At 45.3% G+C, this 60,948-nt stretch overlaps 1 long non-coding RNA gene across 1 annotated transcript; it reads left to right on the forward strand.

Moving 5' to 3' along the window:
• The first annotated feature begins 50,870 nt into the window (after positions 1-50,870).
• LOC308594791 lies at positions 50,871-60,632 on the forward strand. The gene is made up of 3 exons (XR_014011616.1): positions 50,871-51,056; positions 55,379-56,093; positions 60,546-60,632. It is a non-coding gene; the product is annotated as an uncharacterized lncRNA (long non-coding RNA).
• The last annotated feature ends 316 nt before the right edge of the window (positions 60,633-60,948 follow it).

Genomic DNA, 60,948 nt, shown 5'->3' on the forward strand with positions numbered 1-60,948 from the left:
CACATTTCCTCATTTCTCTCCCAACAGAGGTCATCATGCAGTGACCAAAGCAAAACCAGACCTAAACTCCAATTCAAATGGATCTAGAAAATCAGTTTCCTCCAAAAGGGCCTGGATCTGGTCCACAACATCTGCTCAAGAATCTCCTATCTCCACTTGTCTACCACCCACATCAGAAAGGGAATATTAGACCTTACCAGTAGCTTTGGACAGTGATTCTTATTCATTTGTGTAGTTATGAGGTTGAAATAAAATGTAGCCATTTGCTTGATTTCTGCTGACAGGGCATAGGAGCTGCTCTGGAAAGACTCAAAGAAGTCAACAAAGGAAAGAATTAAAAAGAGTAGGACAAATCATAGAGAACATAAATGGAACTGGGACAAGTTCTGCTCTGGTGTGAGGCTAACAAACCTCATGGGGTCAGAACAGAAGACCAATTGGTTCCTTGTTTTGGAACATAAGAGTGCAATGGGTTAAGTGGCTCCCATGAATAGACCCCCATTCTTAGCCTTTGGAGTCTTAAATTTCCATTCCCCAGCTGCCGCCAGACCTGTTTCCTGTAAACTCTGCAATCCAGACTTCATCAACTTGGTGCTGTTCAGCTATTTTGGACTACAACCCCCATCATCCCCGGCAGACACATCTGGGAAGCTTGGCAAAGGTTGGAGTACTCAGGACACTACAGTTTGTATTCAGGCAATCTTACTATATGCCAGCTCCAGAAAGCATTCTATGCCTTGATTTTAGCTGTTTATTTAATTTAAGAAACGTCAAGCTCGCCTTTTCATTTCTTAAGCAAACAAACAAACCTCAGGGTGGTTTACAGAGCAAATTGGGGAAAACAGGACTGGGAACGTTAGGAAGGTTGGAAAAAACCCTCAGATGACTGAGTCCAGACTCATAAGCATTACAAAGCTAGAGGCATATGTCACTTGTCTGGCTCACTATAAGACTCGATCATTGCATCAGTCCTCGGATTCATTCTATGAACAGATTTTTTTTCTGAAGGAAAGGCATTGATATGCTCAGAGTTTGATGAGATCCAACCCTTTCAGACTCAGAAGTGTGTAAGAGGGAGTAAGAGGGAGGGAGGGAGGGAGGGAGGGAAATGTGTTTTCCCCCAATCCTATCTGGGGTTCCTAGGGATTGAACCTGGGACCTTCTACATGCCAAGCACTGAGCTCTGGCCCTTCCCTGATTTCCCTATAGAATAAATTGTTGACCTATGCTACAAGCTGAAAGGCATTCAAACCTGCCACCTTCAGGGAGAAGCGGTCACTTTACTTGGCTATTTCACCTCCCTCAAAGCTCGCTGCAGGGAAATTTAAGCATCTGTAAGAATGAGGAGGAAATATGGAACTGATTGTCCTGAAAATTTAAGACCCCAAAGAAATACAATAGAAATAATTCCCCTGGCTCCATATTTCCTGTGGAACTGAACACTGACATCTTCATCTCAGCTCTTAATGCTGTCAAGTGATCATTAATTCTTAGAACTGCCTAGGGTGTAAACATTGCTGCTTTATGGAGAGCCTTGGTTTATTTAAAAACATTTTCTTTTGCCATAATTCTCACTTGCAACTTGTAAGTGATGTCCTCTTGGAATTGTACATTTTGGAAACACCAGGACTTTGCTCTGAGTGCATGTAATGAAAGCCATTTGTAATTTCTCTTCCAGCTTTCAGACTGAAATGCTTGCAAACTGACTTATTCTGTAACTCGATCTTTACTACATTTTCTTAAAAAGTCACATTATTCCCAAACAAGCCTGATTAATTCAGAATATAATAGCTCTGCCAGCGCTGGATTGATCTATTTATTATGCATCCAAAAGGTGGCCAGCCAGATGTTTTTGGGAAGGTAGCAACCACCCAGCTGTTTGTCCTCAAAATCTGATATTCAGAAGCATATTGCATCGGAACAGAGGGATTCCATTTGGTGAATAATTTAATTACCACCTAGTCCAAAAGCCCTCCAGAAAACTGAAGTTTTAACAGCACATGTGAAAATTGGCAGAAATGAGCTGCTGCATCAGATGTAGTCCAGTATTCTGTTTCCCACAGTGATCAGTCAGATGTCTCTGGGAATCCCACAAGCAGGACACACGACCAATAGCTCTCTTCTCTTCTTGTTCGCCACAGCTGGTGCTCAGAGATCTGATGCCTCTGAGAGTGAAGTAGCCATTCAGAATGGGCTTCCTCAAACTCAGCCCTCCAGACGTTTTGAGGCTACAATTCCCATCATCCCTGACCACTGGTCCTGCTAGCTAGGGATCATGGGAGTTGTAGGCCAAAAACATCTGGAGGACTGAAGTTGAGGAAGCCTGCATTCAGAGACATGCTTCCTCCCATCCAAGTGGCCATTGATAGCCTTATCCTCCATCAATTTATCGAATCCTCTTTTAAAGCCATCTAAGCTGGTGGACATATCCACATCTTGTGGTAACGACAGAGAACAGCATAGGAGGTGGGTCTGAGACCTGCCTGCAGAGGATAGGGAAATCTAGAAAAATCAGCTCCACTGGAAGCCTCTGACAAATAATGGGTCTGGGTTCAACCTTTGGAATTTTCTTTAAGGGCTCTTGAGTAACAGGAATATCAGACTTCATTTCTATCGATGAGGGGGAAACCAGGAGAGTTAAGCCTATTTAGTATGTGCTCTGCTATATCTTCTTAAAAAGCATTCTGTGTTACCTAGGGCCTATTAAAACCTGGCTTCAGTGGTTAAGGAAACATAGTGTGACTTCTGAGCAGCAATTGCATTTGCAAAAAAGATCAGTACAGTACAGAGATGCTCTGCACATGAAAGAAGCTTCAGTGTGGATTGTACCCACGCCATTAAACAGACATTTACAGGCTTGTGAGAAACTCTTGACATTTTGTGTACAGGGAACTGTCTTTCCTACAATATGTAAAGGAAGAGAATACTTGGCTTGGCTTTCACACAGCTCTATCAAGTGGCCTAACCTGTTTACAGTGTGATTGACTACTCCATGGAAAGACCACAGATCTCTCTGTCTCTCCTCATTTATTGACTTAGTAAAGTTATTGCCAAGCAATTGTGATGAGGGTTTTATGATTTCTTTGAGGCAAGTAATACGGGGACAAAGTTATCCAGAATAAGTGACCTTATAAAGGTGAGGGTGGAATTCAACATCACATTATGACAATCATTCCATCAGCTCAAGCATTTCTACTGATCTCCTCCTCTCCCCCCCCCCCCCGTGCTGTTGTGGGAGTTTTCTCAACCCTCCAGAGTGGAATTGGGGGAGGAGTCCACACACTGGATTCTGCTGGCAGGACAGCTCAGTTAAATCTAGCCTTGCATGTATATTGAACAATGAAAACAAAGATGGGCTCTAAGACTTCGTGGTGTGCATAACTAAGCCTGCATAACTATACCCACTTACCTGAGAGAAAGTCCCACTGAATTCAATGGGATTTACCTCTGAGACATAAGGGTAAAAGTCAGTTCACAAAGGCCCTTCGAGGGAAAATGGAAGCAGGAGCAGGGGATTTACAGTGAGTTGGCAAATGTTTCTATGAACTTTTTTTTTTACATTCACCACTGGAAATGCTGCCCACAATATGTAAAAAAAGACACAATACCCAGAAGAGTGCCACCAGATCCTTAAAGAGGAAAGCCCACAATTTTCACATACCATTGTCCTGTAAGTAGACAGAAGCCCCCAAGGACAGTGTTCATGTGCTGGGGATTGTATAAAACTATCTGCTAAGAACAGTTTCTGTAGTTTGCTCCGTGTGCTTATGTAAATTTAAGCTCCCCTAATCTTTTAATACAGTTTTGTCCTGTTTGTACTCTTGTTAATCCGCTGGCTTCCACAGGGCCGCCAATATTTTATCAGTTCTAACAGGTGCAAGTCAAGGTATGAAGGTACTGGGCTTCTGAGACAGGGAAGTGAAACAGGAGAAGGGCAGATGGAGAGTCGAGAGGGAGATAACAAGTTTATCAAAAGATTTAAGTGTTGCAGGAAACGTCTGCAGTTCAGCTCTCTTAAGCTCTGCTTGTTTGCACCCTCTTTTAACTTGTGTTTAGCCTCTTTTTCACTTTCTGTTTTGAGACTATATTTACTGAGTTTTATAAATGCTGTATAATCAAGAGGTGCAGTTTATACAAGGAGCAATGGACCAAATATAGAAACCAAAACACAAGCCACTCAGGCAGACAACCCAAGTTATCAGTATGCACAGTGGCGGGTGGCAGGGTGGGGCAGAACCATGGAGACAGCCTTCCTTCATCATAGCTGCCAGCTTTTCCATTTTTTAAAGGGAAATTCCCTTATTTCGAATAGGATTCCTCTCAAGAAAAGGGAAAAATTGACAGCTATGTCCTTCATTGGTGTCATTGCAGCTTGCCTGGATGATGCTGGGGCAGGGAAGGGTCATGACAAAGTCAGGGCTTCGTGGATATACAGGTGGAGCATGCACATAGCCCTGACTTTACCTTCATCCTGCCCCACTGCTGCATTCAGGTAAGATGCAGTCAGGCCAATGACAGGTCACAGCATATGGAGTTCATAGCTACAGGAAAACAGAGGTAAATGACACTGGAGAAACCACATCCATCAGAAAGATACAACGCAAGTGCAGAAGACACACTGCCGCCGCCATCACCAATGAACTGAAATAACTGGTCCAGTCAGGGTCTTCCCTTCCATCAGTAGAAGGGAACCAGCATCACATGCTAGCCAAATGCACAGACAGTGAGAGCATGAATGCTGCACGCATGAGAGCAGGGCTAGCCCACATGGCCCCACAAGCTCTGCATTCATTTCTATCCATACATTGGGGATCATCTTTAACCCTTTAAGTTTTTGTGGATGGGAGTGAATCTTTGTGAAGTTTGCTTCTGTATTGTTATGAGTTTGTGGGGTGCCGGGCCCCCCTTCTAATTCCTAGATGTTAGAATTTATTCAGTGCTTGGAGTATTGAAGTGAACTGCTAAGTGCTGGATTTAGTGAAGTGCTAAAATATAGGCCAAACCAGCTTTCCCGGTCAAGGAAACCCGCTTCGGAGAAGACCATCAAGGAGAACAAAAGAAATGTAATGGCCAAGTCGTTAAGCAAACAAAGACAGGGATATGCACTATTAGCCAAGGCTCTGTACCAGATGGCAGAGAGCTGGGCCCTCTCCTTCAGCAGAGCTGAGTTTCAGCAATGCAGTTCAGCTTTATGGAGCAGGAGGAAAAGTTAGTTGCAGTTTTCAAGTAGCATCTAGCTGGAGAAGAAGGTATCAGAGCTATGGGGGCTAGCAGTCTAAATCCAAGGCAGCAGCTGTGGGAGAAGCTGGACCCTCTTGGAGTGTAGTGCTGGAATTCCCTCCACTGTAGGCTCAGGTTGTATATATGTGTAAACAAACCATATATCATAAAGACCCCACAGTCTCTACTTTGCCTCATTTACAAAGGAAACACAAATAAAAAAATTCCTTCCAGTAGCACCTTAAAGACCAACTAAGTTAGTTCTTGGTATGAGCTTTCGTGTGCATGCATGCACACGAAAGCTCATACCAAGAACTAACTTAGTTGGTCTTTAAGGTGCTACTGGAAGGAATTTTTTTATTTTGACTATGGCAGACCAACACGGCTACCTATCTGTAAAAGGAAACACAAACGCTGGGTAAATTCCTGGACCCCTGGAATCCTGCATTGCACAGCAGAGATTGGGGTGGTGCGTGACAATATTTTACTTTCAAGAACTGGATGTTGTTCATTGTAACATTTTTGGTGGGGGAAAACTACTTCTCAGGGCACACCTGTACCCCTACTCAGTTACACTTTTTTTGGTGGCAGCAACATTAATTGGAAAATGGTGGTTTTGCACAGGTTTTCTATTTTCAAGTCAAATGCTGCTTTTATTGCATTTGTAAACATTAGTTGCCACAAAATGAGCTAGTTTCCAACACTGGAAATTGGACAGAGAAATTTCGCACTAGGACCAGCAGAAAGATAAGAGGTGTGTGCTTGTGTGTGTGCTTTAAACAGCTTGAATTTAACCAAAGTCAGTGAGTTCCATTGTGTGGTGCAAATTTTCACATCTGCAAATCTATGACACTGTCATGGCCACAGACCAGAAACCCATTTCACAGAAGCAAAATGGGAAAAGCTCAAATGAAAACCTACTCCTCCACCAAATATAAAACAGATAAAAAAGAGACAATCTCTCCTTCTCTCAAAAAATAAACATGCAACTGAACACTCCCCTAAAACTAGTTTAAAACATGGGAGAAGTAAAGAACTTTGGTGGGTCTTTTGAGGATGCTGTGATACCCATGGTTGTCATGTTGGGGACTGCAGGGCTAGTCATAAATGGAAGTTTTGAACCTAATGTCTCCTATTTTCACATCAGTTAGTGAGATTTGAGTGATATCTGAGCAGACTTTACAAGGGCAGAGACTCACAGCAGGTACAAGGTGGTCTTTCCTCCATCCACATTCAGCTTCTACCGAGTATGGATTTGGCCACAGGCCCTGTTGTCTTCTGCTACTTGGCAACCCACAAATAATTCAATGTTATGCCTCAAACAGGATCCAAATTGGCAGATGGCGCTGCGGCCTCATTTTAGCAAACAGACAAGTTCTTGGTACAGTCGGCCGATCATTTGGCTCCCAGCCACTGCCACCTTCCGCAGGGTGTCTGTCTCCAAACTGGGCCAACTCTCATTCTGTAGCACAGCAGTCAAAATTAGGAGGCATACCATGTGCATCAGGCAGCAAAATGCTCTTTTGAAACACTCTGGAAAAAGCTCTAAGCTCAAGGAAACTGATAATGCCGCAGTTCATCTGGATGACCCATAGGTCATTTAATAGGTGCATTATCTTCTGTCATGCTGCTCTAGTACTTACGTTATCAGATTAGAATTATGTGCAGTGTGCAGGAAAGGACTGTGATAGCTAGATGTTTCTTAACAGCAGGAAAGGAAACGTTGCAATGGATCAGAAATCCATAACAAGTGGCAGCGTCTTGCTTTTTGGAAGAGCTCCCATCCGTAGGCATAAATATTAGTCTTTGAGAATATTTTATTTGAGTCAGCTGTTCAGGGTCTTGTTAGACCAGTGGTTCGCAAACCTTTTATTAGGGACCCTTCTATAAATATTGTTACAAGCACCCAAATCTCCACACAGTGAAATATTTCAAGCATGCCAGCACATTCCTTGTGTTTGGTATCCTTAGAAAGAAGGTCAAAGGAGATGGCAATGTCTTTGTGATATATGGTTTTATTTATGCATATATTTAGGCTGAGCGTAGGGTGGAAGGGCTCACAGCGTTAACGTTCCATCCGATCTTGCTGCCCTATTAAGTTTCTAGGAGGATCCCAAAAACCATAGCTTTGAATTCCAAACAGAGAGCAAGGAAACCTCTATGTCTCTTCCCAACCGAGGTCTGTTTTTACACTCACTGATGACATCACCTCCAGCCAGGAGACAAGGGAAGGCCTGTCCCCTTTAGTCCATGGAAGCATCTCCAGCTAGTTTCCAACCAGTTAGTCTACACTTTCATCATGCAAAGAGATACTTTACAGACTTGCTAGAGTCATTAACTTAACCAAGACACTATTTTGATCACTTGAGCCACCCCTCTTTCTACAGAATCCCACCTCAGAGATATAAAACTGCAGACTTGGAGGGGACCCAAATGCAACACTGGGTATTCTCACCTCAGAGCTCTTGGTTCCTCTTCTTGATCTCACGGACCATAAAATGGCGGCACTGACATGGTTATGTATTAAACTAAATGAAAGGCCACCCTAGGTTCTTTGGGGAGGAAAGGCGGGATCTCAATTTGATAAATAAACAATGCCAGGCATTTCATACAATCACGCAATGCATCATTAAACTCTGAACTTCGCTCCCAAAGGAGGCAGTGATGGCCACCAGTCTATATGGCTTTAAAAGTGGATCGAACAAATTCATGGGTGATAAGGCTATCAATGACGACTAGCTATGATGCCTGTGCTCTGCCTCCAAAGCTGAAGGCAGCAATGCTTCTGAACACCAGTTCTCCCAAGGACGGGAGAGTGCTGTTGTGCTTGAATTCCGCTTGTGGGTTTCCCACAGGCATCTGGTTGGCCACTGTGAGAACAGGATGCTGGACTATATGGGCCACTGGCCTGATCCATCAGACTATTATTATGCTCCTATGTCTCATTATAAGGCAACTTCCTATGTTCTCTCCCCCTTGCACATTGGTACTAGGGGTTCCCCTAGCCCTCTGGAGCAGATTTGTTGAGGGTGCAGGGAATATGCAGGGGAAGGAGAAAGGGAGAAGTCCCCTTGCCCAAGCAGAAATCCTTACATTGATAGGATACATTAACTGGATACCACCCCTAGGAAGATAAATCTCCATCAAACTATCTTCAGCTTCCAACAATGATAACGAAAGCTCAAACCAATGTCTGTCCCTGGCAGCCCCTGACATAGTACCATGTCTGTCTGTAAGTCATGGTTACTGGTTTCCTGTGAATGCTCCCACTTGATGTCTCTCTGCTAGTGAGCAAAAGCAACAAACCAAAGCTATCTTATACTGAGTCTGGCCACTGGTCCACCTACAGTAGCTCAGTATTGTCTACACTGCCTGGCAGTGGCTGTCCTGGGTTTCAGACATGGGTCTCTCTTAGCCGTAACTGAAGATGCTGAGTCTCTGCATGCAACAGAGATGCTCTAATACTGAGCCTTGACCATTCCCCAAGAAGCTGTCCCACCAGCTCTCATGTGTTTGCCAACGTTTCATGCACCAAAGAGTGTTTATGGTCCAACCCTGCAGTCAAATAGCCTCTTACATTCGTTTTCTTTTCTTTTTTACTCAAGTGCCTTCATATTGTGACATTTTAAAAGTAATACTCAATGATAGCATTAATCAGTACATGAGCTAGCAGGCGTGAATGGACTTGGACCTGACACTGCAGTTGTACTTAGTGTCCCTAAAAAGATAACAAATGCCATCAAAGTCCCCAAAGATTTAATCTCTTCTGGAATTCACAGTGGGACATAAACTCTGATAAAGAGGGTGAGGTTTATTGCTCTGTATAAAGTCTTGATCAGGCACATTGTTTAATTGATGAGATGATAAGATAGCTGAAAATCTTGAAATTGCTCCAAATTGAAACTGCTTCAAGGAAGAGACAGACAAGAAACATAGTCCTGAGTTTCGATGAAGACTTTTTTTGTGAGCACGATGTTCATCAGAAATTTAGGATTCTGAGAATCTCAGCATTCACTGAAAACTTTTAGCTAGAGACACATGGTATTTTACAAAGAGGACTGAAAGTGGTCTACTAGAGCTTTTTCTTGGTATATACTGTCAGAGATCTGGAATACCAGCGTCTGTTAGAGAATGGTAGAAATTAATAAACAGTAGTATTAGATAATATTTGGGATATGAAGGGAAAATACAAGCTGAAAATATGAGCCAGACAAGAATTTCCTGGACTAGTTTATGCAAGCCAGTCTGGCCAGGCTAGCTAAGCCCAGAACTGTTGAGAAACAATGAGGAGCATGGCAGTGGGATACTAAGGGCCATTTGCAATGCAAAAAGCTATCCTTCCTCCCTGCTCGGAGGAGTGGACAGAGACAGGATATTTGGGAGATTGCGAAGGTGACAGGGGTATGATGCTACAGGAAAATGTGTTGGTCTAACAACATCTGGAGGGTTCATCCATTCATCCATGCTATACAGAACAGAAGTCCAGCCTAGTGAGGGCACCTCAAGTTATCTGGTTATCTGGGATTCTGTGAAGCACATTGAAGACAAATGTGCAGAGCTCTGATCATCTAAATCTTCAGGTCACATTGGAGTTACATCCTATAGACCGTAATCCTCTTAGGCCAGAGCTCCTGGTAAGGGTTGCTAACTCCTGCCCTGGAATAGAAAAAAGGATTCCAGTGTAGCAATATTGCTATGGATTGGGTTGGTGTTGAGAAGAGGAATGAGCCTGGAGGGGCTAAACGAAACAGTGGCCACAGGAGAACAAGGCACCCAAGGATATAAGAGCAGGTTGTGGGGAAGTGAAAATTAGGATGCAGGGGCAATGAGCAAAGACATTAAGAAGACCAGAAACATAAGAGGACAACAGTCCATAACAGGATGTTCCAGAATTTGTTGGCTGGGCTGGCATTAGTATCTGCTATCCCTGACAGATGCTTAGACCATAACATGCTGGTAGGGCCCACTGCCAATAACTGTGCTGGGGACCTCTTTTTTTAAATTGGCCAGTCAGTCAAAGCAGTGCCATGTTGCTGCATCTAGTCACTATTCTGATTTCTCACAATGCCCAAGACTGATGCTACATTGTGGGAAATTACCATATTTTTTTGCCCCATAGGGCGCACCGGCCCATAGGGCGCACCTAGTTTTTTGGGGGGGAAATAAAGAAAAAAGCTTCCCCCGACCCCAGCCCCCAGAACAGGCTGCTAACAGGTAAAATGGCAACTCGACCCAGGAACATGGCACGGCTTGGGGTGTGCAGATTCCACCCACTGCCACCAGGTAAGAAAACAAAAACATATGAAGAACTCTGATGGATGAGACTAAAAGCTCATTTAATCTAGCATACATACAACACAGCTAGAGCCAATGAATTGAACAGTCTTGCTGCATGATTCAGATTCCAGTTTCTATCTTCATCTATCCACCCTACCCTAAGGTTCTGTCTGGAGTGGGGCCACATCACCCCTCTAAATGAAAATGAAAATGCCCCATCTGAGCTCAGGTAGATGGATGCCTTATAGCAAGTCAGCCAATGAACCCTTAAAAATAGATTACACACACATGCACACACACCCTTTTATATATGTCTTTAACTTTAAGTACCTTTTCATTGCTTCAGCTTGAAATAAGAAACAGCTTGGTACTTTAATCGGAAAAGTAAGCAGATCTTCCAAAAGGAATGGAACCGTATGTTCCCCGACAATAGTGCCAACACCTGAAAATCAGTGATGGAAATGCCTGTCCTTTGAGACGGGATTTGCTGCAGAGGTGCAGAATGGCAGTTTTATTTCCTTGCAAAAGTGCAGATTGCTCTGAACAGGCAGAATGAAAGCATAAAGCAATTGATTATAATGGGGCCACGGCAATTTCTGGATCTCCAGTTGTTTAGAAAATGAGCTACCAAAGAAGAGCTTTAGGCAGGAAGTGCTGAGTCACTAAAGGATAGTGATGGTTAAAAAAACTTAAAAGCACAATGCTATGAGTCGTCAAAAGAAAAAAAGTACCGTATTTTTCGCTCCATAAGACACACTTTTTCCCTCCTAAAAAGTAAGGGAAAATGTGTATGTGTCTTATGGAGCGAATGCAGGGGGGAGGCAGGCAGGAAAAGCCCCCAGGAGAAAGAAGGGACTGAGGTGGCCAGTCAGTCCCTTCTCCCTCCTTGTAGAAAAGCCCGCAGGAGCTGCATGATCCTTAAAGGGCACGTGGCTCCTGTGGGCTTTTGCGGGAGGTGGGGGTATCGCTGTCTTGGCTTCTTTAGCCGCGCGCAGCCTCTCCAGGCTGGAGAGGTTGCGCGCAGCTATGGCAGAAGCCAAGACAGCCAACAGGATGGATCCCGCTTGCTGTCTTGGATTCTTTGCTCCTTAGGGCTGGGGGGGGGGGACCCGGGGTTCCCCTGGCAGCCCCAGAAGCTCTGGGAGAATCAAGATTTTTTTTCTTGATTTCCCCCTCTAAAAACTAGGTGTGCCTTATGGTCCGGTGCGCCTTATGGAGCGAAAAATATGGTAGTTAGTGACACTCAAGGAAGTCAGTGAGAAATGCATAGGCAAGACTAGCCCACTATGAGCAGTGCAGGGTGCATACCTATAGCACCAATTCAGTGAGGCCTTTTCTGCGTGCACAATGCACAGAACATCAGGAAGGCAGGCAAGAAGGAAGGAAGGGAGGGGAGTTTCAAAAAGAAATTTATTCCCACAATATGCATTTACATATGATATGAGACATTGAAATAAAAAAGGAAGCATTGCATATTTCATTACCGGGGCCATTAACTTCTGCCTGGCAACAGCTCCTCATTTCCCAAACTGTGATGTGGCTCAGGTTACTCCTGTCAGAAAAATAATTCCAGCTAAAGGTGGCCCTTCGTGCAGTTGGGTCCATCTACATGTCATGCTTTATAAGCCTTTTCCTGAGCAACCTTAACGACTGGGTATCTTCCAGCTCCGGAGTCAACTTTGCAGTCCACCCTTGGTGTCCCAGCAATAGCTCTGCTGCATTCAAAGCTTGGGAAGGAGGGAGAACAATCTAAGGTGTGGTGAGAGGGGGCAATCTTAATTTTATCATGCTACTTCATAGTAGAGACAATGGGAAGGGACCAGCTTAAGCCAGGTCCTGTCCTGACATGGGATGGGGGATTATGATCCAGTGCAGTTGTGTTCCTCCTTGGAAAGGGCTATAGCTCTGTGGTACAGCATCTGTTTGCGGGCAGCCTTGGCATCTCTAGGTAGGGCTGGGAGAGATCCTTGCCTGGAAACTTAGAAAACTGCTGCCAACATGGAGCAAGATGTACCAATGAGACAGACTCAGTATAAGGTATAAGGTAACTTCCTATGTCCATATTTCCAAGGTCTTGCAGGTGAAGAAAAGCAATGCAGGGAAATGTTTTAGTTCAGTAATAAGAACACTACTCGTATTAGCCTCATTTGCACATCACAGAAGGCTATGGTTTATTGTGAATATGTGGGTTGCTCCCACTTTGTTCCTCTCTGCCAGGGAGCAAGAGCAACAAGCCACTTCCAGTCAGTGTAGAGTAGACAATGCTGAGCTAGATAGGCCAATGAGACTGACTCAGTATAATAGGGTTGCCATATTTTCAAAAATGAAAATCCGGACACAAAAGTTGCTGAGCAAAATCTTCACAACAAATGAAGTTTTTGAGCTATTTCAAATGCATATCTTTTTTCAATGCATTTTCTATTTTCCATCAGATATGCTCTTCAGCTTACCGTAACAACCCTCAGCCACTTCCTTAATGTTATTTCATCTCTCTCTTTCCCCCACTCCCCCACCTATCTTTGCAGCAGGCCACATTCTGTCCACTCCATTTGGAAAACCAGCATCTATGGGCAAATCCCTGTGACGTCTCCATGACCTTGGCAGTAGGACGATAACCATTTACAGCCTTCCAAATTACAGTCATAATACTGGGTTGCTATAGCAATGAAGGATGAGTTAGAAGGAGTGTTGAATCACTTTGCTCTGAGATTGTAGCTGTCTTGATCAGGATTGCTTCTATTCCCTTTGTTAAGGCCATTGAACTTCTCGGTGCCCTAAGATTATTATTTTTAATTTCAACTAGACAGCTTGACAGTTGCATTGCTGAACGTTTTCAAACCCACATCTAATGTAATAGGGAGGTGGTCCTCATCTTTATAGAAGCCAGAATCTCTGCAAGTGCAGCTGGAGCTATCAACAACTCACACCTAACATAGGAAACCATCCTATACCAAATCAGAGCATTGGCTCACCTGGTTCAGTGTTGTCTATACCACAAGGGGGGAATCTTTTGCAGTTCAAGGGTCCCCATTCCCTTGTGGACCACCATCTGTGGGTGGTGGTTGGAGTAAGAGATGATAAAAAGTGGCTGGAGCAACAGACACAACACTTTCTTTTGTACAACAGACTACCACACATTCCAACCATGCAAAAGTCCCCGCAAACATCCATTCATAGAATCACAGAATCATTCATTATAATAGTTCAAGGATGCTTTCTAGCCAGGCAGAAGCACTCAAGGAGCAGGGAGAGCAGCAGGGCCAGTGAGGGGTAGATTTTGGGGAGGATTAATAGTCTAGAGCAAGGACGCGGGTGGCGTTGTGGGTTAAACCACAGAACCTAGGACTTTCTGATCAGAAGGTCGGCGGTTCGAATCCCCGTGACGGGGTGAGCTCCCATTGCTTCTGCTCCTGCCAACCTAGCAGTTCAAAAGCACGTCAAAGTGCAAGTAGATAAATAGGTACCGCTCTGGCGGGAAGGTAAACGGCGTTTCCGTGCGCTGCTCTGGTTTGCCAGAAGCTGCTTACTCATGCTGGCCACATGACCCGGAAGCTGTACACCGGCTCCCTTGGCCAATAAAGCGAGATGAGCGCCGCAACCCCAGAGTCGGTCATGACTGGACCTAATGGTCAGGGGTCCCTTTACCCTGTACCTAATAGTCTAGAGCAGGCATCCCCAACCTTTGGCCCTCCAGATGTTTTGGCCTACAACTCCCGTGATCCCTAGCTAACAGGACCAGTGGTCAGGGATGATGGGAATTGTAGTCCAAAACATCTGGAGGGCCGAAGGTTGGGGGTGCCTGGTCTATAGGAGGCCTGGGGGAAGCTTGGCCCTTTGGATATTGATGAACTACAACTCTCATCATCCCTTTTTGTTGGCCAAGATGTCTGGGATTGGTGGTAGCAGGAGTCCAGCAGCATTTGGAGGGCCAAAGGTTCTCCAGCCCTGGTCAAGAGAGGCCTGGACATCTGCATCCATCCCTTCGCCTGAAGTTCCCCACTTCTGATATACACTGACTGAGTACAGCTCTCCTGGGTTTCAGACATGGGTCCTTCTCAGCCCAGGAAATGAACTTGGAACTTTGGTGCTGGCAGAACAATTTCTAGCACAGAGCAGAGCCTGTGACCCACTAAGTCAAATACAGGCCACCATGGCTTGATAGATGACTGATACATTATCCACCATCATGTTTCTGCAGCCCCAAGTAAGCAGCAAAATGAGGAGCTTTATAAGTCCCTGTGAGATCACCATACATGATTACTATACTATACTGTCAGAGGCAGATTTAGAAGAACTGGTGTGCCCACACTGGGTGCTGAGCCAGCGCCACAGGGGATGCTGCAACACAGTCCACCAATGGTGCTTGGGTTTCTTGGCTCACAAATTCTGCAGTCTATTCCCTTACATGTAAATTTAGCATGGATAGTGGGGAACAGTAGCGATATCAACCCACTTTTGCTACATATACATAGCAATCTATAGTCCTCTTCAGGCACCCACCGAGAACTGGGGCAGGTGCATACTAGCCCTGCTGTCAGCATCCCTGTCCTTGCTGGCTGTTGCCTCAGGCCTTGACACTTTGGGCAGGAAGGTCTGAAAGGAGGGTCTTTCCTTGTCCAGCTGAAAACACTCAGAATCTTCCGCACAGGAAGAAACTTGTGTGAACTTGATTCCTGCCCATTTGAGAGATTCTAACTAAGCACGTTCCACTGAACAGACCTTCCCCTTCAGTGTGTGAGGGTTGAGGGAAGGAACTGGCAGAAACATGGATATTAATTGCTGAGCTAAATTAATACCACCCTGTTTTTCCTCCACACATACTGAAAATGTACAGGTCCAACACCTGAACAGAGTTTCTGTTCCAGCTGCAATAAACCAGATCAGTAGTTCCCAAAGTGGACAGTACCGCCCCCTGGTGAGCAGTGGGTGTACCTTGCAGTGGTGCTAAGAGGCAAGGAGGTGCTGGAGGTGGGGCCTTCGGAGGGTGTTGATTGCTTATTTATAATTGACTAGGCTACAGCCTAGAGTGAAACTCCTTTCTCACTTGGTGTTTAAAGTTTTGCTGTTCTTATCACTTTCAAAGCTATTGCGTTTGGACATTGTATTGCCAATTCTGAGTTGTCACAAGATAGCCAAGTATTAGTTATCATGCATGTTTGGCAAGACCGCTCACCTTCCCCGGGGGGGGGGTCAGAGTTGCAGGAGGGCACCTAGGACCTCCCTGTGACCTGGCTGTGGGTGGAGGGATGCTGCCCACATCATTGGGACTCCCAGCCGCGCTGCGCCCCCTGGCTGACCAATCTGGTTAGCCAGGGGGCGTAGCCATTTGCCATTTAAACTGCAACGTGGCTGGGGGAGGCCTCCATTCACCTCCTTGTTGGATCTCCCAGCTCACCCACCCTCTTTTTATGCGTTGCTTGACTTTGGGCTTGCTATGGACTAACGTTGGCCGCCTTATTGTTGGGGCCAGGTAGGAATTTTTTCCACTTGGCAAATTGGCACCAGCCATTTGGTTTTCGCCTACCTTGTAGCAATCATCACAACTTTGTAAGGTTAGGCATTGGGTAAGCCTTGTTCATGAGAGGGGAGGTTGTTGCCTCTGCTTGTCCCTCCTTGTTAATGGTACTCCGTTAAAGGGATCCGGGGTGTGTGGATCCTGTCCAAAGCCTGGGCATGGGCTACAGCCATGCCACGACACCATCAGGGACCCTGGGGGGTGCTCTTAATTGATGTATATCATAGGACTCCCCCTGCCAGTGGTTGACCCTTAAGAGACTTTCTCCGGATGTGCAGGAGTCAGGATATACCGTATTTTTCGCCCTATAGGACGCACTTTTTCCCCTCCAAAAATGAAGGGGAAATGTGTGTGCGTCCTATGGGGCGAATGCAGGCTTTTGCTGAAGCCTGGAGAGCGAGAGGGGTCGGTGCGCAGCTGAGCGCGCCCCGGGCTTCGGGCAGATATCCACAAGCCTGGGGAGAACGGTGAGACTTCCCACCGGGCTCCCTAGGCTTGCGGATAGCAGCCTGTTCTGGGGGCTGGGGTCGGGGGAAGCTCGGGCTTCCCCCGCCCCAGCCCCGCACCTGGGGGAGAAATAAATTTTTTTTCTTTATTTCCCCCCAAAAAAACTAGGTGCTCCCTATGGGCCGGTGCGCCCTAAGGGGTGAAAAATACGGTAGTCTGGTATCACCCAATGCCTAAGCCAAACCACTCACATCTGGAACCAATAAAGTTGTGGCCTAATTTATCCCATTAACCCAAACTATTGGTGTCTCTGTGTTTACTATCTAAAGGAACTGTGGGGCCCAGGGCCTGAGGCCTTGCCACGCAAGAAGTTATATATAAAAACGGTTACAAAGTTGTGTACCCACTCTCTGCAAGACTCCAGGGGGTTCCAGGCACTCACCCAGGGTCTGTGTTCCTTTGGAGAATTGAGACATGGCGGAGACCATTGTAGCTTTAAGCAATATGATTTATCCATCTATTTACACTTTCAGACTGCATGGAGGGAGTCCAGATCTTACAGCATGGTCATATCGAGAGGGGCTTGTTCCCCACAGCAGGGCAGCCATGGAGTCCAAGGCATCTTTCCCAGGCAGCCTGTCCTAGACGGATCCCACTCTTTCTTCTTCCTTCTTCTTCCCAGAACACCCTGCTCAAAATTCTCTTTTCCTGTCACCTCACACCCAGTTACCCTGGGAACCATCCAAATCCCCAGTCTCTGTTCACACCTCAGGGCAAGGAGGGGAGGACAGTTCTCTTGCATTGCCAATGGCTCTCGATGGCCCTGCATTGCTTCTTAATGGTCCTAGCTTGGCCAGGTTCTTTTTGCATAGGTTTGTTCAGGAACTCCTCTGCAGCTTTAATTTCTCCCTTCATATCCCAACTAATCAAAATCCTCCCATTTATTAATTTCTAGGGTTTAGGAATTGCACCCCCGAATCTTTAACAATACTTTTTGCTATAAATTTCCTTCACCCCTACATTTTCATTGGTAAAAATGTGTGGGAACCTCAGGTCCAGTGGTCAGTGATTGCGGCCTTCCACGTCCCTCTCTAGCCAGCCTGTGGGGCTCTTGCCAGGCCACACCCTTTCTCCTCAGGCCACCCACCTCACCAGTTGTTATGTACTGAGTTGAATAGGATCCAAAATGCAGCAGTCTGATTGGTCCTAGAACAATAGGATTCAGAATTCAGCAGTCTGATTGGTTCCAGGAGCCACCCAATCCAACTCCAGGTGGAAGTGAATCCGCAACCTGATTGGCCTACAGGAGAATCCTGGAATTAGCCAATCACGTGGGCCCATTGTGTAAATAATGTATATAAAGCAGACATTTTGGGGGAACTTGCATTCCTCACTACTATGAGCTGAATGAAGAGCATGAAATCCACACTCGACTCCGTGTATATTTCACCAGTCATCTTCCATGGCCTTCCCAAGTGCTTTTGTTTGGCTGGAACACATGCTCTTGAGCAGCAATAATGCATCTTGCTTGCCTGCATGGATGGAGGATGGAGGGTGTGTGTAAACCTGTGATGTTTGTGTAGCTGGAATATAGCCTTCTGAACAAAGGTAGAGTCCCATCTGTTGCTCCAGTTTTTGCCTCTGCTCCTAACCATCACGTGGCCCTTGAAAGGGTGCAAATGAGGGTATGTAGCCTCTAAGCTGAAAAAGTTTCTGCATCCCTGGCTGGAAGGTTTATAGCTAAAAATAAAAAGCACAATGTTTTTCCCTACCAAACAACCATGTTATTCCCTCCCCTTTGCTGAACAAGGTCATCATTGGTATTTTGTGGTTTGTCTACCTCTGATGTTAGAGCTCTGGGTGCTATAATTAAACATAAGTATTCTCTCATGAATATTAAAGAAACTGACTTCCTTCAGTGTTTCCTGGCATTTGCATAATTATAATCTCTGCAATGCCTGTCAGATTTGAGCTGTCAAGTCTGTTTACACTGCAGTGGGAAACTATTTACTGGGACGTACAAATGTAACATTTGCATTTGTAACAGCTTGAACTCTATTATGGTAAAAAGATTCATTTCCTGGGTGTCGTTTTTGAAGTCAGATGTATTCAGATTTGGCCTTTTCCACATCCCATCAACAGACATCTGTATTTCCTCCTGGTCTTTCATTCGGTTGCTGAATCTTTGGGGAAGGGCTGCAGCTCAACAGCAGAGCGCACAGTTTGGAGGCAGAACGTCCCAGGTTTGATCCTCGGTATCTACTGGTAGGGCTGGGAACGTCCTTTGTCTGAAAGCCTGGAGAACCACTACCAGTCAACACTGGCAATACAGACTCACTATCAGGTAGCTTGCTATGTTCTTGTTCTCAAGATCCACCTTGCCCAGCCTCTTGCTTTCCAGATGATCGGACTCTAATCATCAGGACCAGTGGCCATGCTGTCTGCGATGGATGGAAGTTGTAGTCCCAAACATCTGCAGGGCACCAAGTTGTGGGAAGGATGTTCCAGCAAATATTTTACTCTCAGCATAATTTACGTAAATTGTTAAAGGAAGCCCCAGGCTACCAACAGCCATGCTTACCATAAAAAGCACGTAGGAAGGCTCCCATACACACAGTCATACCCTTGGTCCATCTAGCTCATTTTTGTCAGCACTGACAAGTAGCTGCTCTCCAGGGTTTTAGGAATGGGCCCATCCAGCCCTAAATGGGGATGCTAAGGATTGAATTCATGTGCTCTACTGCTAAGCTGCATCCCTCTAAGAAGAGTTTGGATTTGATATCCAGCTTTATCACTACCCGAAGGAGTCTCAAAGCGGCTAACATTCTCCTTTCCCTTCCTCCCCCACAACAAACACTCTGTGAGGTGAGTGGGGCTGAGAGACTTCAAAGAAGTGTGACTAGCACAAGGTGCATGTGGAGAAGCGGAGACGCGAACCCAGTTCACCAGATTACGAGTCCACCGCTCTTAACCACTACACCACACTGGCTCTAAACTGGCAAAGTTACAAGTAACATTCTTTAAGAAGAGAAATATTTTTGGGACTCGAAATTTCTGTACTATTTTGTGCATGATAGAAAATGAAGCATTTTTATTTCTCCTTAAAACCTACGTTTTGATGTTTTTACAATCCTCGTTATTTTTTTAAGCAGGGGAAGGAAAAGATCAACAATTTAAAAAAATGAATCTGACCCAGCACCACTGCAAGGTACACCCACTGCTCACCAGGGGGCGGTACTGTCCACTTTGGGAACCACTGATCTGGTTTATTGCAGCTGGAACAGAAACTCTGTTCAGGTGTTAGTCCTGTACATTTTCAGTATGTGTGGAGGAAAAACAGGGTGGTATTAATTCTGAACCAGGAAAACATGGGTCAGAAGGAGATTGCAGAATAATATCCACACTTTTCAAGGTATAATACTCTTTCTCCTTATAATGTCATCTTTGCACTTTGACTACCAGGGCAGGCCCCTTAAATCTGTTGTAGTTTATATCTCTCACTCTTGCAAAACTCTCATTCATGTCAGTGGCTCTTTGAAGACGAAGCAGCAGCAACAGTTCTTGATAGATCATGTCCTGATAACTCTTCGAGAGGCTTGCTATATTTTGGAGGGCAAGAGGTTTGTGTAAGATGGTGGAGCTTCAGCCAGAGGTAGACTGCAGGCAGGAGTTGTGGGTGAGGCAACTAGCACAGAACAGGACCATCATACAGTAAGTAATAAAACTACTTTCTGATTGTAAAATCAATGAAACATTATACTGATGAAATCTGCTATCTGTCTTTACTGGTGCAACTGAGGGAACACCACAGACCATGCTTGTGTATGGGCATGTTCTTTGTGGGTAGAAAAACAGCTTTCTGTTCCTTTCACCCAGTGCTCGGCAGAACACCAGGTTCAAATAGTACCCTTCAGCATCCTTCCGTACCTTCTGTACTCAAGAAGGCTGTACCCATGCCAGAGCTTAATTTAAGACAGGGATCATCAGAGCTGAGCCATGGACTTATGAACTGAACCCTGAAACCTGTTTTTACTGTGCCAACTTGTAACGTGTGAAGTAAGAAGAAGAGGTTGCGTCTGAGCAGGTGCATATATACCTCCCCAATAAGTAACCACAGTGCATCCCAATTCACACGGCTGGCTCTAAAGGATGGACCTGTTGAAGCTTGATCTGCCACCCACAGGGAAAAGAAGGAATTAGGCAGAGGTATCCTAGCAGTTCGAAAGCACATCAAAGTGCAAGTAGATAAATAGGTACCACTCCGGCGGAAAGGTAAACGTCATATCCGTGCGCTGCTCTGGTTCACCAGAAGGGGCTTAGTCATGCTGGCCACATGACCTGGAAGCTGTAGGCCGGCTCCCTCAGCCAATAAAGCGAGATGAGCACCACAACCCTAGAATCGGCCATGACTGGATCTAATGGTCAGGGGTCCCTTTACCTTTACCTTTATGGTGCTTTCAGACAACCTGTTAGTTAAGCATTCATTGGATTTACTTGCGGGGAGAGCAGACAACATTCTCTGATTTGTTCTCATTTGTTTGTGGGGCGGTTAGATGGTGTTGCATCGAAGCAAACATTGTCCCAGCCTTTCCAGTGCATTTTCCTTATCACAAAAAGTCCCATTTTGGGGGGAGCAGCTCTGTTGTGCAGGACCTCTCAATCCACTAGCATTGCACAACCTGATTTTCCCACTATGTGACTGAATCCAACGCAGGAACAGCGACAGTCTGCAACTGCCCTGGAGAGATTAAAATAACTAGGCATTTTTGTTTGGTTCATAATGATATTTGCTTTTGTAGAAACACCAAATTCATTATGTAAACTCTCTCATTAAAATCTCGTTCAGTTCCCCGTGCGTTTGATGAAGATACACCCCATTTGTTACTCATATTCACATCTGTTTTAGTTTGTTGTTCTATTTGTTTTAAAAGTTAAATAAATGGAGCACTGGCTTTGATTTCTGTTCCTGGCAGCCTCCATTTTTTCTCCAGCCCAGATAACCTGGACATCATAATTGTTCTGGGGCACTGAGGGGAAGGGAGAATGGTGCACACACCAGACACACAGCAGCTGTAATTTGTGTGTGTGTGGTTGATAACCCACCTCCATCTAAAAGTCCCAGCATAGCATGATTTCTGGGCACCTGCAGAGTGGTGGGGGTGGACAGAAACCAAAGCATTCTCTGAAGTTGGCTCTCCTGCTGCCTCAGCTTTTACCAGGAAAGTAAATCCCCTTGCATCCTGAATGGTGTGAATGAATAAAGGGAGTCTTGACTGGGAGTCCCATTCATTCCCATTCATACTTCTGTGCATTCATCTCAGTAGGAATGAAAATAAGACCAAATGATCCTCTCGTCCATTCATGCACAGCCCTATAAAGAATCTCTCCCCTTCCATCTATATGATGCCCCACCTCTCTTCAATGAAAATGGCTAGTTGTGAAGCAGATTGGGGACAGTAACTGGAATGGCTCATTTCTCTCAAAACAAATAAATGGTTTCTCATAAGCTGCGACAAACTGATGGATCCAAAAGGGATTTCGCCCATATTCAGTTAATAATACGAGAAAACTTTCTTTAGACCTTTTGATGATTTGAGGTTTATCATTTTACATTTGTTTAATATCGTACATTGCTTCAGAGATTGTCAAAAAGTGACTCAGACATTCCTGAAAAAACAGAAACAAATGGATAATATCCACATAGGATCGATCTCTTACAAAAATGTTTCAACGTCATTGACTGCATTTTCTGTTTTAGTTAGTATAGTTAGTTAATTTTTTATATAGCTTCAAATTTCTACAAAAATCTCTAAGTGATTTATAATTCTAAAAGAAAATGATTTTTAAAGCCAATTCCTTATATGTTAAGTTTCTTGTTTCCGTATTTTTTAAAAAATCTTGTTAACTCAGTAAGTATCCCAACTGTGAAGTCCTGCATCAAAGATACACCTAACTAGAACATCCAACTGGTAGGAAACATGTTTTCTTTTATGAAATGTAATGGCATTCCCTCTACTACCCACCACAAACAAACAAACAAACAAACAAACAAACAAACAAACAATAAATAAATAAATAAATAAATAAATAAATGGAATCAAAATGTGCCTTTTTATATCATGCCTTATGTTGTTGTTGTTGTTGTTTAGTCGTTTAGTCGTGTCCGACTCTTCGTGACCCCATGGACCAGAGCACGCCAGGCACTTCTGTCCTCCACTGCCTCCCGCAGTTTGATCAAACTCATGCTGGTAGCTTCAAGAACACCATCCAACCATCTCATTCTCTGTCGTCCCCTTCTCCTTGTGCCCTCCATCTTTCCCAACATCAGGGTCTTTTCCAGGGACTCTTCTCTTCCCATGAGGTGGCCAAAGTATTGGAGCCTCAGCTTCACGATCTGTCCTTCCAGTGAGCGCTCAGGGCTGATTTCCTTCAGAATGGAGAGGTTTGATCTTCTTGCAGTCCATGGGACTCTCAAGAGTCTCCTCCAGCACCATAATTCAAAAGCATCAATTCTTCGGCGATCAGCCTTCTTTATGGTCCACTTTATGCTCTCACTTCCATACATCACTACTGGGAAAACCATGGCTTTTACTATACGGACCTTTGTTGGCAAGGTGATGTCTCTGCTTTTTAAGATGTTGTCTAGGTTTGCCATTGCCTTTCTCCCAAGGAGCAGGCGTCTTTTAATTTCGTGACTGCTGTCACCATCTGCACTGATCATGGAGCCCAAGAAGGTAAAATCTCTCACTGCCTCCATATCTTCCCCTTCTATTTGCCAGGAGGTGATGGGCCCAGTGGCCATGATCTTCGTTTTTTTGATGTTGAGCTTCAGACCATATTTTGCGCTCTCCTCTTTCACCCTCATTAAAAGGTTCTTTAATTCCTCTTCACTTTCTGCCATCAAGGTTGTGTCATCTGCATATCTGAGGTTGTTGATATTTCTTCCGGCAATCTTAATTCCGGCTTGGGATTCATCCAGCCCAGCCTTTCGCATGATGAATTCTGCATATAAGTTAAATAAGCAGGGAGACAATATACAACCTTGCCGTACTCCTTTCCCAATTTTGAACCAATCAGTTGTTCCATATCCAGTTCTAACTGTAGCTTCTTGTCCCACATAGAGATTTCTCAGGAGACAGATGAGGTGATCAGGCACTCCCATTTCTTTAAGAACTTGCCATAGTTTGCTGTGGGCAACACAGTCAAAGGCTTTTGCATAGTCAATGAAGCAGAAGTAGATGTCTTTCTGGAACTCTCTAGCTTTCTCCATAATCCAGCGCATGTTTGCAATTTGGTCTCTGGTTCCTCTGCCTCTTCTAAATCCAGCTTGCACTTCTGGGAGTTCTCGGTCCACATACTGCTTGAGCCTTCCTTGTAGAATTTTAAGCATAACCTTGCTAGCGTGTGAAATGAGTGCAATTGTGCGGTAGTTGGAGCATTCTTTGGCACTGCCTTTCTTTGGGATTGGGATGTAGACTGATCTTCTCCAATCCTCTGGCCACTACTGAGTTTTCCAAACTTGCTGGCATATTGAGTGTAGCACCTTAACAGCATCATCTTTTAAAATTTTAAACAGTTCAGCTGGAATACCATCACTTCCACTGGCCTTGTTATTTGCAGTGCTTTCTAAGGCCCATTTGACTTCACTCTCCAGGATGTCTGGCTCAAGGTCAGCAACCACACTACCTGGGGTGTACGAGACATCCATATCTTTCTGGTATAATTCCTCTGTGTATTCTTGCCACCTCTTCTTGATGTCTTCTGCTTCAGTTAGGTCTTTACCACTTTTGTCCTTTATTATGGTAATCTTTGTATAATCATGCCTTATACCCCCTTTTATGTTAATAATGCATTGCCTAGTCCCAACAATGCTTACTTATACAGTGGTACCTCGGTTTACGAACTTAATCCATTCTGGAAGTCCGTTCTTAAACCGAAACTGTTCCTAAACTGAGGTGCGCTTTCCCTAATGAGGCCTCCCACTGCCGGTGCCCTTCCACCGTTCGGCTTCCGTTCTTAGACCGAGGTAAAGTTCTCAAACTGGGACAGTATTTCCAGTTTTGCGGAGTTTGTAAACCGAATCATCCTTAAACAGGACTGTTCTTAAACCGAGGTACCACTGCAATCATTACCATCCATTTTACAATGTGTTTAAGGATTGCAGTTGTTTTCTTCAGAGCATAAGTCTATATAAATCTGGCCACAAGGGGGCAGATTCATCCAAAAAAGAAAGAAAGAAAAAGAACACTGTCCATCATATGGGAGAAACTTAGGAAACAGCAAACTAGCGATGCTGTGCGTAACATGAATAATCTCATTTTTATCATCGTGTCTGATCTGAAAAGCTTAACTATTCATTGTGTGCAGTTTTAAAAAATTATCTTCAGAAGCCATGCAATTTCCCCTCTCTAGCACTAGGGTGTTTATTTTGCAGATTGCTATTATGAGGGGCTGGAGATCTGGCATCTTATTCTTTGATGATGGACCAGGAGCATCACAAGAACACAAATATAGGTAAAGGTTTATCATTTTATATTTGTTTTACAAAGCATTTCAAAGAACTCTATGGTGTATACACACACACAGAGAGAGAGAGAGAGAGAGAGAGAGAGAGAGAGAGAGAGAGATTTTCTCCACCCATCCAAGTTATAACCATTTCAAGTTATTACATGCAGTACTGTGCATGTCTAACCCACAGAGCCTAGGGCTTGCCAATCAGAAGGTCGGTGGTTTGAATCCCCGCGACAGGGTGAGCTCCCGTTGCTTGGTCCCTGCTCCTGCCAACCTAGCAGTTCAAAAGCACGTCAAAGTGCAAGTAGATAAATCGGTACCGCTCCGGCGGGAAGGTAAACAGCGTTTCCGTGCACTGCTCTGGTTCGCCAGAAGCAGCTTAGTCATGCTGGCCACATGACCCGGAAGCTGTACGCAGGCTCCTTCGGCCAATAAAGTGAGATGAGCACAGCAACCCCAGAGTCTTCCGCGACTAGACCTGATGATCAGGGGTCCCTTTACCTTTACCTTTACTGTCATTTTACAGCTGGAGGGACGGACAAATTTGTTAATGCACACCAGCCGCAATGTAATTTTGCCAGTGTCTAGTGGTTGTGTCAAATTAAATTGTACTCAGAGTAGACCAACTGAAATCAATAGACTCAAGTTAATCATGTTCCTTAATTTTAATGGGTCTACTCTGAGGCTGCACACACACCATACATTTAAAGCAGGCATAGGCAAACTCAGCCCTCCAGATGTTTTGGGACTACAACTCCCATCATTCATGACCACTGGTCCTGCTAGCTAGAGATGATGGGAGTTGTAGTCCCAAAACATTTGGAGGGCCGAGTTTGCCTATGCCTGATTTAAAGTGTATTTCCCCTTCCCAAAGAATCCTGGGATCTGTAGTTTGATTAGGGAACTGTAGCTCCATAAGGAGTAAAGTACATTTCTTGCTTTTGGAGGGAATGTGCTTTAAATTTGTGGTGTATACGCAGCCCAAGACTAACTTAGGAGACAACCCTAAGAGATGGCAATGACGATCATGTTGCAGAATGATGTCAGAGGAACTCTGTGCAACTAGAAACCTATCTTTAAGAAAGTAGCTACATAACATATATGTAACACAGCAAAAGTAGCCCCCTGGTGGAGCTAAAAAGCACAGAGCAGAAAATCCTCCGTTGTCATTTCTGTGGCTTAGTTCTCTTTTCTTTTGTTATCTCCCAAGTAATGCGCTTCTTGTTGGGCCACAAATGTTGCAAATGTAGCACAAGCTCGAAACAATCACCTTACAAGAAATACAATCCGGGACCAAGGAGAAGAGTCGGTGGAAGAAGACTGGAAAAATTTTAAAGTATATCTTAAAAAATATTGTAAAATTAAGGACAGTTAGAAAGATGTTGGAAAAAGAAAATTAGGTAGTTTTGGTAGATATGATATAAAGGATTAAGTAAAAATGAATTGATGAAAGTGATGAAAGAGAGGAGGTTAAACTATAATACTTTAAATTAAATTACTTAAATGAAAATAAGGTTGGAAGGATTTGCTGAAAAAAATGATCTGAACTAGAATACAAAATTGGGAGGTGTGAGGAGGTCAAGGAAATAAGTTAAGGAAGAAAGTTATGTAAAGGTTTAATCTTTATTTTAATCGAATGTATTTTTATACCTTTTTTCTTTCTCTGTTATTGTTGTATTCTTTTTTGTATTTTGTATTGTTCTTTTTTCTTTTTGTAATTTTAAACTTTGAATAAATATTATATATATTTAAAAAAAACAATCTTTGCTTTTTGTTTCTCAAATAATGGTCATAATTCTACCGAGCGGACTGAAGATCTTGTACATACCATGCAGGGCAGAAAAGCTGTCACTGCAACAATTACAGCACAAGAGAACATATTGTCCTATAGGAAAATTAAGAAATGTCACTGATGAAAAATGTAGCTTCTAAAGAAAAAGTCCTTCTTTTAAGGAGAGGTGAAAAAAAGCAAAAATAGAATTCCAGAGCACAGCAAGATTTCCAGTTTTTCTGTGATGTTCATCAAAATTGAAACAGCTCACGCATTAATTAATTTAACCTCACATCACCCCTGAGAAATAGGGTGTATCAAGAGTGTGTTGCACTTGCAGCAATGAAACCTTACCCCAGGCAGAAGAGAGGATGAGGCTGTGTTGTGCACAGCTGGAGACTAGAGAGTTGGGCCTGCACAGCTGGAGACTAGAGAGCCACTGTGGTGTAGTGGTTAAGAGCTGTGGACTCGTAATCTGGTGAACCGGGTTCGCTTCCCCGCTCCTCCACATGCAGCTACTGGGTGACCTTGGGCTAGTCACACTTCTCTGAAGTCTTTCAGCCCCACTCACCTCAGAGTGTTTGTTGTGGGGGACGAGGGAAAAAGAGAATGTTAGCCGCTTTGAGACTCCTTCGGGTAGTGATAAAGTGGGATATCAAATCCAAACTACTACTACTACTACTACTACTCTTCTTCTTCTTCTTCTTCTTCTTCTTCTTCTTCTTCTTCTTCTTCTTCTTCTTCTCATACATGCAAGATCCACGGATGGAGGGGAAAGCCATTCAGTCTGCATTTTGGGGCAAACCAACCCAATTTTCCAGTCCTAGTCTTGTATGCAAATCAGAACATAACTATTTAATCAAAATGTACACATCTCCAAAATTTTGCAATGCAGTTTCAATCACAAAACTGCAGAAAGCCCGACATTTTATGGAGGTGGAATGTGCACAAAATGCATATTTTAGGGGAATACACACTGAAAAGCAGCTAAAGAGCACCCTTGCAGTCTTCTTCTTCTTTGGCTATCACTCGTAGCAGAGTAAGATTGTCTTCCATGAACACGATCTTAACAGTGAGTCCGTAAGTGATGTAGAGGCCAATTCTGGATCCACACATCCTTCCACAATGGGGACATAGGTTTCTGGGTGGGAGTTGATCACGGTGAGGGTTTGCCAAATGTGTCTTCCTTTTAGCTCATTTTTTTTCCTTTTTGCCCTGAATTCGTGCTTCTTCAAAGTCCACAACACCTTTGGTAAAGGCTGTTCTCCAGTTGGAGTGTGCGCAGGCCTGTGTTTCCCAGTTATCAGTGCTTCTGTTAACTTTTTTTAGATATGCCTTGAGAGCGTCTTTGAACTTCTTTTGTTGTCCACCAGTATTTTGTTTTCCATTCTTGAGCTGGGAATAGAATGGTTGCATTGGAAGGTGGTAATCAGGCATCCAAACAACAAGACCAGTCCAACGAAGTTGATGTTGAAGAATCATTGCCTCGACAATCACTTTGAACGAAAACCCATGGCAAGGGTGACCAGGTACTTTTTCTGTACTTGAACTGATAGCTCAGATTTAAAAGTACTCATGCAAATGTTAATCATCATTATTTTAATGATTTTTTTGTAACAAAAGTAACAAGGGGGGGTGAGAAAAACAGAGAGGGGAAAGGGAGGTGGAAACATCAGCTCACATTAATGCAATAACCACCTATACATCCAGCTTGATCTAAATAACTACGTAAATTAACAAATGCTCAAGTACATGATACTGAGGTTTAAGAGAAATGTGTTCAAATGTGGGAGCAGTGAGGTCCTCAGACTATTGTGTGATAGATGGCGGGTGTTTATGCTTCCAGGGTTTACATATAAATTTATTGGGTACCATATGGGCTCATAAAATCCAATGTGATGGGTTCTTTGGTCTGAGTCTTGGACAGATTTCATTTCTCATAAGAGCATAGAGAACTGCCTTATACTGAGACAGACCATTGGTCCATCAAGCTCTGTATTGTCTACACTGATTGGCCAGTGGCTCTCCATGTTTTCAGAAAGGAGACTCTCCTAGTCCTACCAGATGTTGAGGATTGGATCTGGGAACCTCTGCATGCAAAGCAGTTGCTCTGTCCGGGTCTCCTCTGACTCAGAAGACTGGACCATGTCACTTTTGAATTCCTATTTTATAAGGCTGTATTACTGTTTCCATAATACTGATTTATTACTTTTGTATCCTACTTAGAGCTTTCAGAATAGTAAGCCAAGCCCAGAAATGCTTTAAAATAAATAAATAAGGCCAGAGTTATGTTGTTATTATTAGCATTATTAACGTCATCATGGTCGTCATCCTCATTTAATGGTAACTAGTAATCTTTGTAAAAATAGCCCCTAAACTGGAACATCTTATGCAAGAGTTTGCATCATCCTTGTTATCTTTCTTATTAATTGGAACTGACAAGCCCATATTGTTCAGTGAGGTGTTCAGAATGCAGGCATCTTGCCAGTCTTAGTATCCTACCAGAGTACCATAAGAAGACCAGCCAGGAAAACAGGGAGGCGGGAGGCAGGGAGCAGGCAGAAGATGCGCTCTTTCATTTACTGCTCTCAGGTCAGGTCATTCAGTTCAGTACAACTTTGCAGCCGTCACTCATGAAGCAAAGCAGCCATCTCCTATTGATATGCCCCAGATTGCCCTGGAAACAATTTCTGAGATGGTGCAAATGGGCCACTTGTAACAGAGCAAGCTCACAGTTGCAGGGAAAAAGGGGGATTTTCCAAAACACTATAGCCATTTGTAGCAGCCTGAGCCTGCAACGATAAAAGAAAAAAGTCTCTTCAAGATGTATGATGATGATGATGACTATGATGACTATTATTATTATTCTAGCTAAATAGATCTATTAGTGCTGGACTTTTGGCTTCACAAGAACCTCACTTCCCTCTCCCTGTGTGTGCCTGGGACCTCTTCCCAAACTTGTTCTGGAGGTTCCTCAACTCCCCCCCCCCCAAGCAGATATGGGAAGGGAATGGGGAAAGAGCAGGTGGAGGAAAGGAAGGGGAAATTGCATTGCACAAGAGAAAATCCTTGCGCTACTGGATCTGCTTAGTTGGATCCTGTCCATTATTATTTATTTCATTTATGAATTACTTCCCACAAGGCATTTTTCAATACTTTATAATAAAGCATATATAAAACAGGAACATATATAAAAACAGTTAAAACAGTTAGAAACCATTTTTTTAAACACACACACGTTTTTATTTATAAAAAGAGTTTAAAACTCAGCACATACATAAAATTTATTTATTGGCCCTCCTCCATCCCATCACCAAATCCAGCCACTGGTTCAGCACTTGTTCAGAGATGCAATGAAGTATCATCACTGATTCAGCACTTGCTAAGCCTCACCTGTCTCAGGTAGCAAAGATGGTGCTCAGTCTTTGAAACCAGACTTGGAGCAGGCAGCCTTTCGGATAGAGGATGCCTTCAAATAAAGGACTGTCCTTTGACAGCCCATCAAGCAGAGAGTTGTTCTCTAGAAAACCAGGCAACAAAGAAGCCTTGTCTCCGTCTGCTTCCCAAACTCCCCCTATTATGTAGAAAGAAGAAATATGAATTCAGACGTTGCACCTTTCACATAGTGAACAATACATGACAAGAGTAGAAATATGAGAGCTAGCCTCATTGCTAATCTGCCCAATGACCATGGCTTTGCCATCCATGTGTTGGCTGGCATGTGAATTAACTCTAGGAGCATATCAATGAACACACGCAGAATGTTTTCACATGCCGGTCAAACATGCAGATGACATGGAGGGGATGAGGTCTAGCTGCTGGGACACAGTGTTTTCTGAGTTAAAAATTGGATAGTTTACAGAGTCAGCCCTCTTCTCTGCTCTCTCCCCACATTCCCTGTAACCTCCAGAAAGTCTCTCCTGCTTGCTATGGGGGGAAATGAATGAGTTTCGAAAGAATAACAAATGGATACATAATATTCATTAGTGCCAGTTATTCGTGGGCCATGTGGAACAAGCCATTTTCTCCACACCACTGTAAACGTAACCAGATAAAGCTTCACAGTGTGAGCAGGAGATGAAATAGCAGCACCTCTATCCTGCCTTGAGAGAAAATGCTTCCCAAGATGTCATGATAATGCCCAACACAGCAGAGGGGAGAGCCAGTATAACGGATGTCAGGGGTTCAGGAGCAGAGGCACAGGAAAGGGAGGAAACAGAGAGCGAGGGGGAGGAATCCGAAGGAAATATGAGCGATGACAGCGGCCCGAGATCTCTGAGTCTTTCAAGTGAATCGGAAGATTCACAGAAAGGGGCGCCAGTGGTCAGAGCTAGGGGGACACCCCAGGAAGAAGGGACCAGAGGGGACTCAGAGAGCAGCAGTTGGAAATCGGGACCAGCTTCCCCACCAGAGCGCAATAGGGGGGAAGGGTCCCAGGTATCGGGATCTGGCGGCTCGCCGCAAGCGGGAGGGCATGAGTCAGGATTGGCCACACCTCCATCGGGGAGCGAGGAAACGGTCAAGAGGAAGGTTGAAGGCTGGGCGCACGCGCCAAGTTCAAATGCACAGGAAGGCGGCACAGTAAGCAGCCCGGATAGGGAGCCAGGTCCTAAAGCCCGCCGCAAGGAGGGAGAAGAGTCCGGGGGGTCAGCGTCAGAAGAGTCCAGGAAGGAAGAGACCACGGGGGGTAGAGGGACCCAGAGGAGGAAGGAAAGACGGAAGAGGTGGAGCAAGTTGGTGTACAGGAGGCGGAGACTCAGACAGAGCTTCGCCGGTCTAGCTTCTAAGACGTAGAGCTGCGCGCTGCGGCTTGGAAATGGAAACTGTAACTCAATAAAGACTTTTGTACAGTACTGCCGGCTAGCGTGGTCCTCTGTGAGCTGGGACCTGGAAGCGGCTCTGACAGTAAGCTCCGTCCCCCTTTTGCACCAAAAGCCTCGCAGCGTGAGTGGGCGCAGCGAGGGGTGAAGATTGGTGCTTTGCGAGCTCACGAAAGTCGGACGAGATGAATACTGAACAGCAGATAGCAGCCCTGCAAAATGCAGTGACACAACTAAACGCCGAGATACTCGCATCCAGGAAGAGGGAGGAGGAAGCGGCTGCCGCCTACAAGGATCTCCAAGTCAGGTTGGAAGTGCTTACAAAGCAGGGGCAACCGGGACCCAAATCGGAGGGAATTGGGCTGGGGAGAAGAGGAAGCAGCCTGGTATCTCATTTCGATGGGAATTTACAGCAGTACCCCAACTTCCGAGCAGATGTGCAGTTTGCGCTGCAACTGCTGGACAAAGACTTTAGAGATGAGCAAGAGAAGGTGGGGTTTATTTTATCCCATTTGCATGGAGATGCTAAAGCGTGGCTGCGCAATCTGTGGAGAGATCAGGATCCGGCGCTCCGAAGTGCGGATGCCTTCATTAAAGCGATGGATTCGTGTTTTTTATCAAATATAGACGTTGATATCGCCAGAAAAGAGATACATGGGCTGAAACAAGGGAGGGCCAGTGTGAGGCAGTATCATTCCCGCTTTTTTGCACTGGTCAGTGCCCTGGAATGGGACAAAGATTCAGCTCCAGTCAGAGACCTTTTCTGGGAAGGGTTGAACAGTGCGGTAAAAGACGAGATTGCGAGGGGGGAGAGACCCCGGAGCACTCAGGAGATCGTTCAGAGGGCGCTGACGATTGGGGTGCGTCTAGAAGAACGTCCATGGAGCAGAGACGAAGGGAGTGGAGGACGCGAGTCGGCGAGAGCGCTTTCCTTCTTTCCCAGGGATGCTGCGCGTGCGCACTCCACGCCTCCGCCCGGAGGAGGAGGGGAACCTATGGAGGTTGGAGGTGCCAGGGCTCAGTCAGCAACCAGAGCCCTAGCACCAGGAGCAGTCAAAGCGAAGCCTCCTAGAGGGAACAGGAAGTGCTACCTCTGTGACAGTCCTCAGCACATGGCGAAAGAGTGTCCCCAGAGGCTCCACAAGCACACTGCAGCCTCCGCGACGGTAACAGAAGCAACTCAGCAGAGAGAACCACAGCAGGGAAACGACGGAGTCTGGCTGGAAACAGAGGCACTGGGGCCCAGCCAGACGAGTCAGTGAAGCAGTCCCCAGGGATTTTGCAGCCCACAGACCCCCTCCCGCCCAAACCAGTAGTGCAGCTCACCGCATCGCTCCAGCTACCCAATGGACTTACAATGGAAGTGCCAATTACCATTGACTCTGGTAGCAACGCGGACTTTATAGGACAGGATTTCATCGAGCAGCACAATATAACGCTACTGCCAGCCACGCTGCCCCTGAAGGTTGTCACGGTGGATGGCAGGGAATTGCTAGGGGGGCAGGTGGTGAAGCAAACGCCACCGATGGTGATGCAAATTGGAAATCACAGGGAAGTCATCAGCTTTAATGTCACCCAACTGTCGGACACGCCTGTAGTATTGGGCATGAGTTGGCTGGACAGGCACAGTCCAACGTTGGCTTGGTACCAGCGGCAACTAACTTTCGGCTCCTCTTACTGTGCGGAACACTGCATCCTGCCCAGACCGGAGGGGGAAGAAGAGGACACACAGCTGCAATTCGGCACGCTGCAAGCAGTGCCCCACAAGTACGCAGAATTTTTGGAGGTTTTCTGCAAGAAGGAGGTGGACAAGCTACCTCCCCACAGGCCCTATGACTGCAAGATTGACCTCCTGCCAGGGGCGACGCTGCCGACAGGGAAACTGTATTCCATGTCTGAAGATGAGCTACAGGAACTCAGGGAGTTCATAGATCATAATTTGGAGCGCGGGTTCATCCGGGAGTCCAAGGCAGTGGGGGGCAGTCCCGTATTCTTTGTGAAGAAGAAGGACACACCCCAAAAAAGACTTGTGGTGGACTATCGAATTTTGAACTCAAAAACCAAGCCAACGGCTTTCCCCATGCCCAAGATCGATGACCTCCTCGCGACGGTGCGCAAAGGACGCGTGTTCACCAAGTTGGATCTGCGAGGGGCGTACAACCTTATTCGCATACGGGAGGGCGACGAGTGGAAGACGGCCATGTTCACGCCCCTGGGCACCTACGAATACAGAGTTATGCCATTTGGATTACAAAATGGCTCCCACTGTTTTCAAGCTTTCATGCATCACGTGTTAGCGGGTCTCCTCTACAAGAAGTGTGTCTGCTTCCTGGACGACATCCTGATATTTTCAGAATCGCAGGAGGTTCACGACAGAGACGTCAAGGAAGTTCTGCAAAGGCTGCAGGAGCATAGACTGTACGCCAAGCTGGAGAAGTGCCAGTTCGACATGACGGAGGTGGATTTCCTGGGCTACAAATTGTCGGACAAGGGGCTCGCCATGGACAGCGCCAAGGTTCGCGCAGTGTTGGACTGGAAGAGCCTGCGCAACCGGAAGGAGGTCCAGCGGTTTGTCGGCTTTGCTAACTTCTATCGCAAGTTCATCAAGGGGTTCGCGATGCAGACGGCGGCCATTACCGACACGCTCAGCTCCAAGAAGAAGAAGTTCATCTGGACGGAGCAGGCGGAGCAGTCCTTTCAGAAACTCAAGCGTCTCTTCTCGTCCGAAGAGCAGCTACTGCATGTAAATCCCGGCAAACCGATGAGGGTTGAAACAGACGCCTCAGACAGGGCCTTGGGAGCAGTCCTGTTGCAGCAAGACCCGCATGGGGATTGGAGGCCGTGCGCCTTCTACTCCAGGAAGCTCAGCAAGTCGGAGCAGAACTACACCATCTGGGACAGGGAGTTGCTTGCCATTCATGCAGCATTCAAGGCGTGGAGGCACTTCCTGATCAGAGCCAAACACACAGTGCAGGTCCGCACGGACCATAAGAATCTGGAGTACTGGCGCACGGCGAGGTTCCTGAACCAGAGGCACATACGTTGGGCGGAGTTCTTTGCGGACTTCGACTTCAGGATAGAGTACGTCCCAGGTGACAACAACGTCATGGCGGATGCACTGTCCAGGAAGCCGCAATACCTCGAGGAGGCGACGCCAGCGGCAGCCAAGCACATTTTCGCTCCAGAAGCGTGGGCGTGCGCTTCGGCAACCGTAGACCTGGATGCTGTACGTCGCGCGCTGCAGGAAGACTCCTTCGCACGAGCGAAGATGGAGGAGGTGCACAGGGGCACGGCGAAGGGCGACGAGTTCCAGCTACGCGAAGGGTTGCTCATCCGCAAAGGAGCCATCTACGTGCCGGGAGACGAACTCCGCGCTAAGGTACTGCAGCAGTTGCACGACGCACCCACCGCCGGGCACTTTGGCACAGAGAAGACGATAGAATTAGTCGCCAGAGACTTCTGGTGGCCCAAGATGCGGGGGGAAGTCGCGGATTACGTCGCGAGGTGCGACACCTGCCAGAGGGCTAAGTCAGTGCATAAACCGCCGGCGGGACTGCTGGAACCGCTGCAAACTCCGCTCGAACCGTGGGAGAGGGTGGCCCTGGACTTTGTCACAGATCTGCCCAGCTCGAGGGGCAAGACAGCAGTGCTAGTGGTGGTGGACTTGTTAACCAAAATGGCACATTTCATTCCATGTGCGAAGGTGGCCACGGCGGAACAGACCGCCAAACTGTTCATAGATCACGTGTTCAAGGTTCACGGTCTGCCACGGTCTATACTGTCCGACCGGGGGCGACAGTTCATCTCGAACTTCTGGCAGAAGCTGATGGGCATCCTGAACGTCAAGATCAACCTAGCGTCGGCGAGACACCCGCAGACCAACGGACAAGCGGAGCGGGTCAATGCCATCATGCAGCAGTACCTGAGATGTTACGCAAATCAGCAGCCTGCAACGTGGGTGGACTACCTGCCACTCGCCGAGTTCGCCTACAACAACACGAAGCACGGAGGACTTCCGGTCGGCGCCAGCGCTAATGGCGGTCCTCTTTCCGAGCTCCGGAAAAGGACTGCCCTGCGAGTTCGGGTCTCTCCCGCTACGGCAAGCGGGGGACCCCTAAAATCACAGGCGCGGAAGCCTGTGAACGAGGAGATTTGGTGGGCACCAGAAGTGCCCCCCCTTTACCGCAGAAAGAGCCTTTTTAAAGGCTCCGGAACGACATCGGGGGAGCGCGGTGCTGAGAATCGCTACCCAGCCCGCAGGGTGAAGCCGCGTCACTATTAGTGGAGAGCGCCGATTCCTTCCTGTAAATTTCGGACAGAAATAACCCGTGAGTAAAACGGAATCTTTATTTGGAATTAAAACTCGGAAATTTGGCTGAAAACGGGGAGGTGAAAATTAAGGAAGTCTGCCTTCCCCCGACTGCATGAAAGTGAAAGCAACGGAACTTAAAAGCTGCATCCGTCAAAGACTTTGCTTTTGATTAATTAAACCTGACATTTGGACTTCAGATCTCCCCTCTAGCTAGCAGGGCAGAGGGGAGGCAAGAGAGACTTTGGCAACTGCATGATTTACTTAAAAGAAAAATCCTCTGCTGCCTCTGCTGTCTCAAGAACCTGAAACGGTCTACCTAATAAGACAATAGGACACTGAACTGACTTCTCCCTGTGAAAGTTACATTGTGATATAAAGTTTTTGTATTGCCTGGCTACAGTATACCAGAGCAGGCTGAGACAGTATCTACTGGGAAATTGTGGCAACTTGCAGTTACAAGCCTCCTGCTATACTTGCTTCAATTTTTCTCTTTCTCCTTTTCCTACGTATTTGGATATTCTCTATGCCTTTGTATTTGGACTTTTTGATTTGCTCCCCCTAGAGGGTAAAGTAAAGGCCGGCACAGCTTAAGACAGTGGAACTTTCCATTGGGAAACAGCTCCCGTGAGAAACGACCTTGACATGAGCGGCTCACAAGAAGAGATAGTCACAAGAGCCAAGACCAAACAACAACAACAGCACCAGCAGCAGCAACAGCAACTAAAGAAAAGAGGCTCGATCACAGGCGTAACTTCTGCAGGACCTACAGGAACAACAGGACAAGAAAAAGTGACAGCTGTCTCCATGGATGCTGTGACACAAGCCTTACTTAAGATAAACCAATCCCTGGAGTCTCTGACAAAACAGACTTCAGAAAATACACATAAATTAACAGAAATATCAGCAAGATTAGATCAGAACACAGAATCTATAAACAAATTGGTTGAGGAAAATTCTGCTACACGTAAAATTGCTGAAGAAGCTAGAGCTATCGCTGGAGAGACCCAAGAGAATTTAGAACCGATTGCCAAAAAGGTCCATGAGCACGACGCAACTTTGGCTCTGTGGGAATTACAGAGAAAAGAGAGAAATCTGAAATTGAGATTGATTCCAGAGAACGAAAGTGACAACCTCGCGGAGTTTTTAACACAAGAGTTTGCTGATTGCTGGGAAGATCTGGAGGAAGACGAATTTAAAATTACAACAGCCTTTAGACTGGGTAAAAAGCAGAACAGAAAGATCCCGAGAGATTGTCTGATTACACTTAGATCTAAGGAAGAAAGAGACAAAATACTAGGACTACACTATGAAAAGGCCTTGCAAATTGGAAATTCAGCTGTACAGATTTTTAAAGACATCCCAAAATATATCTTGGATTTGAGAAACTTCTATAAGGACTTGGCTCTTCTGTTAAAGAAAAACTCCATCCGCTTCAGGTGGGAATTCCCACAGGGACTGTCCTTTGATTACAAGGGAAAGAAGGTGAAAATAAAGACTATTCAAGATAAAGAGAAATTTTTGGAAAGAAATCAAGAGGATCTACAGAAGGGAACTGTGGACCCAATTGCAGAACAGAGGAGAGCAATAGACATTCTGAATCTATCGTTTGGACATATCCCACCACCATCAGAGGAAGAGCAACAACTTGGAGCCGTTGGAGGAGTGTCAGAAAAATAACAAGATGGCTCTGCAATTCCTTAGTTGGAATTGCAATGGGCTCAATGGGCCTTTGAAGAGACGACAAGTTTTTCACATTTTGAACAGAGAACAATTGGATTTGATATGTCTACAAGAAACCCATATAACCAGAGCTCACAGGAGATTACTTATAAACAAAAGACTAGGACAAGAATTTATCTCATCAGACAAAGTTAAAAAAAGAGGAGTTGTGATATATGTAAAAGAGAAATGGGCCCCAAAAATGATGTTTAAAGATGAACAAGGGAGATATTTGGCAGTGGAGATACAAGTACAAGGAGAAAAATTTTTGATTGTTGGAATCTACGCACCAAATGAAGGCAAATCTGACTTCTTCAAGAGACTTCATGAAACTCTGACGGACTATCTGGATTACAATATGATAATCATGGGAGATATGAACGGTGTGGTCTCCACTAACATGGACAAGGCACAAAGACTAACAGTTACCAAGGAAGGGAGACTTCCTAAGACCTTTTTTGAAATGACGGAAGACATGGATTTGATAGATATATGGAGAACAAGGAACCCTCTGGAGAGAGAGGGAACTTTTTTCTCCCAAGCAATGATGACCTGGACTAGAATTGATCAAATTTGGATTACTAGTGGTATGGCTCCAAAGATTAAGAAGGTAGAAATCTGCCCAAAAACTTGCTCCGACCATAACGCTGTGAAGATGGAAATGAAACTTACAACAACTGGTCAATTTAGATGGAGAATGAATGACACCCTCTTTCGAGATAAAGAGATCCTTATGAAGGCCCAAAAAAATTTAAAAGACTACTTTGAAATAAATTTGAGGGCTGATGTGGAAAAAAGAGTGATCTGGGACGCAAGCAAAGCTGTGATGCGAGGTTTCTTGATTCAACAAAATTCAATAAAGAGGAAAAAACAAAATGAGAAAAAAGAAAAGATTTTGGAAAAGATAAAAGAAGGAGAGAAAAAATTAAGAGTAAAACCAAAGTCCCAGGAGATCTTAAGAGAGATTAAGTTATATCAAACACAATATATGGAATTGATGAACCAAGAGATTGAATGGAAGATAAAGCAAATGAAACAAAAGACATTTGAATCGGCAAATAAATGTGGCAAACTTCTGGCATGGCAATTGAAGAAAAGGCAGAAACTAAATACAGTTACAAGCCTAGAAGTGGATGGAAAGAGTATATCTAAACCTAATGAAATTAGAAATTGCTTCCTGAGCTATTTTAAAAAACTTTATACTCAAGGCCCGCAAAATGAAGAAGATATAGATAAATTCCTTGATAAATATGGACTACAAAAAATCTCTCATCAAAGTAAGATGGATCTGAACCAGAGAATAACAGAACAAGAGATAGAGGCTGCCATTCAGAATATGCAATTGGGCAAATCTCCAGGACCAGATGGACTGACTTCCAGATACTACAAATCGTTGAAGGAATGGTTGATTCAACCATTAAAAGAAGTCTGCAATGAGATCCTAGAGGGAAAAAAGGCACCTGAATCGTGGAAAGAAGCATATATTTCACTCATACCAAAGACAGAGACTGAAAAGACTCAACTGAAGAACTACCGCCCAATATCACTACTTAATGTGGATTACAAAATTTTTGCAGACATTCTGGCAAAAAGATTTTAAAAAGTGTTGATGGAAAAGATTCATAAGAATCAAGCAGGCTTTCTCCCAAAAAGACACCTAGCAGACAATGTAAGGAATATAATAGACATTTTGGAAAAGTTAGAGGTGAATATAAATACTAAAGCAGTACTGATTTTTGTGGACGCGGAGAAAGCCTTTGACAATATTTCTTGGAGCTTTATGACAAAGAATCTTCATGGGATGGGGGTAGGCCAAGGTTTTGAGAATGGTATGGCTGCAATATATTTTGAACAAAAAGCTAAACTGATTGTAAATAATGTAATAACTGAGGAACTTAAGATAGAAAAAGGAACACGACAGGGGTGCCCAATTTCCCCACTGCTCTTTATTTCAGTTCTGGAGGTGTTGCTGAATATGATTAGGAATGACCAGCAGGTTAAAGGAGTGCAGGTCGGAGCTAAACATTATAAGTTAAGAGCATTTGCAGATGACCTAGTATTGACTTTGCAAGAGCCAAACACTAGTACGAAAAAGGTCCTGGAAATAATCCAACAGTTTGGCCAGGTAGCCGGATTTAAGTTGAATAAACAAAAAACCAAAGTTCTAGGAAAAAATTTAACAGATACGGAAAAGGAGAAATTCCAAGAGGAGACAGGGTTGACGGTGGTCAAGAAGGTGAAATACCTAGGGGTTTATTTGACATCTAAAAATGTGAATTTGTATAAGGATAATTATGAAAAATGTTGGTCAGAAATCAAAAAAGATCTAGAAATATGGTCAAATTTGAAATTGTCAATGTTAGGCCGAATCGCAGTGATTAAAATGAATGTATTGCCTAGAATGTTATTTTTGTTTCAGACCTTGCAGATTCTTGACAAGATGGAATGTTTTAAGAGGTGGCAGAAAGATATCTCGAAATTTGTCTGGCAGGGCAAAAAGCCCAGAATCAAATTTAAAATATTGACAGATGCTAAAGAAAGAGGGGGTTTTGCCCTGCCGGACTTAAAATTGTACTATGAGGCAGCAGCTTTTTGCTGGCTGAAAGAGTGGATGCTCCTCGAGAACACAGACATTTTGGATCTGGAAGGTTTCAATAATGCTTTTGGTTGGCATGCATATCTATGGTATGATAAAATCAAGCTGCATAGCGCCTTTAAAAATCATATTGTTAGAAAAGCATTGTTCAATGTTTGGATAAGATATAAAGATCTGTTGGAAAACAAAACCCCCAGATGGGTGTCACCAGTGGAGGCTAAGGCAGTGAAGAAACTCAATATGGAGGTCGGATGGCCGAAGTATTGGGAAATTTTGGAACAGGAGGGAGATAAATTGAAATTACAAAGTCATGAGAAAATGAAACATAAAGTACAAAATTGGTTTCAATATCATCAAATAATGGAGTTTTTCAAACAGGACAGGAAAATTGGCTTTCAGGTGGAAAAATCAAAACTAGAGACTGAACTGTTAGAACCCAATACTAAGAATTTATCAAGAATGTATAACTTGCTGCTGAAATGGAATACACAGGATGAAACAGTTAAATCGGCTATGATTAAGTGGGCACAGGATGTTGGTCATAACATTATGTCTGCTGACTGGGAATGGTTATGGAACACCGGTATTAAATTCACGGCATGTAATGCCCTAAAGGAAAACATTATGAAAATGGTTTATAGGTGGTACATGACCCCAGTCAAGCTGGCAAAAATTTATCATTTGCCCGATAATAAATGTTGGAAATGTAAAGAGACTGAAGGTACCTTCTATCACCTTTGGTGGACATGCCCGAAGATTAAGGCTTTCTGGGAAATGATCTATAATGAAATGAAAAAGGTACTTAAATGTACTTTCCCTAAAAAACCAGAGGCTTTTCTCTTGGGCATTGTCGGCCAATTGGTGTCAAAGAGGGATAGAACTTTTTTTATGTATGCTACAACAGCAGCAAGAATACTCATCGCAAAGTATTGGAAGACACAAGATCTACCCACTCTGGAAGAATGGCAGATGAAAGTGATGGACTATATGACATTGGCCGAGATGACAGGCAGAATCCGTGACCAAGGAAAAGAGACGGCGGAAGAAGAATGGAGAAAATTCAAAAGTTATCTTAAGGACTATTATAAACTTGATGAATGTTAGAGTGTTGTGGTTTTTAGGAATAAAGGGATACAGCGATATAAGGTCAGAATACAGAGATGACTAAGATGACAGAGGTTGGAAAGGAACAATTGGGAGTTGCTATAAAATTATGGACATTGGGATGCAGAAAGGGGGGGTATGGGGGAGTCTCAGAAAAGAGGTCTATGAAAAAATGTTATGAAATTATACGTGTTTGTATGTCTTTTTAAGTGTTTGTTTGTTCTCTAAAATTCTGTAAAACCAATAAAAATTTTATAAAAAAAAATAAATACAACAACACGAAGCACGTGTCCACGGGGGTGACGCCGTTCTTCGCCAACAATGGGAGGCATCCCAGAACCTTCCCGGGATTAGAGAGAGTGGGGGAGGGGGAGCCACAGGCAGCGGACGCCTTCGCGTCAGAGTTGCAGGAGGTCCACGAACAGCTTCGAAGGCAGTTAGAGCTAGCTAAGCACGCATACAAACTGCAGGCTGACAGACACAGGAGGGTTGGGGAAGAAATACAGGTGGGAGACTGGGTTTGGTTGGCAGCCCAGGCAGTGCCGGCCAGATCATTAGCGAAAAAGAAGCTCGGACATAAGCAGCTAGGGCCCTACCAAGTCGAGGCACAGGTCAATCCGGTGGCTTTCCGGCTGACACTTCCAGAGGGATCCAGGATGCATCCAGTATTCCATAGATCAGTGCTCACTCCCTACAAGGCACCTCACAGATTTCAGGAGCCAGGGACGGCACCGAGTCCGCTCAGGGAAAGGACCACGCAGGGGGGGTCGCCAGAGGGGGAGCCCGTCAACGAGGTCACAGAGATTTTAGACTCAAGGTGGGGGGAAGAGGGAGTAGAATACCTTCTCGCCAGAGAGGGCACCCCAGTCAGTGCCAACAGCTGGGTGCCGGGCTACGCTTTGGAGGAACCTCTGCTCAAAGACGAGTTTCATGCCCTCTTCCCACACAGGCCCATGCCAGCCGAGTTTTTCGACGACTGGCTTTTCACACCCACGCTTTCAGCCAGCACGTTCCAGGGGTTCGAATCGGACGAGGAACCGACACTGGATACGCGTTCCCCGGAGGGGTCACCATCGGGATCTGCCTCAGAACCCTCGTATTGGTGGGATGATCGACCAGAGGAGCAGTGGCGCAGGAAGTGGCTGGAGGGGCCCGGGCGAGCAACGTACCCAGAAGAGACTGAGGGAGAGGCGGACATGGACGTGTTCGGGGAGGACCTTGGGTTCGAGCACGGCGGCACAGAGATGGAAGCAGAGGAGATCGACGTCGGAGAGTGCAAGGAGGAAGAGCCGGACTTATCCAGTTGGATGTACGCCACGGGAAACGAACTGTATCCGGCACTCACCCCCATAACAACGGAGCACCCAGCACCCACACCTGAAGGAGGGGAGGGGGGAAGGGGGGGCTTCAAGGGGGGGATGGATGTCAGGGGTTCAGGAGCAGAGGCACAGGAAAGGGAGGAAACAGAGAGCGAGGGGGAGGAATCCGAAGGAAATATGAGCGATGACAGCGGCCCGAGATCTCTGAGTCTTTCAAGTGAATCGGAAGATTCACAGAAAGGGGTGCCAGTGGTCAGAGCTAGGGGGACACCCCAGGAAGAAGGGACCAGAGGGGACTCAGAGAGCAGCAGTTGGAAATCGGGACCAGCTTCCCCACCAGAGCGCAGTAGGGGGGAAGGGTCCCAGGTATCGGGATCTGGCGGCTCGCCGCAAGCGGGAGGGCATGAGTCAGGATTGGCCACACCTCCATCGGGGAGCGAGGAAACGGTCAAGAGGAAGGTTGAAGGCTGGGCGCACGCGCCAAGTTCAAATGCACAGGAAGGCGGCACAGTAAGCAGCCCGGATAGGGAGCCAGGTCCTAAAGCCCGCCGCAAGGAGGGAGAAGAGTCCGGGGGGTCAGCGTCAGAAGAGTCCAGGAAGGAAGAGACCACGGGGGGTAGAGGGACCCAGAGGAGGAAGGAAAGACGGAAGAGGTGGAGTAAGGCTAGAGCATTAAGTTGGTGTACAGGAGGTGGAGACTCAGACGGAGCTTCGCCGGTCTAGCTTCTAAGACGTAGAGCTGCACGCTGCGGCTTGGAAATGGAAACTGTAACTCAATAAAGACTTTTGTACAGTACTGCCGGCTAGCGTGGTCCTCTGTGAGCTGGGACCTGGAAGCGGCTCTGACAACACATGATAATAGTAAACAGAAAAAAGAGGAAATGAACTCCTACCTGCATCCTATATCAGCCTGAGGGCCATATTCCTGTCTATGTAAGCTTTTGAGGGGCCACAAAATGACCTTTGTAGGGTAGACTACTTTCTAAACATCCTCAACCACTCTTTATCCTTCACTCAGGCAACCAGAAGTCACAATCAGAGTCCAAGGACACATTCCAGCTAGACAAAAACACCCAAGCAACATGTGCAGCAGGACCAGTGAGAGGTGTGACTAGGGAGGGGTGAGGTTGGTGAGAGCCAACCAAAGCAGGAGCACATTCAGCCCCTGCACCTAAGATTCCCCACCATTTAACTGAATGTTGCTGAGATCATTTTCCCCAACTCACATGTATCTTTCAAAATGAAAGGTGCACCCTCATTTGTAGAATTTGCACCTGTATTGTGTTTGAAATTGTTTTCACCTATGAAATTGTGTCTATCTATGACATGGTGTTTAGGGACGCGGGTGGCGCTGTGGGTTAAACCATAGAGCCTAGGACTTGCCGATCAGAAGGTCAGTGGTTTGAATCCCCATGACGGGGTGAGCTCCCGTTGCTCGGTCCCTGCGCCTGCCAACCTAGCAGTTCGAAAGCACGTCAAAGTGCAAGTAGATAAATAGGTACCGCTATGGTGGGAAGGTAAACAGCGTTTCCGTGCGCTGCTCTGGTTCACCAGAAGCGGCTTAGTCATGCTGGCCACATGACCTGGAAGCTGTACGCCGGCTTCCTCAGCCAATAAAGCGAGATGAGCACCGCAACCCCAGAGTCAGCCACGACTGGACCTAATGGCCAGGGGTCCCTTTACCTATGACATAGTGTTTATGACATTGTTTTTTGTTTTTATTGTTAAGTCACTTTGAGATGTTTTATAGGATGTGATTGGAAGGAAATATAAAATAAAATAAAATAAAATAAAATAAAATAAAATATGAACAAGAGGCATACATCTGTGTGACCAGGTGAAATATGAGAGGTTGTCAGCTCTGGCAACATGATCCTCTTTTTGTTCAATAAAATTTTGTCATGCTGCCAACTTTCCTCTAATAGCACTTGTGTGCATTGCAAAGAAGGATTGATTCTTGATGGGAAAGGACAGTTTTCTCTTGCTCTTTTAGAAAATCAGTTTCCTTGACATGCAGCATAGACCAGCAGCCAGCAAGGGAGAAAGTTGTCATCTGCAGCAAGTCTTGTGAAATGGGCAGTTACCCAACGGAACAGTTATTATCACCTCCAATTTTGCACAGGCCACTAAGCAGCCAAAGGAAGTCACTAGGGATGATTTCTTCATGTACTCTGCTTTGGATAATACCCATGGATCTGTCACGTAGCTTAATGCTCTGCGCAGCCAAAATAAACTTCGTGGCAACTACCGCTTGGAATGCTTCTCACCACATAAGAGAAAGGAAGCAAACTTTCCAGCTGAAGAATTCTGCAGTAGTTTATATGCTCACTATGTAGAAAACAACAACATTGTTGTATTCCTGGTGGGAATGATTGCATTTAAATTCAAACTTCGATCCTATAATTCGGGTCCTATTCTGGGGAATAGAGAGAGGGCCACCGTGAGGATGCTGAATTAAATGGGGCACTACCTATATTCTTATGAACTAGGCCTGTGTCCATAGAGGGAAATCTGGAGGTTCGGTTGAGAACATTAAAATTTCAAAGAGTTCATAGCCAGTGAGCTAGCAGATCCAGTTCAAGGTGTTTGTACTAGCGTATAAAGCCTTAAATGGCTTGAGACCCAAGTTCCTAAAAGACTGCCTTTCCCAGTATCAGCCACATTGAACTCTACAATTGACAGGTGAAGCTTTGTTGGTGGCGCCTCCACAGGAAGCTACATGCCGACCCATGACAGAGCCTTTTCAGGGGTGGTTCCTCAGTTGTAGAAATGCCCTCCCTAGTGAGGTGAACCTACTGACTTTCAGGAGTGATTTGAAAATGTTTACCCTGACATTTGGTGGCTGAAAGATACTGTTCCTGGCAACCACAAGATCACCAGATGGAATAATGCTTTTAACTGAAATTGCTTTTAGAATGTTTTGGCTGTTTTAAAATGTTTCTGTTTTGTTTCTGTTTTAAATTGCACATCCATTTGCCACCCTGGACTCCCTTGGTGGGGCTGGGATAGAAAATAAATAAATAAATTGCGAGTTACCAATTCATTTGCAGGTGAGATTTGTTGTGCTCAGAGACCAGATCCACACATAATGCTAAGCTATACCATGGCTTAGTCCTGGATAGTGTTACAGTAGTAGAACTGGGCCATGGACTTCTCTGGGAACGTGAAAAATTTGCTCATTTCCACTAATCCATGGTTTGGCTTAGCGTTCTGTGGAAACTGAACCAGAGTAAATTGCAGGCCTCAGAATACTGGAACAGGAGAGTGGACCAGATTTCAAACAAGTGATTTTGAATGTTATTGACTACTTAATCAGGGGGAAATATAAGTACATGAGGAGAGCCCTGCTGGATCCTGAATTTGTCAAATCCTCTTTTAATGCCATTCAAAACTATCCCCTTTTAAAACAAGGCAAGCTCTGTTTCAGATATACGCTGGTCTTTATGAACAGAAACAAAGGAGAAAATATTTGGATTTCCAATTGAACAAGCACAGTTTAGTTTGTAGAATGGACACAGTTGGAGCCAGGTGAGGAGGAGAGGCCACATAGATAAGGACAGATCTCTCAGAACATTCTGTCTCCAGGAATTGAATCGCATCGTGATCAAAGGGCTAGGTATGAATAATTTGCTTTCCATGCACTTTCCAGAACAAAGACCATCTCTGTCTGAATATTTAACCTTTGGTAGTTACAAGCTCGGCATTTTCTATATACAGAAACAGCTATGTTTCCTCCCCTCCATAAACATAATACAGAGCAAAGAGGCATTGGGTGAGATAATGGGATCAGTGTGGCGTGTCCCCAAACTCAATGCCCAACAAGGCCTCTAGATCATAGCTGTCAACTTTTCCCTTTTCTTGTGAGGAATCCTATTCGGAATAAGGCAATTTCCCTTAAAAAAAGGGGAAATGTTGACAGCTATGCTCTAGATTGAAAAGAACATGTTCAGGGGCTGCCACTGTGAGGCATCTATAACATATGAAAGCTACACCAGTAAGATGAACAACAACTGGCTTTATTTCTTGGCTTCTGTTGTGCAGTTTTTAGTCTGGCATCCATCTTGGAACCACAGGATTCGAGCTTGCAGAGTTCCACCTTTACTCAAGAAACACTGCTGCCTTTTGGCCACTAGGTGGCAGCCACACAAACACATCTTACAGCATCTGCAGACACCTGCACTACAATGGAGGAGGTACAGTCCATTGTCAGACACCAGCACTGTGGCCCCTGCTATTCTTTTAATTCTTCACCTTTCCTAGCCAAGCAGGTGAGCAGTAACAAAAGCAAGGAAAGAGCATAAGAGCGCAAGGAGGAGACCTGCTAAGCCAAAGGCCCAACACACTCAGCAGGGCAGCACCAAAAGACGGGCCTCCCAATTTTCATCAGGGGATTGTTGGAGGGGCGCGGGTGGCGCTGTGGGTTAAACCACAGAGCCTAGGACTTGCTGATCAGAAGGTCGGTGGTTCAAATCCCCACGACGGGGTGAGCTCCCGTTGCTCGGCCCCTGCTCCTGCCAACCTAGCAGTTTGAAACCACGTCAAAGTGCAAGTAGATAAATAGGTACCGCTATGGCGGGAAGGTAAACGGCGTTTCCATGCGCTGCTCTGGTTCGCCAGAAGTGGCTTAGTCATGCTGGCCACATGACACGGAAGCTGTACTCCCTCAGCCAATAAAGCAAGATGAGCGCCGCAACCCCAGAGTTTGTCATGACTGGACCTAATGGTCAGGGGTCCCTTTACCTTTACCAGAGAGCATTCTTGGCCAAGGGCCCTCCACAATCTGGACACGGGGACATGTTGTCATCTAACAACAACAACAACAACAACAACAAGCAGAGCAATAAGCCTGCATGAAATTTCTCTGCTCCCAAATAACAGTGACAGCAAAATTGGGAGAGCACCTTTAACCACCAGTTTCAATGCCAAATTAAGAGAGAGCAAAGGAGGACATGTGCCCCTGCCAGCAGATTGGGAGACAGTGGGTAACAAGCAGTAGCCCGCTCTGAGCTTTGTGGGTGACAAAGCGGTAGTCCTGCAAAGCAGATTCTCTGCCTCTGAGCTACAGACCTTTCTCACCAATCCTAAATCAAGTTTTCTATATCCTGTGCCTCCCTCCCCAAGGCATACTGCTAGGCACTGTAGATTTCTCCCTAAGCCTGAGTTACCTCCCTGTTTCCACATGTATCATTATGGGCTGGGCCCATTGCAATTCCTTTTAGCATCAGTTCTATAGACTACGTATGAGGCTTCCCCACTCTGCAGCAGCAGCACCACCACCTTTTGCCCTGTTGTCGACTTGAAAGTACTAGCCTCTCTCTAGGAGAAATACGAAAACAAAAACTGAAAAAGCCCTGATGACACGAACAACTCACATCTGTGTCAATTTGTAGAAGCATAAAATCCTTCAAAATAAATCAAGAGTGGAATACTCTTAGCTGACAGCTCAGTCAAGCTTGCTAGATGGGTAGTTATATTGATTCCCCAGCAGTTACAAATAATGCTGTTTAAAGATCTCCGCAGTGCATCTGTCAAGTCTGAAAGAAAATCACAGATATATTTAAATTGAAGGGTCTTACACCTGAGCATGCATCTCCCCTACTTTTCAGTCTCCTTAAAAGGTAAAGGTAAAGGACCCCTGACAGTTAAGTCCAGTCTCGAACGACTCTGGGGTTGCGGCGCTAATCTCACTTTACTGGCCGAGGGAGCCAATGTTTGTCCACAGACAGTTTTTCCGGGTCAGCATGACTAAGCCGCTTCTGGCGAAACCAGAGCAGCACACGGAAACGCTGTTTACCTCTCCCCCCCCCCCCGGAGTGGTACCTATTTATCTACTTGCACTTTGATGTGCTTTTGAACTGCTCGGTTGGCAAGAGCTGGGACCGAGCAATGGGAGCTCACCCCATCATGGGGATTCAAACCGCCAACCTTTTGATCATTGGAGTGAAAAACTGTTTTATTAGGCTTTCTTGACTGTGTGTACCGTAATTATGGAGTACTAGAAAATGAATAAAGATGAAAATGTGGGATGAATAAATCACACTGTGTATATTTTGGGTCTGTAATGAGTTGTTAAATTTCTTGAAGGTTCTAAAGCCAAAGCAGAGGTTCATCCAGACATTCCCATGCCCTGCTGCCTTCTCCCAGGAAACCTCTATCTTTACTGCTGGATTGGAACAAACATCAATCAAGTTTTCCCCAGATTATCATTTGCTCCAATTTAATACTAAAGAGCAGGTTTTCCTGGGGAAAGCATGGGGCAAGAGAAAAACCAATCAGACTTTGTCTACAAGCTGGGGATGGTCACATGTTACTCAACAAATGTATAGTCTCTGCGCACAATAGAAGAGCTGCGCAAATGAACAAGCATACAGTTTCACACAGTGTGCAGAGACCGTTTGACAAGAATCCATTGCCTAGCAAATTATGACTTTGTAAGAATTCCCATGCTGTGTCGAACCAAAAGCTTGTTTAGTTCATCAGTCTGCTTCCATCTTTCTTTTCTTTTTGTTGCATCCCTCTGAAACACTGCAGACCTGCCTCCCGCATATTGGAGCCTTCCAGATGGCTTGGACTACAACTCCTCATCTGATGGGATTTATATTCTAAAACATCTGGATGGACCAACTTGGAGGAGAGCCTGATGTAGACATACAGGGTTGAATCCAGAGGAAGTTATGGGCCAATCCTAAAAGGGAGAGAGAGTTAGGGAGCCAATCATTCACCAGTTCCAAAGCCTTCTTGGTTTGTTGTGACCAGGAACTCAGTGCAATCACGGTTCCTGATCACAGCAAGACTGGTAAGTATGTTCAGGGCTTGCTGCTGAAACATGGCATGATTAGTGATGGAGGAAGTGGGTTCTGCCTCCCATATATTTGCAGGTTAATAATACCTGAAGGGACTTTAGCCACCTGTAGATCCTCTTGTTGACATTTTTTTCTTCTGCTTAATGCCTTTGATCCTCATAGAACTAACACTGAAAGCTCCATTTCTCAGACCATTGACCCGGCAAAGGCTTGGAAGAGTCAACAATTCCCTGATCTGTGAAAGTATTCATACTTAGGGCCACCCATGCTTGGTATTATGCAAGGGCTTGGTGGTTTCCAAGTGATAAGAGAAGGGTGGCATGTTACAGGGTGGAGGAGGGGAAGCGCAAGGAGATGAATAGAAGAATTGTCATCTGCGTGAACACAGAAGAGCATTTGTCCTCTAGCTGTTAAGGACACCCCCAATCAAAATTCGGATATAACAAACGAATGCTTTATCTCATCACTTAAACGCTTTCTTTGGGTCATGGCAAGGCCAAACCTCATTTGCTTTAAAAAAAGAAAAAGGAAAAAGAATCCTAGAAACATTTTTTATAGCAATTTGCTCAAATTGTTTTATTTTTCACTATCTTTTAGCCGCTGTTGGTTTAAAAATCAGAAAGTGGCAATGAGCAGCACCATGTTAAGATCACAATAAAACCAACATCTATTCCATGATTTAAAGTAAATTCAGAGCATACAAATTAAGAATAAGCCTGTATTAATCACCAGTGAAGGCTTGGAAGAATAAATGAGTTGAGACAATAGGGAACCTTCCCATGATCCCAGCCAGAGTTTGAAATGGTCGCCGTTGTCAGTGGTAACAAAGACAATGAACACAGCCTTGGAACAAAGGGGTGGTAAGAGGAACAATCAGCTATACCACCATGATGTAGGAAAATTCGCTGATCCACGATTTAAGGAAGTTGCACAAGGAAATGGAAAGCTCACTTTGCTTTTATTATTAATATTTTGTTTTTGTTGTTGCTTTAATAGGAATACAGTCGTACCTCGGAAGTCGAATGGAATCCGTACTGGCAGTAGCGTAGCGTGGGGGGTGCAGGGGGGGCCAGCCGCACCGGGCGCAACATCTGGGGGGCGCGCTCGCACTCTCAGCTCTCTGCCCCTACCTGGCTCACTCACTCTCTCTCACTGCAGTGCTGGCTGTGCGAATCCGATCCAAGCCGCCGGGTCGCCGCCCACTGTGGAGGGGGGGTGCCAGGCGTGCGGTGCGGAGAGAGAGCGAGGGACTATCTGGGGGAGGGACAGTGCAGCGGCCGCCCAGCGCAGCGCTGACCGTGGGAGAGAACCACACCAGACCAGACCAGGCAGCAGCAAGAAGAAGCTGGCAGCGGCGGCAGGTTAGGGGTTAGGGGGCGCAAATTACTTGCCTTGCCCCGGGTGCTGACAACCCACGCTATGCCACTGTGTCCTGGAAGTCCATTCGACTTCCAAAACGTTTGGAAACCAAGGCACGGCTTCCGATTGGGAACCCGCAGAACCCACATCGGACATTTGGGTTCCAAAGAACGTTTGCAAACCAGAACACTCACCTCTGAGTTTGTGGCATTTGGGAGCCAAAACGTTCAAGTCACAAGGTGTTTGACTTCCGAGGTACGACTGCCCTCCTGGCCAATGAAAGGTAGGTCTAGAAAGATAATGAATAAGTAAATAATAATTACTCCCCGCCTCTAATTTTCCAATAATTGTATGCACTTTTAAGGTGGGGAGGGAATGTAACAGGATCCGCAACACAGTGTTGATATAAGATCACGGTGCCTTGAGCTGGATTTCAGGTTTTACAGAACTTGTTCCCTAAACTGAAAGGGAAAAGAGAATAAAAGGGAGGACAGGAAAATATATTGCTAATGGCCTGCTTACCAGTGCCAGCTCCAGGTTTCAGGAGTTGAGTGTCCCTCATCCCTGAGTAGGTCCCCCGCTTCCTCTAGGCATGAGGAGGAATTTGTTACATTCACATTTTAAAGTGAACTCCCCAAATTTGCACTTCTCAAACTAGGAGAAAATTGGTTCCGTTCACCTACCTAATTCACTCTTCTCAAAACAAGGCACTAACCAAAATGGCCCTATCCTTTAAAAACCACACTTCTTGGCATTTTGTGATGCAGTTCTCCAGCCATAAATGTGTACAAAGATACATCTATTGTGGGAAATGTGCACAGAAATACAAATATGGGTGAAAATAGCACACAAAAATGCATTATGTTAAGGAACATTCATTGCATGCACATATGTATATGTATATGTGTATGTGTATGTGTATGTGTATGTGTATGTGTATGTGTATGTGTATATGTATATGTACAGTGGTACCCCGCAAGACGAACGCCTCGCAAGACGGAAAACCCGCTAGACGAAAGGGTTTTCCGTTTTGGAGGCGCTTTGCAAAACGGATTTCCCTATGGGCTTGCTTCGCAAGACGAAAGCCCATAGGGAAATCTCCGGGGACCTCTTTTAAATGCTAGCGGTGGGGAGCAAAGCCTTCCCCCCCCTCCGGCCTTCAGAAGAGGTCCAGGAAGGCTGGCGGGGGCCGAAAGGCTTTGCTCCCCAGCGCCAGCATTTTAAAAGCAGTCCGGGATAGCAGGGAAGCGCTTCCCGCTATCCCGGACGGCTTTTGAAGGCAGGAGAGATCTGCGAAGCCTGGGCGCGCTGATGTCAGCGCGCGCAGGCTTCGGCATGCCGGCAACTGTCCGCCAGCAGCGGCAGCGCTGCCGCTGCTGGCGGAGAGGTCCGCGAAGCCTGGGCGCGCTGATGTCAGCGCGCGCAGGCTTCGGCATGCCGGCAACTGTCCGCCAGCAGCGGCAGCGCTGCCGCTGCTTGCGGAGAGGTCCGCGAAGTCTTGGCCGGACAGCTTTTGAAGGCAGGCGGGGGGGAGCAAAGACTTTCGCCCCCGCCAGCCTTCAGAAGAGGTCCAGGACCTCTTCTGAAGGCTGGCGGGGGGCAAAAGTATTTGTCCCCCCTGCCTGCCTACCCAGGGGCTTTTAAATCGCCCCGGACAGTGGAGAAGTCCTCCGCTGTCCCGGGGCGATTTTAAAATGCCGCCCGCCAGCATTTTAAGATCGCCCCGGACAGCGGAGAAGCCCTCCGCTGTCCCGGGGTTTTTAAAAATGCTGGGGGTGGGAAGAAAAGCCCTTGTCCCCCCCCCCCAGCCTTCAGAAGAGGTCGGGGGACAGACTGTCCCCGGACCTGGTCTGAAGTCGGTTTCCCTAGGAACGCATTAATTGATTTTCAGTGCATTCCTATGGGAAACCGTGCATCGCAAGACGAAAAACTCGCAAGAAGAAAAAACTTGCGGAACGAATTAATTTCGTCTTGCGAGGCACCACTGTATATGTATACAGTGGTACCTCGGGTTAAGAACTTAATTCGTTCTGGAGGTCTGTTCTTAACCTGAAACTGTTCTTAACCTGAAGCACCACTTTACCTAATGGGGCCTCCTGCTGCCACCACACCACCGGAGCACGATTTCTGTTCTCATCCTGAAGCAAAGTTCTTAACCCAAGGTAATATTTCTGGGTTAGTGGAGTCTGTAACCTGAAGCGTATGTAACCTGAAGCATATGTAACCTGAGGTATGTATACACCAGTGTGGTGTAGTGGTTAAGAGCGATAGGCTCGTAATCTGGGGAACCGGGTTCACGTCTCCGCTCCTCCACATGCAGCTGCTGGGTGACCTTGGGCTAGTCACACTTCTTTGAAGTCTCTCAGCTTCACTCACCTCACAGAGAGTTTGTTGTGGGGGAGGAAGGGAAAGGAGAAAGTTAGCCGCTTTGAGACTCCTTAGGGTAGTGATAAAGCGGGATATCAAATCCAAACTCTTCTTCTTGTATATGTATATGTATATGTATATATGTATGTATATGGCAAAATCATACATAAACATGTACACAAAAATAGTAGTGAATTTTCTTAAAAACAAACAAACCACCAACTGGTGCCTACTTGGAGTGAACTGAATTTTAAGGCTGGGAAAATGAGAAACTGAATTTGATGAATCCATCCATCTCTACCCCAGACCTAGAGATTTGCAAATGGCTTCTAATGTCTCATCAGAGAAGATGCTCCCTGTGCCAATCCCATTAGTGTCAGCAGATACACAACTTCAGATGAAATATGGGGAAATCAAGCCCAATTCCGTTTTTTTGTTTTATTTCCCTTTTCTGACTCACCGTTAACAAGGGACCTTTGAAGTTTTGGCATGGAAGGAAATAGTCCCATTAACTAAAACTGACAAAAGGAACGAGTGTGCATTCACTTGGGGGTATGACTCAACCTTCTGCCTTCCTAACAGCTGCTGCAATATGATGTGAGAAGTGGAGATGATCAGAAACATACAGAAAATTGTGTCCGCCCCCCCCCCCCAGTGAAGATTAAATACAGGAAAATATTGCAGCTGCATACAGTCTGTTCAGTTCTGAAAGAAATAACCCAGAACAAATAAGAGGCAAACAATGTGGAAATGCTAATCCAACCAGTCTTCTTGGACTTGCTCCTTTTGGTCAGATTTTCCCCCTAGACTCCATATAAGAAGGGCCTGCTGCATCGACACATCTAGACTGAATTTACATGACAGTTTATCCTATTTTCATGACTTCCCCCTAAAGTTCCACATAATATTTGAGCTTTCACATGATGCAAGAAGCCACATCTGGAACTACAATGAAATCTATTTGTTTCTTTATTATTGCATTTACAGCCCATCTTTTTCTCCAAGAGCTCAAGGAGGCACACATGGTTCTCCTCTAATTACCACAACAACCCTTCGAGGTAGGTTAGGCTGAGAGGCAGTGATTCCACCTCCCTTTTACCTTGGAAGGTCTACCTCCCTTCGAATTTTAACCCAGAGAATTTCTAAAACCGACTTCCAGTTGGCACAAGTGGAACCTGCCACACTTGTAAGTTTCCATCTTATTTCTTACAGATGAGCAATGAGCATTAGTGGGCATGTACGTTAATGAACAGGGACACGGGTGGCACTGTGGGTTAAACCACAGAGCCTAGGACTTGTTGATCAGAAGGTCGGTGGTTCGAATCCCCGCGACGGGGTGAGCTCCTGTTGCTCGGTCCCTGCTCCTGCCAACCTAGCATTTCGAAAGCATGTCAAAGTGCAAGTAGATAAATAGGTAAACGGGAAGTAAACGGCATTTCCCTGCACTGCTCTGGTTTGCCAGAAGCAGCTTAGTCATGCTCGTCACATGACCCGGAAGCTGTACGCCGGCTCCCTCGGCCAATAAAACAAGATGAGCGCGGCAACCCCATAGTCAGTCATGACTGGACCTAATGGTCAGGGGTCCCTTTACCTTTACCTTTACGTTAATGAACAACACAGCGCCTTGGTGTCTTTTTTACACTGCGATTGAATCAGCATACGGACCGGTGTACAATGCTAAACTGTAAGGAGAGATAAAAAGGCACATATTGAAAAGCCTTAGCAAAGTCCTCACGCAGTGTTCTGGATGGGCAGAATTTTGTGCACATTCATACTCAATATCCATTTTAACTGATAGGTGTGATTTGCCTCCCAGAATAAGCTTTTAGACAAATGGCAGCTTTCATTGCTCTAAGGAGGGAGCCACTTTGAATAACAGGGAATAACTGGCTTCTCAGCTGCAGTAGTGTAGACTGGAGAAACTCCCCCCACAATTAAAGGGCTGAGCTGTCATCATTCAGAAGGAAGACGTTCCTGTAGAAACCCTTAGATTCTTGCTGTAATTTTAGCACCTTTGCTGTCAAAGCGAGATTTCCACTTAACAGCTTTTCTCCCTCTCAATGGATATAATGAATTGTTCAGCTCCGATTCTGTGAGCTAACAATTTTCCTCTTGATATTCAGCTGTGATGTGCATTTTTCTCCAGCTTTGGATGGCTTATGCAGGGGGATCTAGGTTATTATCTGGTCTACAGTTTAGGTATTTATAGATTGTGTCCATCTCTTCTTCTACTTCTAGATGGAACAGTTCTACAACAGAATATTATGTAAGTTCACTTAAAATTCTGGTTGTTGTATATGAGCAAAGCCAAAGAAGCCCACATCTTTCCCTGGTGAGACTTATTGCTGCTTTCTTCTTCTGACTTTCTGCTTAATATTAGCCAATCTTTCGTGTCTCTTTTGTAACCTCATTATATACAGCTTAAAAGCTATGTTGTTAAGTGGTATATATAAACTGTTGAAATAAAATAGAGCTTTAGGAAAAGTAGGGGAAAGGTAAAAGTCTTAGAAGTGTAAATACGAGTACTTTAATGCCTACAATCTAGATATGCTAAAATCTGACTCATTCAACAACTGCTGTCCACACCCAACTTATGTGATGCTTGCTGAGATTTCTCGTGCATTCTGATTCTTGGTTTTTCTTTCAGGTACTCCCAGGAATTTCCACAGCTCTCATTGGTTCTCACTGATGTCCTGAAGGACTCATAGAGGGATTATAGGGGCGAAACCACGGTACCTGCTACACATTATAATGCACTTTATATGTGTAGCCATTTGAACAGGTGTTCTGTGCATAATATTCTCCATCTTTCCCACTAGGTGGCCTTGCAGAATCATTCAGCACCTCAGTAGCTCATCTACTGTATACCAGGCATGTCCAGCTCCCAAGAGACTGCGATCTATTCCCAGTATAAAAAAACATTGTCATTGGAGGGAGAAGGAGCGTGCGTGGGGTGGCTGGATTGCCCAGAGTTGTTTTCAGGGGAGGATTGCATAGAGCTTTTTTTTTGCTTTCCCCCCAAACTTTCTGTACACAATAAGGATCCCGAGATCTACCAGGATCAGCCAGGGATCTACCAGTAGATTGCAATCTACTGGTTGGACATTCCTGCTGTATACAATAGACCTTGACCACATAGAAACATAAGAATACCTGCGGGATCAGGCCAATGGCCCTTCTAGTAACCTCACCTCAAAAAGGATATTCTTTCCGTACACCCCTGTATAGCCCACGTCTTTAACGCCTGCATGCGCTGGGTGTCGGGAGCACCTTCTCTGACCTTCCGATCACAGGAACGTAGGAACAGCAACACAGCATTCCCAACGAATTGGTCCTGGTGCAGTGGACTCACATTTGCTCATGTGAGCACCTCAAATGCAGCAGAGTAATGGAAGCAAAGCTGTGGAGGTATCGTTGCATACCTAATTTATTTCTTCTAATTAAACAAATAAAAGAACATAACTGTGGCGTTCGTATGGAGCCCCCGGTCACCTCACGGACTATTGACCCGTAGACCACTAATCCACTGCCACCAAACAGATCCTCCCCGGTAAATCACTTAGTCTCAGTCAGGTTCTCAAGTTAACCAAGAAGAGTGTAATTTATTTCAGACACAAACAAACTTTAACTGCATCCCAAACGTTGTTATTCTTTACCTTCTTAGTCTTATTTTATCCTGTCTCTATCTCTTCTACCTCCCCTCACACAAGAACCAACTGCACTAACTGTCTCTCTATTTCCAACTGCCTGCCAACTGCTTTCCCAACCAACCAACCCACTAAAACCAACCAACTACCCACCCACCAACAACTAGGCAGAGAAAGGTTCTCTCATAGCACTAGAACTCATGAATACCCAATGAAGTTGAATATTCGAAGATAAAAGAAAGTACTTTTTCACGCAGCACATAGTCAAACTATGGAACTTGCTCCCCCAGAGAGCCAGTGTGGTGTAGTGGTTAAGAGTGATAGACTCGTAATCTGGGAAACCGGGTTTGTGTCTCCGCTCCTCCACATGCAGCTGCTGGGTGACCTTGGGCCAGTCACACTTCTTTGAAGTCTCTCAGCCCCACTCACCTCACAGAGTGTTTGTTGTGGGGGAGGAGGGGGGAGGAGAATGTTAGCCGCTTTGAGATTCCTTCAGGTAGTAATAAAGTGGGATATCAAATCCAAACTCCTCCCCCAGGTGGCAGTGATGGCCCCTGACTTGGATGGCTTCCAAAGAGGATTAGACAAACCCATGGAGGGGAAGGTAAAAGGTAAAGGTAAATGACCCCTGGACGGTTAAGTCCAGTCAAAGGCAACTATGGGGTACGGCACTCATTTTGCTTTTCAGGCCGAGGGAGCTGGCGTTTGTCCACAGACAGCTTTCCGGGTCATGTGGCCAGCATGACTAAACTGGTTCCGGCGCAACAGAACACCGTGATGGAACCAGAGCACACGGGCTATCAATGGCTACTAGCTGTAATGGCTATGCTTTGCCTCCACAGCTGGAGGCAGCAATGCTTCCAATACCCGTTGCTGGAAACCATGGGAGGGGAGAATGCGCCTGTGCTCGTGTTTCTGCCCCCTGGTTTCCCACAGCCATCTTAGCAGCCACTGTGAGAACAAGATGCTGGTCTAGATGGGCCATCAGGTATTACTCTGCTTGGAGCATTGCATGATATAATGAAACTGAAATATACTTGGAGTCGAGAGTGGATTGCATGCTCTTTATTCAACTCATAGTGGTGAGGAGGAATGGAAGTTCCCCCAGGATGTCTGCTTTATATACATTGTTTACACAATGGGCCCCACGTGATTGGCTAATTCCGGGATTCTCCTGTAGGCCAATCAGGTTGTGGATTCACTTCCACCTGGAGCTGGATTGGGTGGCTCCTGCGGACCAATCATACTGCTACATTGTTCTAGGACCAATCAGACTGCTGCATTTTGGATCCTATTGTTCTAGGACCAATCAGACTGCTGCATTTTGGATCCTATTCAACTCAGTACATAACAGAAACAAAAGAGTTAAAGATCAAAGAAAAGTAGGGAGAAGATAAAAGTCCTAGAAGTAGAAATATGATGTGCTAAATCTATATATTTAACCTAGATATGCTAAAATCTCATTAATCTTCAGCAACTGCTGTCCACACCCAACTTATGTGATGCTTGCTTAGATTTCTCCTTCATTTTGGTTCTTGGCTTTTCTCCCAGGTAGTAACAGGAGTACTGTACTCCAAATATGGTTGTACCATAGATTTGTAGTACAGCATAATGATATTGGCAGTTTTATTTTCAGTTCATTTTCTAATGATCCCTAGCATGGAATTTGCCTTTTTCACAGCTGCCACACTGGATCAACATGCTCATTGAGTTACCGTATTTTTACGTGTATAATATGCCCCCCGTGTATAAGACTATTTGGGGAGACTCAAAATTAATAAAATGGAGGGAGATTGCCCACAGATGTTGAGCTTGGGGGGGGGTTAACGAAAATTGCTCACCCACCTGACCAACACTTCCAATCTCTCACACGCATTGCATAGGCCTTAAATCGTCTGCCTGCTCGCAACCAGCAGCCTCCAGTCACCAGCCCAATTGCCAAAGCACCAGCCAATCAACAGCAGCCCTTGTCACAGCCACCAATCAACAGCACAATCATCGCTGAAAATCTCCTGCTCACAGCAGAAACCAATCCCCCATCCCCACTCTGCACTACTCATGTATAGGATGACCCCCAATTTTAGAGATTATTTTATCAGAAATTAACATAGTCTTATACACAGAAAAGTACGGTATCTACTATGACCCCAAGGTCTCTCTCCTGGTCTGTCAATTGAGCCCGCTCTTGGCCGGGGAAGGCGGGGTATAAATAAAATTACATAAATAAATAAAATAATAGATAAAATAGAAGGGGAAGAAATGGAGGCAGTGAGAGATTTTACTTTCTTGGGCTCCATGATCACTGCAGATGGTGACAGCAGTCACGAAATTAAAAGACGCCTGCTCCTTGGGAGAAAGGCGATGGCAAACCTAGAAAGCATCTTAAAAAGCAGAGACATCACCTTGCCAACAAAGGTCCGTATAGTTAAAGCCATGGTTTTCCCAGTAGTGATGTATGGAAGTGAGAGCTGGACCATAAAGAAGGCTGATCGCCGAAGAATTGACGCTTTTGAATTATGGTGCTGGAGGAGACTCTTGAGAGTCCCATGGACTGCAAGAAGATCAAACCTGTCCATTCTTAAGGAAATCAGCCCTGGGTGCTCACTGGAAGGACAGATCGTGAAGCTGAGGCTCCAATACTTTGGCCACCTCATGAGAAGAGAAGACTCCCTGGAAGAGACCCTGATGTTGGGAAGGATGGAGGGCACAAGGAGAAGGGGACGACAGAGGACAAGATGGTTGGACAGTGTTCTCGAAGCTACAAACATGAGTCTGACCAGGCAGTGGAAGACAGGAGTGCCTGGCGTGCTCTGGTCCATGGGGTCATGAAGAGTCGGAAACGACTAAACAACTAAACAACAACAACAATGATCCCACTACCCACTAGAAAGGTATCCTCAGCATGTGAGGATACATTAGCAACCGCCAAGGAATGGGTACCTTCTAAGGGAATAGAAGGTGAGGTGATGTTATCCTTTCTCAAGACTTTCATTCTCCCTGACAGCAGGGGAGCTGTCATTGTGGGAAAGATATCCAGCTATCACATCCATCACTCACTTTTCCTCTCTAACACTTCCAGTTCCGCCAGGAGCTCATTGCACTTCTGACATGCTCACAACTTCTGCCCCAAAGAGAGACATATGGCAGAGGGAGCTCGGAGTGTTTTCCTAGTAGTGTAAGACCAATGACATCCTTATTTTGATCCCCTAATTTGCCACGGATTAAAAAACTCTAATTTCACATTATTGCAATAGGTTGCTGCTGGTTATTAAGAAACATTACCACATACATATTACAACAGACCTCTCAAGTGTTCTGAGAGGGAGCATCTAAGCTTTAAAACCAATCAAAAATCTCATCGAATTGTAGTGATTGCTACAATAGCCTTCTCTGATTGCCAAGTGATATTAAAAAAAATGTTGGATTGACATCTTAACACAAATGGGACAAACTGGTCCCTCCCTTTGATGCAGTAGCTTTATTCTAGGCAGGATGGAAGACTGGCAGATGTTGGGGAACTATTGGGAGAAGTATTTAGGACATTATCTGCTAATCACAGTAACTTATATATTTGGATCCAGAGCCAGCTTGTGTGAAGTTCTGTTTGTGCACTCTTCTTTATAGTTATAAAAGCATCATTGTAAAGTCTACCCAGTGTCAAGTCTATGGAGATATAGAATAAAATATATTATATGTTAATTATTGGGAGATTATTATTTCTACTACTAATAAATGATTATCACTTCGTTAATTATTAGGAAAGAAGAAAGGAGGCACATTGTTTCAATTGGATCTGGAGATTGTAGAGATGTGACTGAACAGTGTTGCTCTAAGAGCAGTTGGAGGGAGGAGATTCAGTTAGACCACTTATAAACTGAGGATTTAAGGAAACGTGGAAAATCCTTGGAATGTGATGAAAGGAGTAGTCCATTTTTAAATTGCAATAAGGTTTGTGTCTTAAAGGGAAGCATTAGCTTAAAGGGTAGCATTAGCTACTGTAAGGCAGCATTTTGTCCTCTTTTATATAATTTGCTTGGTTTGGTCAATTTTCTGCAGAATGCTATTAAGCTGTTGCTCTTATTTAAAATACATCATTGCTTATTCAGTGTGGCTTGGCCAATTCTTTCCCCACATTGTAGTTATGGGGATGATCAATAATTT

The sequence above is a fragment of the Podarcis bocagei genome, assembly GCF_964188305.1.
Source record: "Podarcis bocagei genome assembly, chromosome: 9".
In the NCBI taxonomy this organism is placed as follows: Eukaryota; Metazoa; Chordata; class Lepidosauria; order Squamata; family Lacertidae; genus Podarcis; species Podarcis bocagei.